Source organism: Onychomys torridus, chromosome 18 (assembly GCF_903995425.1).
Source record: "Onychomys torridus chromosome 18, mOncTor1.1, whole genome shotgun sequence".
NCBI classification, from domain to species: Eukaryota; Metazoa; Chordata; class Mammalia; order Rodentia; family Cricetidae; genus Onychomys; species Onychomys torridus.
This window is the reverse complement of record NC_050460.1, coordinates 13,713,102-13,773,665: the sequence shown is the minus strand read 5'-3', so window position 1 is coordinate 13,773,665 and position 60,564 is coordinate 13,713,102. Positions and strand designations below refer to the sequence as shown.

The window sequence follows — 60,564 nt, the reverse complement described above, 5'->3', positions numbered from 1 at the left end:
CCTTTTACATTGTGGAAAAGTAATCTGATGGCTTCCTAGCCTTCATAGTTACCGAAATTGTACCGATAAGAAATTAAAACTTACCCCTACCTCATTGTCTTCTCGAAGAAGGGATGGGGTCAATACAGCAGCCAGGAACAACAACAGAAATAATGTCATGTCTAGAAAACAAAGAAGAGAAAAAAGATCTGCTTTTAAATGTTCAGTATATAGAGTTCTGAGTAATGCTGAAGGTATGGGGGGAAGTAATGAGACCCATGTCCTAGATTTACTACCAATGTAGCAAGGAGGACATACTATTTATATCATCAAAATAATAATAAATGCAACTCAAGAAGCCTGCTGCCAACTGAGGACACTAAGTGATAAATCAAAGTGCCTTAGTGAAGCTCCTGGAATGATGCACCTACAAGTGCTCTGGGCGATTAGTGTCTCCTTTCCTGTCACACTCTAATCCATGGAGGTCCTCTCTTCAGATTCTAGAAATTTAGGAATTCTTCCTTTGTTCTTTCAAGAGTAGCAAAAGAACCCAACTATTAACATGGCAGGGGACTACTATGACATGATTAAACCTTGTTGGCTATTTTAAGCTCTGTCTACTCTTTTGTACAATATTTATTATTCATTCATTAAAAGTTTTTCTTTTCTTTTTGAGACAAGATATCACGATGTATCCAGTCTAGCTTCAAACTTACACCTTTGCCTCAGAATCTCAAGAGCTGAGACATATTTGTACATTACCACACAGAACTCTTGTCATAGTTTTACATCAATATCTATAACTTGGCTCACGTGTCCAGTATATTAACACATTTACTTTCAAAGTCTGGTCCATAATACCAAGACTGAACCTTGAAAATCTTAGACCTTCATCATCATATTTCACATATAATGCTAACTATATGACAAATTAATATCATGTCCAACAATAGGGAAACCATTTAAATAATTTGGAACACATACTCTTATTAAGGGTATTAAGTAAAACTCACACATGCATCAGCACACACACACTGAATGTATGCAGATATATATCTGCATGTGGAGACCTGAGGCAGACACTAAGTGTCTTCCATTGCTCCCTACCTTATAAGTTGAGCCAGGATGTGTCAGGAAGCTCCAAACTCACCATTTCAGTTAGTCTGGCTACACATCTTGCTCCTGGTATTCTCTGTCTCTACCTTCTGCCTGCACTGAAGTTATTAGCATGCAGCCACACCCACCTGGCTTTCACATAGGTTCTGGTGATTTTAAACTATGGCACTCATGCCTGCATAGAAAGTGCATTTTCTACTGAGACACACTGCCAACATCTACAGCTTGCTTTTAATGATTTCTCCTAACCAGTAAGAACTTTTCATTACTCTACAATTAATAAAGACCTGTATAGATGGATGCAATGCATAAATATATAATTTTCACAAAACTTTCCAAAGCACCCTTTGCTTTAATTTAGGCACACAAAATAACATGGACAATGTTTGGTGTCAGTTGTTATGTGACTCTCTTTGGGCTTTGTTAAAAACTCATAAAAACCTAGCAGTGAAATATTATGATTCAAAATCCTACTTTACACATGAATAATATCAGTGTTGGAGATTTAATACCGACACATCATAAGAATTTGGGGAGCACAACTGAAATCTATGTATTGGCTCAGTGGTGTCAAAGCCTTCAGTTCTGAGAGCCAGAGGCTGTGGTGATTTAGAAGATTATGTAGACAAGGAAATATGTCAATCAAACTTCAGCAGAGGTGCCTGGGGTGAGTGCATTACTGGAAGAATCACATGATAACTAATCACATTCTCCTGAGTATCTACTGTAATATTTTCTAAATTCCAGTGTCATATTCAATCATCACTCAGGTTGCTTTGGCATGTTTCTCTGAGCTGTGAAGAAGTCAGCACACAACATAAATTCTACAGAACAGCTAGAAATCATTATGGACACAATCTGGACAAATATCTTGTGCGAACAATAGTGTTGTCAATTCCTGAAAAGCATTCTTTTTTCATTTTCCAAGAATAGATACACCTGCTTCCTTGAATATGCTAAGCAGTGACACTGAAATTCTGACCTGTACCTGATCTACAATACTTGAGATTTCTGACACTCACTTATGCAACTTTCCCTTACCTTTGCAAAATGAGCTGTTTCACTCAAGGATTAAGGTTTACCACATAGTAGTCTATTATCAAATAGCTCCTGGTTTGATATTTATCATAACTTTGACTACTTTTGATCCAACATCAGAAGTTTAGCCAGATTGGAAGGCACTGTAGGTTCAGATGTCAACTAGTCAAGTACATCATTTAAACACATGAACAAAAGCATCAATAAATGTCCTTTGGAATTATTCTTCTCCAAAGTCATATAATTCCCTTTTAATTGATATCAAGTAGTATCATTATATCCTAAGATTCTCCAGAATCATTTCCTGTCTGCCCCAAATGCAAATATCTATTAGGGATACTGCTTTGTCATTTAGGATATATGCACAATTTATACATGTAAAGAACCTACAAGTTATGTGAGTATATTTACCTATGATCAGAAAAATGAAATGTTTTGTTTTCTGCTTAAGTCTGTATTATGGGCCAGTTATATATTTTGATGATAACCAATAACATATTTATGTCAAGTTCAGAGCTATAACATTGAGTTGGACAATTTAAATCATTAGCAAGGCTACCATCTCATCCATGATCTAATAATATTTGCATTAGTGCACAGAAATATCCCTGCAGTCACAAACTGTAGTTCTAGTAAAGATACCTATAATATAACTACTTTAAAAAGTCGTAGACATTGTTTCTGATTTTAGAATAAAGAAATCCATCCCCACATCTCTGTAAAAAAAGCATTCCTAGGATAACAAACAAGCTACTTAAATCAGGTATACTTAGCTTTGGAGAATAAATAAAAACAATTGTACTCAATATAATTACAAGTAGGGACTGACAACAGTCCAGATGTGCAATCGCCAACTATAACATGCACTGGCCTCAGGAGATTCACTTTAAATAGCAGAGTGCTACTTACTGCTGGAGTCCGAGCAGAATGAGGGGTCTGATCGCTGGAAGAAGAAAGGAGGTGACAGCAAGAGTCAGAACTGTCTGTATGAACTCTCCCTATTTCCTGCTTTGACACAATCTGGTTGTGCAAGCACATCTTGGTCAACAAGGTATGACACGGGATCTGTCATGGCAGATTTTATAGCTGGTCATCTAACTGAAATTTTTACATCATATGATGACTCCGCATATGGCTATCAGAAACAAATTGTTAGAGAACTTTACTAGGTCTTGAGTGCTCATCTAGTGTATAAAGTATCTATATATTTGTCAGTAGATGCTCCTAACCAGCTCATTTCCATCTTATCAGAGCTGTGTTTCTCTCTTCACAGGGGCTGCAGACGTGACTCAGTGGTTAAGAGTAACTTATGCTCTTACAGACAACAATGAGTTCACTGCACCCATGTCACTTGTCTCACTACTGCTTGTAACTCCAGCTCCAGGGACTTGACACCTTCTAGTCTCCTGAACACTTTATTCATGTGCATATACCTCCACACAGAAGCAAATATATACATATATGCATAATTTTAAAAAATTATTCCTTTGAGAATAAGTGTTAGATTATACTTTTCATGATCTCTAGAGAATTTAAGATGTCTACACAGAAATCTAAAACATCTCTGATTATTGTTGGACCATAGTGATTTAGAAAATAATTGAGTTCTTTACCTTTGTAATTTCAATGTGACAATGCTTTGCAGAGTATATTGGCAAAAAATACCAGAGCCCTCCTGTATTTTAAGGTCCCTAGTATTATCTTTTATTTTCTGGTCGAATGAAGTTGAACACAATATTGAGCAGCATATAAATTGTTATCATTTGGGTGTGAGAATCCACACAAGCTTTTGTGATTTCTAAGCTTGTTTAGAACATAAAAATGAAGAAGAATAGACTAACAACAACAAGTTTCCTAGGCAATGATGTTAAGAAAACTTTTTTGATAAATAGGTAAGAATATAATGTGCAATCACAAGTAGTACATACATAGCACTGAGGCATTTCTGGAGGATCGTGTCGTATACATTGTTATATGTCATGCATAATTCAGGAATCTCTTCTCGTTTTTTTGTTTTCTTCAAATTCACTGGTTTATGTGAAAAAGACATACCAGAGAAGAGAATGTACCCAACAAATGTTTTAATTGTATTAATATTATGCTTACCTATTAGACACTGTTTAAGACAATCTTTAAAGCTCAGGGTGGACTTGACCATAAGAAATTAAAGGCTCACAGATTGCTTAACTGTCTTTCATCACCTCTTCATGTGTAGTTTTTAAATATACAAGTGAGAGCTGAGTGGTGATGGCACACACCTATAATCAAGCACTCAGGAGGGAGAGGCAGGTGGATCTCTATGAGTATGAGGCTAGCCATTTCTACAGAGCAAATTACAGGACAGCCAAAGCTGCACACAGAGACACACTATATCAAAAATAAATAAATAAATAAATAAAAGTAGATATGAAAGTGAAATATGAGCTCTAAGTAAGTAAATAACATTCCAGAATCACATTACCTTCAGATATGCTGTCTCTGCCTCCAGCTTTCTATGAAAGAATGTGTCAAGAGTGTCTCCATCCTCACCCTGATGGCTAATTAATGGTGTGCAAAATTGTCATAAGCCTGAGATTTCAGTTCTCATAAACATTGGTAAAATTTTTATGATGATGTCCACTTTAAAGTATATGTGGGGAAATACTGTTTAGTTTACTTCAGATAAGATGATGAATATATATCATCCATTGCCATGTAGCATGTATTTTCAAGGTTTTTGTTTTTTGGTTTTGAATGCTTCTTTTCCTTTTACCTGAATAAAACTACTCTATAAATCTGTGATTTATGTGAGAATAAGTTGCTGTTATTAACTAATAGTGAGTAACTTGTTCTGTAAGAAATTTCCATGAGAAGTGGATAAAAATGGCTTGGTAGGCAAACATCTTCTTGCTTATGATTCCTGCTTTATTAATTTTCCTAAATTTATTACTTTATGATCATTAAATATGCTATGATATATAAAGATGCTGTGGTTCATGAAATAATACACATGAATTCAAGCATCAAAGTGACATAAGTTTTTCAATTTGGTTGTTGCTTGTCAATTTTGTTTCCTCATTTCTCACTATTTTTGTGACCTTTTTTATTGACATGTATTATTGAAAATGTTAATTTTTCATCACCCATATTTCCTAACTGTAGACCCCAGAGAATCTATAGCTTACTGCTTATTTTTGGTTGGAAAGTTAAATAGATAAACTTACTCTTGTCTATACTATATGTATTTGCAATAGTGTCATAATAAAACTTGTAATTGAGTACATGTGATTGTTGAAAGATCATAACTCAGCAAAACCTATAATGAAGGAAATGAATCTATACAAGGAATGTCAAAAATCTAGAGAACAATATGCATTTAGGTGGTCTAGTTTACTCCAATAAAAATGGTTAATGTTCTAGACAACTCCTTAAAAATGTTTTCTAGATTCACATGTCTGTCTATGGTATAACATATGATAACTCAATTCATGTGTACAATGTGAGATGATAAAATTAAGGTAGTTAGCAATTTTGTCTTTATCATTATGACTTCATGTTTTCAATTTCTGGCTTGTATTTCCTAGTTATTTTAATATCTATAGCAAGTCTTCATGGTGAGCCCTTTGTATGCCATAAGACATCAGAGCTTATTATTTATGTCTGTGTTTTAGGACATGCTCTCTAAACTTCTTCTACATTACACCACTCCCTTTGATAGTTGTTCCAAATTCAAATTGCTTTTTCCCTTAATCAAAATATTATACATTTAATAAATATATGTAAACAGAAATTCTGTGGCATTACAATAAGTATCTGGTATATTGAGACATAATTACAACAAAAGACAATCTTGTTACTAAATAAAATAGATAATTAAATGACAGGAATTATTTCACAATTTTGTTACTCAGCAGCTAAGACATGTCCAGCAGGGCAATCTAGCATGTATAATCTGATAATAATAGCATTTTCTTAAAATATATTCAGTGGATTTTCTTTGTCAGTTTCACCACATTTCTCATTTTGCTCATTAAGAATCACTGAGTTACAGTTAGTCAGAGCAATTTCATGTACTGGGTTAAAAATGTAATCTAAATGATGAAGAAATCAATTTCGTAGTTACAGTTTTTTAATCCATCAAATTATGCTCATTAACCAGACTGAGAAATAAGTCCTTTCTCTTGGTGAACAATAGCTGATTCAACATACAAGAAAGGCTTAAGTGCCTATACCACTAGATCACCTTCTATCATTTTCCCTTAGTTTGCAAATATGTAGAGACAACCACAGTACAAATGATATTTCTTTTTCTGTATTTTTATTGCATAGATGATTGCTTTTAATTATTTAGAGAAAATAAAATCCGTGGTTTGTGCATTTTGTAACTTGTTTGTTAATTTTGATCTTAATTTTTATGGCCTTAAGTTCTTTTGGGACCAATTTTTAAACTGCCAGGAAGGATGTAAAGGTCACTGAAGAAAACAAATGCTACTTTCTGGATAGATAAGCTCCAATCAGCTGACTTTTTAATAAAACCATACAAGCATAGCTCATATGTTCATTTAGAAATACATACCTGAAGGACTAAATCATGCCATATGGATATTTTTCTCACTTATGATGAGAAAAGACATTCTTAAAACTATAATATGTCACAATAAATATCAGTGTGTAGATATATCTTCCTCAGGATGATGAGACTTCCTGAGAAGGTGGCACTTGTTGACCCAAGGAAATTACTTGATCACAGCCAGCAGTCAACACTGTTGGCCAACATATACAGAAGTTGAGGACACAGTTTTCTCAGAATTCTTCTTTCCACTGTGCTGCAAGTCCCCTTGGGATACACAAATTGAATCGACCATACCATGACATTTGCAGTGTTACAAAATAACATATCACAAAGGTAATAAATATTGAATGGTTAAGACATTTATCTTATACATGACTCACTCCTTTTCATATCCAAAGTTGAGCACAAACATGTTTTTACAAATGCATATTGAATTATTGAATATCTAAGTCAAGAGGAAATGAGAAAAAATAAGAGGGAGAAGCAGGCCAGTTTAAAATAACAAAAAGGGAGGAGGGACAAATAACAGTAAGAATGTTTGAAAAAACTTAAAGAATCATGTCGTTTTGTTTTTTTCTAAAATTACATGTAATACATATAAGCATATGTATATATACATGCATATGCATATATACTCATATACACACACAAACATGCATACATATCTGTATATATATATATATATATACATATATGTATATATAACTTAATTATGCCAGTGAGGCTAACAATACTCCCTCTAAGAGCTTTAGACTATTTGACAAAAACTCTACTACCTGGCATTACAAAGTTCTGTTGAATTTTTGGTTAGGGGAGTCCAAGTGACTCTTAAAGCAATATATACTTTTTGCTGTTGCCCTTTGTTGCAGCCCAGAAGTTAAAGGTAAGTCCCTGTTTCTTAAGATACCACATTCTTTAGATACAGGGGTATGTCTCACTGGCTCTCACCTGAAAGCTTCCTTCCAGAATTTGCTATGTAAGATGCCAGTGGAGAATAGCAATCATATTCCTAATCAGCTGTTATGCCTATAAACCACAATAATGACAAGCATGTAAGATACCCTCAAAGGTTCAATAGCAGCACTATTAGTGTTGGCTGTAACCAACATCATCTAATTGTACTTAAAGACACCTCAATAAGGGTTAATTATGCTTGGTACTAGAAACCTAGCCAACTCCCCATGACTAGTTAGGTCATGGGTCTTAGAGGAGAATTTACCATCACTTTACTAGACCAGTGTAATTCCTACTTTGAAAAAGCACCACTGTTCAAATTGTTCAGAACTGCTGTGTTATGAGTAAGGCTTATCCATGCCCTGCTGGGGACCAGCTCCAGCAGAGATCAGACTGGAGAAGGGTGGATGCAGCGGGCAATATAAAGAAGATGCACCAGACAACAGCATGTATTATTTTAGAGCCTCTGTGAATATTTGGTTCTGTGTTCGGGAGGCAGTGTATAGAAGAGAATATATGTATATCTCTATCCCAGAGTCACAGAGATTATTTTTATATCCTATTACAATGATTACATCATTCTATATTTGCATTTCAAAAATATCTAATACATGACAATTTTCTCAAAATGAACCAAAACATTATTTAAAAGACAATCATAAAATTCAATGATCATAGTTCCTGGAGAGGTAGACAAAGTTTGACTAGGCAAATTAGGAGAGGCCTTGAATGTTTCCTCATGGTCACTGTTGCCAGACAACTAGACTCTGAAAGACTAATTCTTAACTTAAATAAGCAAACCAAAAACTCTCATCAAATTATAGTATAATCTTTTTTAAACCTTTATATACATCATAATTTATACATCTATGTAATTTCTATAACATTCCTGTCTTTCTTATTTTTATAATCTTCTGATGATTAACTAATAATGTGAAATCATATACTTCTTCTTGATTTGTAGTTTTCAAATTTTCATTTTATAACTATAAAAGCACTAATAAATTCACTACTAAATAAGCAGAAAATGTTCCCAAACTCATTGTGGGTTGTTTTTACTTTCCCAGTCTTGGTCTTTACCTCCATCTCCACAGTTCAGTTAAAACATACTGTTCAGACATTCCATCAATATTAATACTTTCATATGCATAGGTTTTATATTGCTTTTTTCAATAATCTTTATACATCTTATTTCCTTTCCCAGACTACCTCAGACCACCAATATTTTGAGGACAAAAAGGAACAAGTCAGTGAATCCTAAAACCACTACACAAATGCTTTTAATTTTAAGTAATAAAACTATAGGAGGAAGTGGGGCTGTTTCCACTCAACCAGAAACTGGACTTTGTCACACAGTTTCTAGACAAACAACAATCATATGGTCTCTTTAGCTACGTGATGAGAACTGGAACTTTGTCACACAGTCTCCTTAGCCACACAACAGTCATACATTCTATTTAACTAAATGGTGAGTGGAGCCACCATCTTCCCCTTTTTTTTATTTTTCAGTTGATCCATTTGAAATTTCACTGACAGTGTTCTGATGCCTCATGGTGGTCATTGTAAGATGACTGGAAAACGAAAAATAATAAGGAAGATGATAAAAATTATCAGTCCCAAATTAATAAAAAAAAATGGCCAGACAGTAGTGGAATCTATATATTCCCTAATAGCCTTAACAAAAGATGTTGAGACTTCTTCCACTTTGGAAGAATCAATATGACCTTTACACATAGCAGAAATTTTTTTCAGGTAGATTACAAAAATCCAAAGAAAAGTTTGAATAATCCCAAACTCCCTTAAGGTGAGCTTGAATCCTGTCTCAAGAATGTTCTGAAGGATTGTATCATAATGGAGTAACACAAATCCAGTGGAATTGTAAGCAACATTCTATTGATAATCTAAACTTAATATTTTGAATTTGATATCCTATATGAAGCACTGCTTCTTCCAAAGCATTAAGTCTTTCCTGAATACCTCTATCCATGTGTTCCTGAATCATAAGGGCAACAGAAACATTTTTTGATAATTGATTCACATGTTGAGCTGCATGAATTTGTTTAACCAAAGCAGCAGTAGAGAAAACAAAACTAGCTGCAATAGCAATTAATGCAGTAACTCCTAAAACTAAACTTCCCACACGACGTTTACCTCTGCAGAAAGAAAGCACAGCATTAGTCATAACCTGTTACCAGGATTAGCATACCAAGCTCCAGTATTATTAACATGAAGTAAAACATAATGTGGTTGGCCTAATATAACCAAAGCTTCATCTGTTACATTAGAATACAACTGGGACCTGTCTCACCTGAATGTATCATGCTCTGCTGACTCTCCATGGGAGACCATGACTTGGAGGAGCAGGGATTGGGGGAAGGTAGGGGGGAAAGTCTGGGGAGTGGGGAGAGGGAGGATGGGGGATCTGTTGTTGGTATTTAAAGTTAAAATTTCTTAATAGACATAATAATAGTAAAGGAGGAATACAATTAGTAAGAACACAGTGCTTACAAATTATTTTAAATGAACCACTGTTATTCTCAAAAGCATAAAGAACCAATGATTTCACTATGTAAAATTGCATAAGGAGCTACAACACAGGCATCTTTTGATCATTTGTATCAAACATTACAGGATAACACCTAAGCAAAGGTTCCCCTGCTCTGTCACCTTCTCTAACTGCTGCAGCAAAACCTATAGACTCATTTTTTATTTTTGGCCTCTTTATAGATTTCTTTTGAAAAGGAGATACTGAGGTGGCCAATCCTCCTTAAAACTATTAATTTCCTCTTCCTCTCCATCACTTTCTATTTGAAAAGATTCCCCATTCTTCTTATCTCTTTTCTCCTCATAACTAACCTCCTTTCTTAATGGACAGTTAAGTAAAACAGGAGCAATTGATTTATTTTGAGGAACAGTTTCTGTAGATTTTTTACATTTAGGTAATCCCAACTTCCATAGACACCACAGCCTGCTTTTAATGACCAACAAGATAAAGCATTTAGAGACATGCCTTGTGGTCCATTGGATTCATACCAAAATCTAATATCTTCTCCTACTTTATCCCAGTTATCAATATCCAGGGAGCCTTGATCAGGAAACCAAGGACTAAGCTCATGCACAAACTGTAAAAACTCACAAACTCGATTGTCATCCACATTCATTCCTTTCTTTTTTAAAGTATGTTTTAAAAAAATCAACAAAAAACCTCCTTTCCTTATACTCCATCTGTCCCATCGTATTAATTTTGCTTTTTTCTTATATACTCTCCCTGGCCCTATTTGATGACCAGGGGATCTTTATTAATTCTTTCTTATTACCCACTCTCACCCAGCCCACCTCTTTGACAGGGGGTCTGCAGCACCCTTGTCGGATTCTCATTACACCAGAAACACCTTATTAATACTTATCCTACTTCAGGTCTGATGTTCAGGCACCACTTATGCTGGGGACCAGCAACAGCAGAGGTCAGGACTTGAGAAGGTTGGATGGAGCAGGCGATATAAAGAACTTGTGCTGGACAGCAGTTTGAAACTTTTCTGAGCCTCTAGGAATATTTTATTTGATAATATGCTTGAGAGGCAGTGTATAGAAGAGAATATATGTCTCTCTCTTCCCAGAGCCACAGAGTTTATTTTTATAACCTGCAACAATGATTACATCATCTATATTTGCACTTCAAAAATATCGAATACGTGACTATTTTCTCAAGATGAACCAAAATGTCCTTAAAAAGTCATAATCATAAAATTCAGTGATCACAGTTCCTGGAGCAAGTAGACAAAGATTAACTAGGCGGGGGAGGAGAGGCCTTTAATGTTTCCTCATGGTAACCATTGCCGGACAATTAGGCTCTAAAAGGCTAATTCTTAACATATAATAAGCAAAACAAGGTATATCTTTCCTTGTTCTCCCTCTCTGTTCTTGATCCAGCTGGAATCTCCTGCTCCCCTAAGCTCTCTTTCCCTGACCCTTGTCCTTCATTACCCCCACTCATGTCCAGTTTGCTCATGTAGATCTCAACCATTTCTCTGTCCTTGGGCAATCCCTGTGTCTTTCTGAGGGTCCTCTTTACTAGGTAGCCTCCCTGGAGTTGTGAGTATCAGTCTAATCATCTTTTGTTTTGCTTCTAGTATCCATCTATGAGTGAGTACATACCATGTTTGTCGGGGTTACCACACTCAGGATGATTTTTTTCTAGATCCATCCATTTGCCTGCAAACCTCATGATGTCATTGTTTTTCTCTGCTGAGTAGTACTCCATTATGTATATGTACCACATTTTATTTTCCATTCTTCAGTTGAAGGACATCTAGGTGGTTTCTAGGTCCTGACTATTACAAACAATGCTGATATGAACATAGCTGAGCATGTACCCTTGTGGTATGATTGAGCATTCCTTGGGTATATGCCCAAGAGTGCTACAGCTGGGTCTTGGGGTAGATTGATTCCCAATTTTCTAAGAAAGTGCCATATTGATTTCCAAAGTGGCTGTACAAGTTTGAATTCCCATCAACAGTGTAGGGGTGTTTCCCTTGCTCTACATCCTCTCCAGCATAAGCTGTCTTCAGTGTTTTTGATCTTAGCCATTTTGACAGGTGTAAGGTGGTATCTCAGAGTCATTTTGATTTGTATTTCCCTGATGATTAGGGATGTTGAGCAATTCCTTAAATGTCTTTCACCCATTTGAACTTCCTCTGTTGAGAATTATCTGTTTATCTCTATAGCCCATTTCTTAATTGGAATGTTGGGCATTTTAATGTCTAGTATCTTGAGTTTTTTATAAATTCTGGATATCAGCCCTCTGTCAGATGTGGGGTTGGTGAAGATCTTTTCCCATTCTGTAGTCTGTCACTTTGTCTTGTTGACCATGTGCTTTTCTCTACAAAAGCCTTTCAGTTTCAAGAGGTCCCACTTATTAACTGTTTCTCTCAGTGTCTGTGCTACTGGTGTTATATTTAGGAAGTGACCTCTGGTGCCAATGTGTTCAAGACTACTTCCTAGTTTCTCTTCTATCAGGTTCAGAATAACTGGATTTATGTTGAGGTCTTTGATACACTTGCACTTAAATTTTGTGCAAAGTAACAGATAAGGGTCTATTTGCAGCCTTCTACATGTTGACATTCAGTTATGCCAGCACCATTTGTTGAAGATGCTTTCTTTATTCCATTGTAGAGTTTTGGAAAGAGATACCATGATAAATGAAGACCCATGGGAATAGGGAGAAGCAAAGTGCTAGAGAGGTCCCCTGAAGTCCACAAAGATACCTCTACAATAGACTACTGGCAATGGTCGAGAGAAAGCCTGAACTGACCTACTCTGGTGATGGAATGGCCGTATGCCCTAACTGTCATGATAGAACTCTAATCCAGTGACTGATGGAAGTAGATGCAGAGGTCCATGGCCAGTCCCCAAGTGGAGCTCCAGGAGTCCAGTTGGCAAGAGAGAGGAGGGATTATATGAACAAGAAATATTGAGACCATGATTGGAAAAAGCACAGGGACAAATAGACAAACTAGTGGAAACAAATGAACTATGAACCAATAGCTGAGGAGCCCCCATGGAACTGGATCAGGCACTCTGGATAAGTGAGACAGTTGATTAGCTTCAACTATTTAGAAGGCCCCCAGTCAGTGGGACCAGGACCTGTTCTTAGTGCATGAGCTGGCTTTTTGGAACCTAGGGACTATTCTGGGACACTTTGTTCAGCCTAGGTGAAGGGAGGAAGGGACTGGACCTGCCGGGATTGAATCTACCAGGCTGAGCTGGATTCCTGGGGGAGTCCTTGCCTTGGAGGAGATGGGAATGGGGGATGGATTGGAGGAAGGGCAGGGGCACTGTGGGAGGAGGGAGGACAGGGGAATCTGTGGCTGATATGTAAAATTAATTATAAAATTTAAAAGAAAGAAAAATAAGCAAAACAAAAATTCTTATCAGATTATACTATTATCTATTTTAAACCTTTTATATATCCAATTTATACATTTATATAATCTGCAACATTCTTATCTTTCTCACTTTCATAATCTTGTAATGATTAACTCATAATGTGAAATCATATCCTTTTTCTTGATTCATAGTTTTCAAATTTGCATTTTATATCTGTAAAAGCCTTAATATATTCACTACAAAATAAGCAGAAAATGTTCCCAAACTCATTTGTGGTTTGTTTTTTTTTTTTGTACTTTCCAAAATTTGATCTTCTTTTACATCTTCATGGTTTGGTTTGAACATTCTGTTCAGCAATTTCATAAATATTAATACTTTCAGGTGCGTAGGTATTATATTACTTTTTCAATAAATTTATTCATCTTATTTTCTTCCCAGACCATCAATATTTTGAGTCAGATGGTAACAAGTCAGTGAATCCTAAAACCATTATACAAATGATTTTATTTTTTAAGTATAAAACAAAAGAAGGAAGTGTAGCTGTATCCATTCAAGTGTTAATCTTAAAATACATTTCATTGATATGGATTTGGTTTATGGATACAAATTCAAGGTCAATTTTTTATATTGTATGTATATTTCTACTCTTGTTTAAGATATTATGTTTATGCAATTCATTTAAAGTTGTAATTTACAATTAAGAAATATGGATTAATAATTAGTCATCATAATCAAACTTATAATCTTGTTAGTTAATTTTTCTAAATATACAAAGATATATTTTAATTAGGTAGGCAATCTTCAAACTCTTCAAAGACCTCCAGAATATGGCATTTAAAATGTTTTAAGAAGTTAGACTTTTCTGAACAGTGAGACATGTCTGTTCCTGGCAGCACCAATTACTTCAGAAAGGATGATGGTCATTGAAGAAATTCTTTATAGAGTTTGCTTACAATGTGGAAAAGGCTAGACATTTGGGCAAGGAACTGCTCTTTCCTGGACTGCTTGATAAACTGGACATGCAGGCCCCATATGAAGATGATCAATGAATTTTGCCAAAACAAGGTGAGATGGTCTTTCAGGTTCCTGCTTCACAGAAATAAGTGTCAGACATTCTGCAGGACACAGAGAAAAGCAACTGATCAACTTTGCCATTAGGCAGAACAGTCCTTCAAATTTTCTGCTACACTGTAAAGTCTGCCAGACACTCTAAGACTATTGGCTGATGATGGATGCCCCAATGTTACAAAAGAACATTGGGTGAGTGTCTAGGCAGACAGCTGCCTGTCCTTTCTTGCATTTTCGGAAGTTCCTTATAATGTATTTCCTGTTTACTTAGGTAATATTATATTATTCTCAGGTGTTTGATGGAGTTGAAGACAAGGTAGTTACAATTATAGATTTCCTTAATTATGATAAAAGGTCAATTAGATATAAAACTTTAGACTCACAAAAATAAGATAGTTAGAATATTTTTTTAATTTTGCCAAATCCAAATAGACTTTAGATATTGTAACTGAAATTCCTGCTTGATAAATTTTTTTCATTTTATACACCAACCCCAGCTCCCCCTCCCTCCCCTTCTCCCTCCTCCTCACCTCCCTCCCACTCTATCCCCATCCACTCCTCAGAGTGGGTAAGGCCTCCCATGGTAGTCAACAAAGTCTGGCACACCAAGTTAAAGGAGAGCCTAGCCCCTCCCCATTGTATCAAGGCTGAGCAAGGTATCCCACCACAAGGAATGGGCTCTAATAAGCCAGTTCATGTACCTGGGATAAGTCCTGGCCCTGGTGCCAGGGACCCCACAAACAGATCAAGCCTCACATCTATCACCCACATTCAGTGGGTCTATTTTGGTCCCATGCAGGTTCCCGGGCTGCCAGTTCAGAGTCAGTGAGCTCCAACTAGTACTGGTCTCTGTGGGTTTCCCCATCATGATCTTGACCCCCCTCTTTTTCTTTTTCTTCTTTATTTTTTTGAATGCCGAATGCCATTTATTAAAGGAGGGAGGTCTTAAATACAGGCTTATAGTACAAGAGGAGAACTTCTGGTGGGCAGAAGATTGCTTCTGATTTTTTTTTTTTTTTGAGCTGAAGATCGAACTCCGAGCCTTGCGCTTGCTAGGCCAGTGCTCTACCACTGAGCAAAATCACCAACCCCACTTCTGATGTTTTACAATCTTGCATCTAAGCTGTTAACGCCGATATGCTGTATACACAGACAAGGAGCTTCCCTTAAGCATTCAGGGGGGTGTAATTAGCATAGGGATGATATCATGGTCAAGGTCAGCAAGCAATGCAACAGTTACCAGGAACCAGGTCCCTATAGGTCCCCTCCTATTACTAAAAAATGAGTTTCTGACTTAGGTTGGGTGGGATGTCAACAGGTCACCTTTCCCGTCATGGAGATACCTGTCCAGGCCACACAGGTGTTCTGTCTTAGGTTGGTGAGAGCCCCCCAGGCATTACCCATCTCTGAATACTCATTATCATACAGGCTCAATTGTGTGAGAGCTGCAGAGTTAACTGTTGCCAAAGATCTCTAAGTGGCACTGGGGTTGCAATCTGTGTGTTTGACACAGAAAAGACCAACAGAAGTCTTAACCCACCCATAGCTGGTAGGCTAAAGGCAACTGAGCCATTCCCTTGCTTAACCAGCCTTACTGCAAATTGGAGTCCTTTTAAGATGGTATCCTGAGAGCGAATTCTGTTATATGTAATTTTACTATATTAAAATGAAAATCTTCATTTTTGAGAAAGAAAAGGGGAAGTTCTGTGGGATGGTCTTTCTGTAAGCCATGAATATGTTGCTACCATTTATTTAAAAAAAAGCTGCTATGGCCTATGGCAAGGCAGAATAGAGCCATGGAGGGAATCCAAGCAGAGAGACAAGGAAGACAAGGCAGAGTCTGTAGATACACTGAGCACTGCCACAGAACATGTTGTAATGGAACACAGGTAACACCACAAAGCCATATGGAAAAACAGCTTAATAGAAATTGGTTGGATTAAGTGGTAAGAGCAAGTTAATGATAAGCCTGAGCCATAGACCAAACAGTTTGTAATTAATATAAGTTTCTGCATATTTATTTGGGACCACACAGCTTGGGACACATAAAAACTTCAATTTACAATGAAAGAAATGCAAATCAAAATGACTCTGAGATACCATCTTTCGCCTAAGTTGTAGAGTATGTAGAGTAAGGAGGTTACGCATCCACTGCTGGTAGAATTGTAATCTTCTTCAGCCACTCTAGAAATCAGTATGGTGGTTACTTAGAAAGTTGGCAATCAACCTGCCTTAAGTACCAGCAATACAACTCTTAATCATATACACTTAAGATGCTCAACTATACTACAAAGACACTTTCACAACTATGTTCATAACAGCATTATTCATAATAGCTAGAACTGGAAACAACCTAGATACCCCTCAAACAACCAAAGAATGAATAAAAAAATTGGTACATGTACACAATAAACTATTACTCAGCAGTAAAAAAACAATGACATCATAACATTTGTAGGCAAATGTATGGAACTAGAAAAAAATCATGAGTGAGGTAACCAGACCCAGAAAGGCAAACACGTTATGCTTTCAGTCAAAAGTGGACATTAGACACAAAGCCAAGTATAACCTGGCTATAATCCACAAACCCAGAGAAGCTAGGTAAAAAGGAGAACCCTAACAGGGACATACATGGATTGCTCCAGGATGGGAAATATTAAGATTTCTTGGGTAAATAGGGATGAGGATACAGGGAGTGGTTTGGAACATGAGAGATCAAGATGGCTGAGTTGAGGAGGGATAGAAAGGGGAGATAAATCTAAGAGATATCTTGACAAAGGGAGCCATTATGGGATTATGGAGAAACCTGGTGCTATTGAAATGCCCAGGAACCCACAAGGATGACTCCAGCTAAGAATCTTAACAAATAGTGGAGAGGATACCTCATCTAGTTTATCATATTGGTGACTACTCTAAGTGTCAACATAAAACCTCCATCTGGTAACTGATGGAAGCAAATTCAGATACCTATAGCCAAGCACTGGACAGAGCTCCTGGAATTCAGTCGAAGAGAACAATGAGGGATTATAGGAGCAAGGGGGTTCAGGATCATGGTGGAGAAAACCACACAGACATCTGACCTGAGGTAGTGGGAGCTCATGGACTCTGGACTGACAGCTGGTAATCCTAGATGTTACTGAACTAGGCCCTCTGAATGTGAGTGACAGTTGTGTGGCTTGATATGATGGTGGGGCCCCTGGCAGAGGGACCAGGTCTTATCCCAGGTACATGAAGTGGCTTTTTAGAGCCCATTTTCTATGGTAGAATACCTTCCTCAGCCTTGATGCAGTGGGGAGGGACCTGGTTCTGTTTCAACTTAGTATGGCAGCCTGTGTTGAATCACCAAAGGAAGCCTTACCTTACCCCATATGAGGAGTGAATGAAGGGAGGTGGAGGGAAGTGGGAGAAGGAGAGGGAGGAGGAACTGTGGTTGGTATGTAAAATGAAGAAAAACTCTTTTAAATAAATTTTAAAACATAAAGTTGACAGTGACCCTGATACCAAAACCACACAAAGAATCAACAATGAAAGAAAATTACAACCAATTTCCTTTGTGAACATAGATGCAAAAATACTCTATAAAATACTGCAAATCAATTCCAAGAATACATCAAAAAGATCAGTCACCATGTGCCATGAAATATGGAGTTGGCATGACCTTGCTACTTTGAAAGCATTTCCATTTTAGACTCAGGAGCTCCTAAGGGCATTGTGAGTTTTTCAGTTCCTGAGAAATCAGAGCACTCCTTCAGGCAGTGAAAGATTCAGGCCATTTTGTGTTTTTCTGTCTATCTCATAGAAATCATAGAAGCATAAAAAGCTGATAACAATTTGTCTTAGACATTTTCTCCAACTCCATTTCTGAGAGAGGAAAGATATCCAAAATATATAAAGAACTAAATAAACTTGCTTTCAAAGAGCCAAATAACCCAATTCAAAAATGGGGAACAGATCTAAACATATTTTCTCGATAGAGGAAAACAAAATGGCTGAGGAATACTTAAAGAAAAGTTCAGTGGCTTTAGTCATCAGAGAAATGCAATCAAAACTACTTTGAGATTCCATCCTATACATGAAATACATGCTGGTGAGGATATGGAGTAAGCAGATTCCTCCCCCATTTCTGTAAGTAGTGTAAAGTGGTACAACCACTATGAAAATCAATATGGTGTTTCCTTGGGAAAATGAGGCTCAATCTACCTCAAGATCCAGCTATACCATTCCTGGTCAGATGCCCAAAAGAGGCTCCATCCCTCCACAGAGACATTTAGTCAACTTTGTTCATAGTAGCTTTATTCATAATAGCCAGACATTAGAAACAACCCGAATGCCCCTCAATGGAAGAATGGATAAACATTACATTTACACAATGGAGTATTGGCTCAAAAAAAAATCATGAAATTCAGTGTCAAATGGATAGAAATAGAAAGAATCATCCTGAGTGAGCTAACCCAGAACCAGAAATCAAACATAGATTACATGTACTTATAAGTGACTTATACGTGAATATTAGCTGTTAGGTCAATTATAACCATACTACAATCCACAGACCCAGAGAGGCTATGTGTGGTGATATTTTATTTGTGCACCCCAATAAAGCTTATCTGGGGATCAGAGAAAAAAAGCCATTCACTATCTTGAACACAGAATTTAGGCAGTGGTAGTACAAACCTTCAATCCTAGCATTTGGGAGGCAGAGATCCGTGTGGATCTCTGTGAGTTCAAGGCCACACTGGGAACATAGCCAGATATGGTGGCATATGCCTTTAGTCCCAGTGCTAGTTAACCATAGAGGTCTAGAGGTCTGGACAGACAGACAGGAAGTGATAGAGCTGGACAGAAAGAGGAAGTGATGAAGCTGGGCAGAGAAAGGAAGCCCCTCCAAATTCTTTTTTTTTTTTTAAGTATGTAATTTGCTTCAAATTGTTATCTGGCTCAATGGCAATGGAGAGTCATTATTAGCAAAGAACTAGTACATTTTACATTTTTTTATACCATTTCCTCCTTTCTTTCAACATTTCCAAAGAGTTTCTAATGCTGTCTTTTAAATCACAACCTCCCTTTCTTTTGCCGTTTGAGACTAAAATTTGGGTCAAAATGTACTAACAGAGGTCTGTAATTTTTTTCCTTTCTCTTACTTTATAGACACCAATAACTACCCCAGATGTAGAAAACTTTCCATATTACATGGGAATCTTCATACACTCATTACCTATACTTGCCAGAACAATGGCATTTGTGGTGGGTCAGCAAAGTGTGAATTGTAATTAAGGTCTCTGCTCCCTATGGCACTTACTTTAGGCAAAATGTGGCCTCATTCTTGTATCATGAGCAGACAGGTTTACTTCAGGCTTCTGCAGTTGCTAAGTAGTTTCTTGCTACAACTTCTTTAGCTTCCCTAGCTTCTGCTTTTGCCATGATAACGTCAGCCTTTTATTATCATAAGTATGGGGGAACAAAAAGAAAAGGGGAAATCACCCAATACAAAATGTTCTCATGACTTCAAAGGTTATTCTTAGAAAATCACCAATATATTCTTCATCATCTTTTACTAAACACAGGAACTATCCCAGACTTAACACCAAAGCAAGCATAATCTATTTTTATTATTAATGATTATATAATCTTTTGAGCACTTGACCCAGAAGTTAGCAACATGCAATTTCACACAAAAAAGGTAAAAATAAGAAGAGTGGTCAATGTACCAGTCATTTCCTTCTCACACAGCCTGCTCTGACCTCAAGAATCCTGCAACCCTCTATGTTCCTCCTCAGCCCTCTGCAAACACCAAGCCCCATGACTGGTGGGCCACAATGACCTCAGACAAGAAACCTGTTCCTGCAAGTCAGCAACTTCTGTCCTTCTAATTCCCAACAATTCCAAGGAAGACCTAATCCAATTTTCAGAGCTTCCATGAAAGGAAGATCACCTTTCCTGACAGCCCTTATTAACCTAGGAACCCAATAAAACTTGTAGCAATCACTCCATCAATTGCTGCATTGTCTCCACACTCCTTCATGAGGAATAAAAATATCTGGATTAACGTTGTCATTTCCCTTTCTTGGTGGAGGCCACTATTTTCCTCCTATTCTAGACTCCCACACATTTAGATTGCCATCCCATCTATATATTATTCCATCCACAGTGTTTAGCCAATACCCCTTAAGGTCTCAAGTTTTACACAATGCCCTTGGAGTGTTCTCAGAAACTGAAATATGCATCATGGTAAATTTGAGTCCAGTGTGTTTATACACTTCATACCATGTGCTATAGTTGACCACACATTTGGTATAGTTTATCCAAGCCTGAAAAGCTTACCCAGGCTGCAGGTACTTTCCCATGAACTGCATAACTGCCTTAAACCCAGCCTGGGTGACCATCTCTGTATAATTTCCTATGAAATTTACTACACTCCTTTCCTGTATCACAGAAATCACCATTGATCTATAAACACAGAACAGAAAGATCAGATAGAAGAAAGAGACTAGTATTACAAGAAGTATTTATATGGAGGAGAACATAACATATGCACGCTATAAAGCTTGACCTTGAGACACATACACATTTCTGCCTCGGCTCTCTAGATGCATGCTAAGCAGAAGATCTGGAGGGGAGCACATGGAGGGATGATGGTCCACAATCTCAGGTCCCCTTTTCTCCAGTCTCTGCTGGCAGCATGTCAGGCATCTTATATGCCACCCCTGGCAGTAGAATCCAGCAATTTCCCAGCATCTGCTTGTTGGATCTATGATCTACTATTTTGTCAGTGTTCCTGGAGATTTCCCTTTCTTCTTCTTTAAAACAGGGCATGGGGAAAGAGACTTGTGACTCTTTCTATTCTTTTTGTCTAGCACTTTAGGTGATAGTAGTTGACTCCATTAAAGTTTATTACACAATATTTCTGCATTTTATACAGTCTTTCATATTGTTTTCAATGTTATCTTGTCTTCTGGGCTTCTCACATTTTGATGATATGGAATTTTATGTTTTCTTTTGTTACTATATTTGTGAGCATTCAGTTGAATATTGCTTGCTTCAACGGTGTCTTGTAAATACCAACAAATATTTATTGAAATTATTATCCTTGACATTATTAAAGAATCTTGATACTTGACACATGTAATTCTCATAAAAATGTATGGTCGTAATATGAAATGTCTGTGAGAAACATGGCATAATAAAACATCAATGCAACTGAGGAGTTGAAACATGGGGAAAATTTGAGAAAGAAATACAACGTATTTGATAGACAAAATAAACTAGGGAAACTGTTCTTAGTTTCATTTAAAGTTCATCTAAAATATCATTTTCATTCTAGAGTTCTCTTAGATTTACAAGGATTTGGCCAACACAATATGTCACAATCCCACATGCTTCTCTTTCTCTGTCAGCTTGATTGGTTAGATAATCTCATTTTAGCATGACATGTCTTCAAGAATCAGGATCCAACATCAGAGCTTAAAGGATTTTATATTTCATTTGTATTTCATCAATATCAATTTTTCCACATGTCAACTTTTACATCTTCTAGAATCAGGTACTTAGAATCCTATCTTAGTCTCTTGTTGCCTGCACATGTTTCTCAGAATTCTGTATGTCTCTGGAGTTTTAGTGTTGTGTGGAGTATCCACACATTTTAGTAGCACTTTGAAGAAAGTCCCACAATTTGAGGATGACAGATGTTTTTATTTATAATTAGACCCACAGTATCTCAGTTTCCAAGCACCTGGAATTACATAGCTCAGGACAACAGTGTGGGCTTGAGAGGGGATCAGCAGGAACAGGAGATAAGAAATGGGAAACAAAAAAACAGAGATGTAGGCTCTAACTGGTGCTGGGGGAGGTCAATACAGAAGGAGACAGAATGACACAAAGGTTTACTGACACAGCATCAAGGCAGGAAAAATTTAACTAGAATTATGTACCATCCTTATAAATGTATTTATATGCATATATTATATACTATGTCTCTCTCTGTGTGTGTCTGTGTGTCTGTGTGCGTGCGTGTGTGTGTGTGTGTGTGTGTGTGTGTGTGTGTCTGTCTGTCTGTCTGTCTGTCTGTCTGTCTTAAATGAAGTTATGCTTCTAGGTCTAACAATACTGCCACAAATAAATATAGACTTAAAAAGTTCTAATACAAGCAATAAAAAGTCTTTTTAATTATTCATTCTTCACGTTAGTCCAGATAACTCCCAAATATAGATGGTTGGAGTGTTCTTTGTTTGTCTCTCAGGGACTGAATATGTGATAGTATTGTTGAAGATATTAGGACACACATGACTCAGATAATTTGAGTTGATGTAAACGTGAAAGCCTCCTTCCTGCAGTGTAGCTTCCACAGTACCAGGCAATACTGTACAAGCTTCTGAGGGAGGTTAAGTAATCAATCAGTAGTCCTACCCTGCTGTAACACCATCTTTGGACCACAAACAATTCTCAGCATGGTAAAATATCCATAAAGGTCCGAAAAGTTTGTAGTGACCAACAGTTGTCTAACTTGACTTAAGGTCTCTCAACAGAAGGGATATCATGCATGGGACTAGAAAGCCAGACAACTTTTTAGGGCTGGTGTGGTTGTGGACCTTAGAAAGAATCTTCTACCTCTACATCCCTGGACTAGCATCATTCCTTACTGCATTCTCAATTGTACCCTTATACCCATAGGTAAGTTTCTACAGAAAATGGAGATCATCACATATCACCACAGCAGGATAAACTACAGGGATCAAGATACTGTGGGGATCCTACCCCCACAGATGTACTTCACAGATTCTGTGTATACAAGTCAGGGGACATCATAGCATAAAGGGGTAGAAAAATTTTAATAGCAAGAACGTTAGGAAATCTGTTGTAATCTAATTATGGGCTGGACATTATAATTCCTTTTAGGTCACAGGGCAACTGTATTTTTTATAATGAAATATCATCCATTCATCTTTTTTTTTAACTCCTGTGACATCCTGGGATAATTGCTTATGCCTTACTATAACCTCTGAACCTAATGTGAAGTCCATACAGAATGGATTTTTAAGAAAGATTACTCAGAAGTTTGAGTGAGGAGCTACCTGAACAATAAAGAAAGGTTTGAAACTTTCCTAGCACATAGTTAATTCAATTCATAGATGGTTTAAATATTTAGAAGGAATTTTTTTTTCTGTTTGGTTTGTTACAAAGAACAGGGTGCCTGGACAAACAAGGAAGAGGACAATGACTGCTGTTCACACACAGTTCCTTAGTTCTGGACATGCTTTCCTTCTGTATGCTTGGAAACACCACAGTACCACACCAATCCAATTGTATTTTAGTCAGAAAAATTAAAATAAAGGAATATAGAAAATATATATACTTAGTGGTCTACAATGTGCCATGTTCTGTGAGTATTAAAGGCACTTTGATGTTTGAGGTAAAGGAAGGTGTTTGGATTGAAATTTAAGTTGCAGAAGACCTAAAATGCATAGTTTTTTCTATTTACATTTTGAAATTTTAGTTTGCTTTCAAAGAAAACATAGTAGAATTACCTGAGAGTCACAGTTCTCATGATTTAAATTGCTTGGAAAGTCTAATAAGAGATACATTTTTATTTGCTACTACTCTGTAATCTTATTGATTCAACCTTTCCTTGTGTTTCCATTGCTTTCCCCCCAATTAAAGTATTATGGATATATTATTGTTCTTTGCTAAAAACATTTAGTGTCATGAATAATATTTTTTTCATTTTTCATTTTTATTTATTCTTTGTGGATTTCCCATTATGTATTCCAATCCCTCATACCTCCACATAGCCTTCTGCCCACAAATCAAATCCAAATTTAAAAATATCCAAAACCCAAAGAAACAAAACAAAAATAAAAATAGAAGCAGAATCTTGTAATGTAAGCTGTACTATGGTCCTTTAAGACACACAATTTACAATTTAGTCTGTTTAGTTGTTTACTTACAACTGTTCACTGCCATGAATCCTCGGTCTGGCTGGAGGCCTCTGGCTTCTGCTACACCACCAAAAATGGCTCTCACTGGGGCTCCTCAGGTATATACTTGTGGCCTTGGAGATGTGAATGAAAGGGACTTGGATCTGAGGGCCTAAGAGCAGGAGAACTATCCCTGCCTCTTCCTGCAGGCTGCATTCGGTGAACTAGCCCAGGCAGTGCTGGATAGAGTTTGTCTAGGTAGTGATGATGGGGGAGAGCTAACAGAGCTGACCAAACCAGCTATCACCCAGGCCGAGAACCAGGGCTATGAGTTGGCCTACCCACAAAACAATGAACTGTTGGAACATGTGAAGGGACAAACCTACAGATCAAAACAGTGGGATCTCCATCTTGAATAATCTTATTTGGAACAATGTAACCACAGTGGAGCCTACATGCTTCAAGTATGGACAATACATAAACTGAAGACTTTGATAAATTCTGTTGCAGTTCATCTATATGGCCTAGTGAATTCCTAGCTTTCATACAGCTCAGTTGTTACAGTGTCTAATAAAAGGGATATGGAAAAAAATCAGTCTCAATTTGGGGAGGGTTGTTTATTTTTCATGTGCACTGCCACTCTATTTCCTATCCTTTCTGAAAGGACTATTCTTTCATCTGAGCTAGACAGCTGTAGTTGGAGTTTTCCTGCTTGGCCCAGTCAGGACAAATCTCTCTTACCCGCCAGTCCCACAGTCACTCAGACCCAACCAAGAAAGCACATAGAAACTTACATTGTTTAGAAACTGTACGGCCGTGGCAGGCTTCTTGTTATCTGCTTCTTCTATCTTAAATTAACCCATTTCTGTTAGTCTATACTTTGCCACATGGCTTGTGGCTTACCAGTGTCTTTACATGTTGCTTTTCCTGGTGGCGGCTGGCAGTGTCTCTCTCCAGCCTTCTACTTCCCAGAATTCTCTTCTCTCTTGTCCTGCCTATACTTCCTGCCTGGCCACTGGCCAATCAGAACTTTATTTACACAGAGCGATATCCACAGCAGACAGCAATTAAGATTCCAAGTTTGTGAGTTCACAAACAAAAAGTTTCAAAGTTTTCTTCTCCATTGTCAATTCTCCTGTGGCCAGAAAGTTCAAGAACAAGCACAGAGTGACTCTTATAAAAATACCTAGAATCTATGAACAAATGTACTACATTCAAATTGAGCAGGTGTATCAGTCAAAAGTTTACAATGTAGAGTCTTTGTTCACAGAGTAATATGCATGACATATGCATGTTCTTCCATACTTGATAAACATCCAGATGAAAAGAAGTAAATCCATTTGCTGCTTATAGATTTGATTGGGTTAAAACATGTGAACATGGTTTAGCTTCTATCCCACCTAGCTCTCTGTGCTTCAGATTAAAAGATTTGGCAGTCATGTGAAGGTCTGCATGTTATACACATAGGGTCAATTCCCAATCATGAAATGAAAGTGGCTTCACTGGAACTAGAAGGATAGGTTATCGTAAACATGCATTCCTGCCACTGGCCTCACTGATGAATCTCTTTGTGTCATTTCAGTTGTTGTGTTCACTGCACTCTGCTGGAAGACTGTGGAAGGCAACCACAGGAACCAAGAGAGCAATAGAGCCTGAGGCTGGCTTTTATCATGCCAAGCTGAATCCATTACTTCTACCATTTATTCTATCTTCTTAAAATTTCACAAGAGCCTTTATCCTTCATACATACTGACCATGTAGAAGTTAATAGTTACTTGGACATTAAACCTTGGGTCTAACCTTGCATCTCGCATTCATACTCCACAGTTGCAGTAGAGCTGCATATAGGAAAAGACAAGACAATAGTTAAGCAGATGAGAACACACTTTCTTAGGATCTCCAGAAATGACCCAGCCACCAAATGTCTCTGTCAGAGGTGATATAGCATAGAGAGAGCATTGATTTGTGTCTTCAATGAACCTATGAACAACCAAATGATTATCCTGCTAAAAGCAGACATCAATAAAAACAGGAGAAAAGATAAATTACAACTATCTGGAAATATACATTTATTTGAAAATTGTAAGTTAGAGCTATACTATTTGGCATGAAGAAACAGTTGGCATCAAGTCTTATGGGATGGAGTGGCCCTGGTACAGCAGAGTAGAGCACACATGTTGGAAAACAGAATAAGTCCATAGGAGAAAATACAGGATACACCATAGATACAACATAAATATAGCTATAAATGTATACTACTGGGAAGGATATAAATTAATAAAAACATGTCATGTATTCTCAGTGGTATTTCATTCAGCTATAAAGATAAATGAAATTATGCTATTTATAAAAAGTGGATATAACTGGAGATCATTTATGTTAAATTAAATGACTAAAACTCAAAGAAATCCCACATGCTTTCTCTTTTGTAGACTCTAAATTTTTACACATTCATAAAATCAGGTAGATATTGGAGAATGAAAATAGAACTTAAGAGACATTCTGGATAAATGAACTGGATTATAACACAGGGAAAAGGACAAGGATATGGAGAATCAATATGCCCAATGCAAGTTGATATAATTGCATGAAAATGTCTCTATTTTTTCTTTTTTATTATTATTATATTTGTGTTTTAATTTTACACATCAGCCATGGGTTCCCCTGTCCTCCCCCCTCCCGCCCCCACCCCCTCTGCCCCCCATCCCCTCTCCTCCATTCCCATCTCCTCCAGGGAAAAGACTCCCCTGGGGATTCATTTAAACCTGATGGATTCAGTACAGGCAGGTCCAGTCCCCTCTTTTCAGGGTGAGCAAAGTGTCCCTGTGTAAGCCCAAGGTTCCAAACAGCCAGCTCATGCACTAAGGATAGGTCCCAGTTCCACAGCCTGGATGCCTCCCAAACAGTTCAAGCTATTCAATTGTCTCACTTATCCATGGATAAGTGATAAAAAATAACTTAGTGCGCCATGTCTACACCCAATCATGGGCATCACGTCCTATGAATTAAGTGCTCCAATCATTCTCAGTCCTGCCTAACAAACTATGCATACAATTAAATTTTTGGCAAATTATAGTAGCAGCTGGATTTTATCCAGGAGTAGCCAAGGCTTAAATTAGGCCAATTGCTGTGTCTATGTAGGTTAAAGAATATGTACATAATTTACAGTTTATCAAATATTACTATGATGAATTCTCATGTTGCATGTGTTGAGCAGATAGATTGATATATGTATGTGTATAAGACAACTGAACTGATGGGGCCAGAAAGGGTAATATAGCTGACATTTGAGTTTTGGCCACCACCAAGTCAGCATAGTTTAGATATGTCCATCATGCTTTTGTGATTTCATGTCTAGTCTTCCTATGTACCCAAAGCTGCAGATGCATTGTTATGACAGATCCAATTTATTCCTCTAAGCCAAAGCTTATGTCTAGAGCTTTAGAGAACCAGGTCTCCCCATGAATAGGAACACCATGTTGTTAGTTGTAACCCTGGTTTATATCAGCTTGCTTTTCAGAATTCCCACTCTTCTTTGACAAATGGAACAGGGACATTGCACTTTTTCCCTTTGTGTTTCAATGGCTGAAGTTCTGATATGGAACTACCCATGATATGGCTATATATTTTCATCTTACCTGTGGTCAGACTGTAAGCCTCCACAGCAACTTAGCTCCTGTTTCTCATCCATGGAGTTATGTGGTTCTCCAGGTCTTCGGAATTTGGAAATAAAGTTCTGTTTTCCCTTTCTCTTCTTACAGAGACTTTCCTTTTTTTCCTTTGTTTATGGTCCAATATTTAGAAAGGGGGCATCTCTTTATTTCCAACCCCTTTAGTCTAGCAGTATAACTACAATCTTAAAAATTATAAGAGCCAGAAGACAAGGACATCTGCTGATAGACTATGTCTTGTATGTGTGACAGGGAAGTTTTATTCATGAAATCTCAACATGGCTACCTAAACAAGACCAGAACAATGACAACACCAATTGCCTTGTGAGTATATAGGGGAGAAATCTTGTAAGGGCCCATCCATAGATGAAGAACAACAGATAATTAAGGCTGTGGAGAGGGAAACACAATCAGTCTTTCCCAAGGATATGCTTCTAAGTGTTTAACCAATGCCAAATGGTCAGCTCTACAAAGTTATAGGATCACATATGAACTTAGTGGCTTGTATTTATGTATGTCTATATCTATATGCACACCATAATCATAATAAATTAGAAAAAGGAAAAAAAGCAAAAATTCATGAAAGTAGTTAGAGTTTGAAGGTAAAGGAATACAAATAATGGAAGGGTACAGGTTATGATAATTGGGGCTTGAAGGTGATCAAGGAATATTATATATACATGTGAGATGTCACAATGAAACACACTATACTGTTCAATTAATAATTGCTAATAAGCCAGTCTTTAATTCCAGCATTTGGGAAGCAGAATCAGGTGGATTCTCTGTGAATTTAAGGCTGGCCTGCTCTACACAGTGAGTTCCAGAACAGATAGGTCTTTGTAGAGAGATCTTGTCTGAAAAAGCCAATAAATACATATAACAAAAATGGTAAATAATGGATGCTAATGAAATAATAGAATAAAGAAGTAGAAACCAAATATTTCATTAATATTAGCATCCATTTTCTTCATATGTAATATACTAATTTGAAATTGATTTGTATGTTGTACTACTTTATTATTGTACCTTCAAACTAGGTAAGTTCTACTAGTTCTTTTAATTTATGTATACATTGATATATAACAATACTCTAAAATCTTTTGATGAATGAAATAAAATCTCAGTAATAAATAGTTCAAATTCAACTAGACAAGAAAATAAAGTAAGAATATAAATAAACAAAAATAATTAGCATATGGTGTTATGATACCTGGTAAAGTTTTATTATCATTTAAATTCAACTCGATGATATAACCAGACCCTTGGAAACCCCATCCATCACTGCTCCAAATGCCTAAGAGCAGGGAAGAATCCTTTCCCCCATTAAAACCTCCAAGTTGATCCAGCAATCTACAAGACTCATGCCCTACTCCAAACCTAACCAGCTCCCTGCAACTCCAGTGGTTTCCTGAGACACAGAATCTGCCAGGTCTCATTGGACCAATAAAGGCTTCCTCAAACACAGAATCTGCCAGCTCTTATTGGACCAACAGAGATATCCCGAGACACAGAATCAGACAGCTTGGATTGGACCCAGAGCAACTCCCTGAGACACAGAATCCACCAGCTCCAATTAGACCAAGAGCTAAGATTGGACCCAGTATGGCCCCTGAGACACAGACACAGCAAGCACAGATTGAACAAAGAGCAGCTCATTTAGACACAGGCTCCTCTTGTACCTATTGTAGATGCCAGTGCAAACAAAAAATACAACATAAAGAGCAACATGGCATCACCAGAACCTAGCAGTTCTACAACAGCAAGACCTAAATATCACAAAGTAGAAGAAACAGAATAAAGCAACCTTTAAAATAACCTTATGAAGATGATAGAAGACTTTAAAGAGGAAATGAAAAATCCCCTTAAAGAAATTGAGGAAAAGGCAAACAAAAATTTGGAAGAAATCAGTGAATCCCTTAAAGAAAGCAAAGAAAACCACGAAAATGCAGTTAAATATGTAAAGAAAACAGTTCAAGACATGAATACCGAAATAGAAATAATGAAGTAGACAAAAACTGAAGTAATGCTGAAATAGAAAAACTGAGGAAACAAACAGGAACTACAGACACAAGCATAACCAACGGAATACAAGAGAAGGAAGAGAGAATCTCTGGTGTAGAGGATACAAAGGAAGAAATAGATTTGTCAGTCAAAGAAAACACCAAAGCCAAAAATGTCATAACACAAAATGTCCAGGAAATCTAGGAACCCAAGAAAAGGCCAAACCTAATAATAATAGGGATATAAGAAGAAGCAGGAGCAGGGGAAGGGACAGGGGCAGGAACAGGATCAGGAGCAAGAGCAGAAGCAGAAAGAGGAAGGAAGGAGGAGGAGGAGGAGGAGGAGGAGGAGGAGGAGGAGGAGGAGGAGGAGGAGAAGAAGGAGGAGAAGAAGAAGAAGAAGAAGAAGAAGAAGAAGAAGAAGAAGAAGAAGAAGAAGAAGGTGGTGGTAATGAATAAAAAAATGTTAATAGAAAAAAAGAAATTAAGAAAGCACCCAACCTATAAACAAACAAACAAATAAATAAATAAATAAATAAATTTAACTAGGTAATTGAATTAAGTTGAACTAATTTAAGAAGCAAAAGCTATTCATACAACTTGAAAAAATAAACAGGACCCAGGAGGTGGTGGCACATGCCTTTAAACCCAGAACTCAGAAGGCAGAGGCAGATGGATCTCTGAGTTTGAGGCCAGCTCTGGTTTATAGCAAGATCCGGGATTATGCTCCAAAACTACACAAAGAAACCCTGTCTTGAAAAAACAAACAAACAAACAAACATGCAAACAAAAAACCACCAAAACACAGTAAGGAAGAAGGTGTCATCCATGTTCAGCTTGTGTTCAGGCAATCATGATGAGATTTTATGGGAGTTGCATCTGACAATTCTGGGAGACACAATCTCTCAGTGAACTCCCTGATCCACTGTTTCTGACTATCATTCTGCCCTTTCTCCCACAGTGTTCTCTTAGAAATTCTGGAGAGCTTTGTAGATGTATCCATTGGGTCTGGGCTCCTAACTGCAATCTGATATTAAGTAACAGGGAGCCAATTTCAGATGTCTCTGGCAATACCTGAAGCTCTTCCAAAGCTTTCTCCTTGGCCCTTTACTACAGGAGAGAAACTATCAAAATATTCTGGAAGTAAAATCTTCGCTCCTGTGGTCTAGAACTCTGGTACTCTTGTTGACATTGGGTAGTTCTGTGGTTTTCTGATATTCTCCAGATTTATTTCCATGTATGCACTATAAAACATTCATGTGAGCCGGGCTCTGGTGGTGCACACCTTTAATCCCAGCACTCAGGAGGCAGGGGCAGGCGGATCTCTGTGAGTTCAAGGCCAGCCTGGTCTACAAAGCGAGTTCCAAGAAAGGCACAAAGCTACACTGAGAAACCATGTCTAGAAAAACAAAACAAAACAAAACAAAAAAACCCAAAAAACAAAAAATGTTCATGTGGAATTTCTGTCTATGTAACAAATACAGAATAAGTTAAATTAAATATTCATTTAAATGAAAATGCTGTTTGAGTAATATACTTGCTTAGCTATCAGCTTCTTGGGTTTAAAAATATGCTAAAGTTACTACTTACTTTCAGTAGATTTTTCAATTAACTTTTCAAAATTATACTTAAATGTGTTACATTGATGAGTTATAAACATACTGAAATTCTAAGACGTTTAGCTTATTGAGTATCTTCTCTTGGTTCTAAAAACTAGACTTTTACTTTCTGCTGGATGAAGATAGTAAAGGACAAAGAAGGTCAGAGCGCTTTATAAAAATTACTTGTTTCCTGATTTATTAAAACCTAGTGAGTCAAATAAATCTCATTCAAAGTAGACTGAACACATTTGTCTTACAAATAATCTCAAATTTTATTCTTGGTTTTGTTGCTAAGAATTTGACATTATTTGTGATTTTTCCATACAAATAAGAATAAATTTTTGTTCATTTTCTTTTTAGAGTTAGATTTATTATTGTATAATGGAAAAACGTAATGGAACTTTGCCAATCAACATACATACATTAAATGACAGTTAACTTAAATCTTTGGATATGACTCCAGAGGTTTTTGCAAGTGGAAATAGACATCCTAGGGGATTTTACATAAAAACAGATGATATGTTGTTGCCACACCAACCACTATTCCAAGCATGGATGATGTAGGATCTCTTAGCAAGCAGAATAAAATCACATAGACTACATAGTGTTCTACAGTATAGATATTTAGAGTCTAGAAATTGATTTGTGTATCAGTGTGCATCAGGTGGCTACTTGACATTGACTAAAATGAAACATTACCAGAAAAGAAACAAAATGTACACTTCTCATAGAGTTAAGGTGTCTACAATGAGAATGAAGTAGAATGTGTCTTAGTTTCTAGAGTGAGGAATTATGGGCCAGGAAGGGTTAAGAGTTACCACAATGTACATCAGTTCAGAAGAGACGCAGGGTAATGTAAGATTTAGAAACAAAGGTGTCTAGAAAACACCACTTGGGAAGATTAAAGTAAACTTGTCACTTCAAATTGACATTTTATGACCAAAATAGAATATCTTATATTTAATTAAATTAATAATAAAGGTGGTAATGTCTGAGAAAGAATTATTCAATTTTAATAATACAATTACTGATCATGAAGTTCAGATGACAAAATTGTTAGTGTTGATTGCAATACAGTTTATTTTCCATATTCACCCTTATTGGAACTATAGAACTACCTTCAGTAAGTTCAACTGTTTCACATAAAACTAGAGTGAATTTTCATAAGCCCAAGCATTGTGGATTGACCATCCAGAAGATGAAAGAAGCACAAGGAATATGAAAGTACTGATATGTTGCATTAATCCTAAATGGTCTTAGAATAAAAACCTGGAGCCAGATATTGGGGTAAGTGCTGAAAGATCAGAGAAACAAAAGAACAAGCCATAGTCAGTTCTCAACTTACCAACTCAACCAACCCTCTGACTGAATGCCTCCAAGTCCTCAGCTGAAAGGGCCTCTAGTTTCTGTCTCCTCATGCCGAATATGCCTTTCTCTGCTCAGCCATTTCATTTTCTATCTCAGTCTTCCTAGTGCTGGGATTAATAGAGTGTGTGCTTCCCAAATACTGGGGTTAAAGTGTGTGCCACCACTGCCTGGCTCTCTTTCTGTCTAGACTGCATTGATCTCATGTAGCCCAGTGTGGCTTTGAACTCACAGAGATCCAGATGGATCCCTGCTTGCTGACTGCTGACTGCTAGGATTAAAAGTGTGTGCCACCACCACCTGGCCTGTCTGTTTAATCTAGTGGCTGGCTCTGTTCTCTGCTCTCCAGGCAAATATTATTTATTAATGAGTAAAATGAAATTTCACCACACTGACACCTGAGAAATTTCTTGAAACATCAGATCTACCTCTCCCCTCCTCCATTTCCCTTTTGTTACAGATGGTAGCAGTATCTCCACCCCCTATAATGATGATACAGCCCTTGGAGATGGCCTTTACAACTGCATCTGTGAGGGCTTCAGTTCCCTTAGCAAAGGCATCCCATTCAAACACCCATAGGTCCATTCCAAATAATAAACTCTGCCTGGGTCACAATTTGAGCATTGTTTTTAATACTCTCAGGACCACAGTCCAAACCCATTCAGCCAGATGATATGCTAGATTCTAGAGTGACTTGTCCAACTTTGACAAGCTCATCAATCTTGTCAGCAGTTACAAAGTCAACAGGAAAGGTTATCTTTACACCATTCTTTTCTGCTTTGGCCATGTTATCTTTGACAATTTTAGATCTCTTCTTCATACAAGGAAGCACTGATCTCCATGTTCTTGAGTTCCTTCAGAAAGGTAAGCAATTCCACCTCCAATAATCATGATGTTGATTTTGTCTAATATGTTTTTCATGGGTTGGATCATATCTTTCATTTGGACTCAACCAAGGAAAGCCAGAAAGGATTTCTCTGGGTGTTCTAAGACCTTGGCAAAGCAATCTAGTTCTTTCTTCATGAGAAACCCAGATGCCTTCTGGGGCAAATTTACTCCTACCATGGACCTGTAGGCCCTGTGTGCCATGCCAAAAGTGTCATTGACATAGATATCACCAAGTTTCGACAGTGATGCTCTCAAGGCTTCTACTGTAGCTGGCTCAGTGATAGTCTTTTTTCCAGAAGGATCCTGACCCTTGCCTTCTTCCTCTATGTGGAAGCATGGGTTCTCCAAAAGAATGACAGACCCAATATCTGGGCTGGCACAAGTTTTCTCTACTTCAAAGACCACACATCCTTTAGGAACAAAACATTCTTGCCCAGCATGGGTCTGAGCTCAGAAGCAACAGCCACTATGAAATATTTGTCTGGCAGAGGGAAACCATCTGACAGCCAAGGCAACTCATGAGAACTACAGATTTGGATCCCTTTTCCAGACAATGTTTGATGCTTAGGATGGCAGCCTTGATTCTCTGGTTGTTGGTGATTTGGTTGTTCTTCATGGGAATGGTAAAGTGATGACTCTTTCCCCCTTAATGTCTACATTCTCCAGAGTCAACTTACTAGAAAGAGACATTTTGATGGTATGTAGAACAACCGCTTTACTACTACTAGAAGGCTGGCTCAGTGGAGATTTTTAACTCTTGAGTCTTGGCACAATCTCGCAGAGTTCTAAGTCTCCTGCCCAACTGTCAGTGATAGACTTTGAAAGGAAATCCAGCTCTGTGATTGGTCTTGATGCTGTCTATTTTGAGTTTGAAAGTTAGGGTAGGTACAGACTCAAACTGTCATCCTAGAATACTAAACAGTGAAACTGAGAGCTGAACAGTAGGATGGGAAACTAAAAAGCTTTCAAATTAAAGAGTTCCAGAGGACTAGATTTTTTTGCCTCCTCATTCTTTTTTCTGCATCCTCTTTCAAATCTATTTTATTCTTAATAAAATAAAAAGCATAGCCAACCATGAGATTACCAAAAAATTACATAACTCTTCCCCGCATCCAATTTCCATTTATATTACTGAATAAAATCATCAGCAATGCAAATGATAAAAATTTGAAAGCAATTTTCTTTAATTCAAGAACTGTCTTTCCTTTTTGTTGTGATTATGAATGAGAGTGTTCCCTTTTCCATTGATCTCTTTCTCAGTATGTTTGCTATGGTTGTATGGAAAAGATACTAATATTTATGAGGTAACTTTGTAGTCTATTTTTTAAATATTGATAGTTTCTAGTTCTTTTCTGCTGGAATTTATGGCATCAAATGTATAATATAATATCATCAAAAGTAATAATTTGAGCTCTTTTTCTATCTGTATCCTTTTAATTTCTTTCATTTGTCTTTTTGTTCTAGCTACCTCTTCAAGCACTATCTTGCAAAAGTGTGAGGATAGTAGACAAGTGGACAAATAAAAAGTATCCTTATTCCTGAAGTAACCAAATAACAGAGTTTTTCTCCACTTAGGGTACTGTTGGTTGTTGGTTTGTCATATAAAATCTTTATTATGTTGAGGTGTGTTCCCTCCAATCCAAGTATGTCTAGGACTTTTATCATGAAGCCATGTTGTGTATGCAGGTGGAATTTTCTGCTGCTCCAGTCAGTTCCCACATAACCACAGAGAGATATTATTAATTAAAAATGCTCAAAAGATAGCTTAGACTCATTTTTTAGCTAGCTCTTACAACTTAAATTAACCTATTTTGATTAATCTATGTGCTGCCTTAGGTTTGTTTAGCTCATGTACATACTTCCCATCCTGCCTGCTGTATGTCTCATGGTATCTCCTCATGACTCCTCAGACTCTGCACTTCTCCCCTGCATTCTCTCTTCCCCAAAAATACTGTCTAGCCATTGGCCAGTCAGTTTTTTTTATTAACAATGAGAGCAACAAATTTCACAGTCTGCAGAAGGATTATTTCATGACACTTCACCATTTGATCAAGTTGTAGACAAATAGGGGATTTAAGTCTTCATCAGAGTGAACTAAACATACATTCAGTATGAAGTTTCCTATGTCTTAATTATAAGGTCATTCATAAAAAAGAGTCTGTTCTAAAGGAATTTTATTTGTTTGTTTGTTTATTTATTTATTTATTTATTTATTTATTTATTGAGAGCAAGCAAGTGGGCAGCACATAGGAGGGACTTGGTTGGGGATGAGGGAAGGAAGAATAGTTATAGCTCAATGGGATATACCATATTTCCAAGGAGATCATAGAAACCTTTTCCCAAATTGAGGATAGACATTGCCAAACAGACAGAAAAAAATACATAGAACTCCAAATAGATGAGACTAAAAAGAGTCATTCACAAAATATTGTATTTAAAACACCAAATAAATAGAACAAAGTGAGGATTCTGAGAGCTACAAAATAAATCTACAGGTCAATATAAAAGAAAGCTCATGAGTTTAACAGTTGATTTCTCAGTGGAAACAGTAAAAACCAGAAAAGCCAGGAGCAATGTTTTTTACATTCTAAAAGACCATGAATGCCAACCTAGACTATTGTTCCTGTGAAACTATCTGAATAGCTAAAGGAGAATAAAATATTCTCCTTCTTGTATGCCTAGAAGTTCAAGCTTTGATGTTTCCATGCACACCACACTTTTGCATGTTGCTTTCCTATATGTGCCTATTTAATGTTTTAAATTCTTTACTTTAATGGCCCAATTTTTTGGACTTTTCTTTAAGTCTTGATATTCTATCATCTACTCCATCTATCTATTTGACTTTCCCCGAGCTTTGTTGACTTTTTCAATTCTGCCTTTCTTTCAACTGGATTTCCCTTTAATATGTCTTTCTCTTCCTAAATATAGTTTCCAAATTCTGAATTGTCTTCATCATTTATATATAATGTACACACACACACACACACACACACACACACACACACACACACACAACATCACTCAGGCACTATTATCTTCATGTTATTTGAGATATTTGTTCATGTTTTTGCCATCGAATAATGCTTTTGTACAGTGGTTTAATAAAATGCTGATTGGCCAGTAGCCAGGCAAGAAGTACAGGCAGGATAAGCAGACAAGGAGAATTCTGGGAAGAGGAAGGCTGAGTGAGGAGACACCAGCTCACCATCCAGGGAGAAGCATGTAATGGCACAAAGGTAAAGCTATGGAAAATGTGGCAACTTATAGATTAACAAAAATAAGCTGAGTTTAAGTGTAAGTGCTAGTCAGTGGTAGGCCGGAGCTAATGGCTGAGCAGTTTAATTAATAGAAGACTCTGTGTGTTTACTTCTGGACATGAGTGGGAAATACTTGTCCCAACTGCCCTTTGGGCAGGAACAGGAAAAACCTTCAGGCTACAATGTCTACCTTAAATCTTCAAATTCCTGATAAAATTTTATGATGTTTTAGAGATTTTGTATCCAGAGAGGTTCATTCTCGTAAAATATTTCTATAAAGTTGTGGATTTGGTGGGATGGGATCACATTGTTGGGGCTATACATATTGTGTTTTAGCAATTTGACCAAGAAATATGGATTTCTTTCATTGGTTATATGTCTGATGTTAGATTCTAGGTTGCATCAGAGTTATCCCATGCAAAGGATGTCTTAAGGTTGGGATTATTCGGGCGTTCTAGGGTCCATTGAATTCACAAGTCTGTGGGGCATAGGAGATATATGATCTGAGCTAAACCTGAAGTTTGGATATGCCAGGGTAGGATCAGGAATATTTATCAAACTTGGCTCTACTGTTGCTTATTAATTGAAGTGTATACTGATTAGTGCAAATTCTTGTGAAATCTAAGAACCTTATGCAAATAAAAATTAAGTAAATGGTATCATAAATATTGTAATACCATACTGGAATAAACAAACTCCAAATCAGAAATCCAAACAAATTCTAGGAGAGGATTAATATGCAAATAGTAAGATTTATTTAAAATTTTTCAAACAATCAAGGTCAATGCAGTCACCTGGACATGCAAATTTTGTTCATTACCATTAATTTTTAATGTGCTTGAAAAACCCAGCAACTAAAATGCAAATTGAAATTTAGAATTTGAACCAGTAATTCCAGTGCATCTGAAGAAGAGCAAATGGTGGGAAAAAAATCAAAGAAAGATAATGTGGACTTGTTTTCAGATACAGTTGTCTAGATTGATCTAGGAAAGATGACTGACAGTTACAATGGAAGTATATGCTGTTCATTTACTCTATTGTGCTCTGGGAACTTGATTCTTATTTTCAGGATGGAGTTTCAATGACCTTAGTCATACAGACAAACAGTATAACCTTGGTCTTGACTCAACTCCATAAATGTGTCACAGATTTCAGAGGTCAAGGTTTAAAGGTATTGATTATGTTACTTTAAAATCTTTGGATGTAAAATAATTCTACTAAATGGAATGATACAGTAGAAAGGAATGTTTACTATTTGGAATCATTTCAATGTATCTGTACCTCTAATTTTCTAGTGGAATGTGACAAGCCTAAGTAGAGGAGGTGCTCATTCTTCACATGGCCCTGTTCATTTGTACTGGAAATTTACTGAATTTTGCCTTCACAGTTGCATGTAGCTCTGCACTCATCTTTAACCTTTGGATAGTCACAGGTTAGTAAATGCTTCAATTCTGCACAGAAAGAACTAGTATCTTCATATTCACAACTATTTGCTGAAAAAAAAAAGAACAAAGATATTCATTATTTTGTTATTATTTTTTTTCTATTAACAGAAACAAAATAAGCCATATGAATTGGGAGAAGGGGATTGAGCAAATGAATGAATGTCTTTTAAATTAGAGCTTTTTGAGATGTCTTTGAGATGAATTAATGTATTTCTTCACTTACAAAAGGCTTGAGAAAATTAACTTCAGTTGTTCATTGAGGAACAAAACTATCTAGAGACTAGAAAGATGGCTCAGTGATTAATAGTCCTTGCTCTCCTTGCAGAGAAACTGGTTTTCATTTTCAGAATCCATATCATGGCTTAAGACCCACTGTAACTTCAGTTCCATAGGACCCAATACTCTCTCCTGTCCTCCATGGTTGCTGGGTTCTAATGTATATGCATAAATACATATGTGAACTCCAACATTTATAAAAATAAAATAAAGATAAATATTAACTTATACAAATACACAATAAAGAATTCTATAATTAACTGGAGAAGGCTCAAAAATCCCAGTGAATTGCCACCAGAATTTTCTATATTAACTTTGATGTTATTTTTAATTTTTATAAATTTTTATTGCTTTTACAGTCCCTTTATGAAGCCTGGGCTAACCTGGAATTTGATCAATATTCCAACCTGGGTTTGAACTCCTGTTTCCCCTTCCTCTGACCCCAGAATGTTAGGATTACATTTATTCTTTGTATTTTTATTTATAGTAATACTAAAAATGAGATACTATGACATTCATTTCACTTCCTTCCTGTGATGAAATCTCTCACACCTTTATTATCAAAGGAGAGAACCAATTCACACAAGTTATCCTCTAACCTCAATACATAATCACACACAGAAGCCATGGCACACATGCATGTGCCTGTACACATACAGAGTGACACAAATACTCATTCACAAATAAATAAAAATGTAACACAAAATTCAAACAATGCTGTGTGGAAGCTTAAGAATTTATTGTATTAAGATCCTTGGTGGGCAAAGAATTATTGTATATTTCTTCCTTCTCTGGGCTGACCTGTGTACTATTATCTTAACCATTTAGATTTGTATTGCTTTCTTTTCTTAAAATAATGACCTTAAGATCCTACTGTTATTGAGGATAAATAATTTTCTTGAAATTTATGGAATCATAGCCACAGAAATATTTCTGTAGACTTAAATAACAATAATACCAATATAGTTACAAGTATGCACTGATTATAGATGTTTCCTTAGACAACATGAAGTATCATGCTTTTCAATATCAAAAGTACATATATCCTAAACAAAGGAAAATTTTGTAATTCCCAAAATTATGTTAAATACATTTTTGTCTCTTGAAAATAAGGCCATGCTATTAAATCTTAAAACAGATTTGATATTGTTATATTAGTATTTTAATAAAACTTACTACAGAGTCCATCTTCACAGTGATCAGGACAAAGGGCACACGGTTGCCCTATTGTATAAGGTATGTCTTGCTTTCTTAAATAATTATGACTGAAATTGAAATAGAAAACATCAAATACTTTTAATTTTTTCACTGTACACTGAAATGCTTGCATATATCACCTCTCTATATATTTCCATATATATATATATGGATTCCTATTAAAATCTTTAGCTATGCCATACAAAAACCTAATATTTCCTAAGACTACTCAGATTAGATATGAATGAAATAATAGAAAAATTAGTCCATTAACTCTTTCCCTCAACTGTCATCTCATAACCTAAGCAACTGAAATAGAGTAAATAAGAATCTAAAGGTTTAGAAATGTTTTAATGTTAAAACTCTCTCTTCTTTCTCTGATAAACCTGGAAAATACGTAAGACTGGAATGCTTAAAAATAAAGGATATTTAAAAGAATAAAAATAAAAGATATTTCCTATAGAGAAAGTTAGATACAAGAAAATGCTGATTCCTATAGTATGGATGAGGTACCAATGATGTACTGAGTTTGAGGTATTTAGTGTAGAATTGTGAAAGTCCTAATGCTTAGGAATGTTTGGGTTTTTCTGAAGGTAGCATGTGGGTTTGAAACATCTATGCTTATCAAAATGAGAATATTAATGAGAAAAAAATCTTTATACAAACTATCTGAAGTGTTCAGTACTCTGAAAGTGCCAAGCCTATGCCTCAGTTGGAGCATCACTTCCCTGATCATCACAGGAAATTAGAAAAGTCAGATTCTCCATTGCATAGAGGTGTGTGTGCAATGCCCAAGGGCTTGCAGCAGAACCTCTCTTCTATACGCAGAACACAGCTCTAGGTGTATTAGCAATGATAGGAATGAAAAAGTCTGCAGTCCCAGTTTCAGGCCTGTTGGGTAGGCAGACCTCCTGCAGACAGGTCAGACTACCATCATCCCCCATCAGACCCTGTAACCCAAGCCCCACATCCCCCAAATCCCACCCACCCTACCAGACTGCAATTGTTCCCTGAGACAGAGACTGCTAACCCCTGATTGGACTAAGAGATGAGTCTTTGTCTAAGTGGGGCCCAGGGGCACAACTACGTGCCCCTATACCACCCCATTGAAGTCCCAATTTCAGGCCAGTTGGCAGGCAGACCTCCTTCAGACAAGTCAGACTACCACCATTCCCCACCATTCTTTGTAACGAACAAGCCCCAATCCTCCCAACCCACCCACTGCCAAGATTACAACTACTCCCTGAGACAGAGCCCACAAGAGCCAATTGGACTAAGAGCTTCTCCCTGAGACAAAAAGTCCATAAGCATCAACTAAGATTAAGAGCTCCCACTGGACCAAGAGTATTAATCAGACCAAGAAAGCCTGCTTCAGACACAGACTCCACTTGCACCAAGTGGAGAAAGAGATGGGTAGATGCCAGTGCAAAAATATAGTCAACAAGGAAAAAAAAAACCTACCATGGCCCATCAGAACCTATATCTCCAACACAGGAGAAACAGAAGAAATCGACCTTAAAAATGACCTTAAGAAGATGATAGAGATCTTTAAAGAGGAAATGAATAATCCCCTTAAAGAATTAGAGGAAAAGTCAAACAAACAAACAAATAAAAAATGGGAAGCAATCAGTAAATCCCTTGAAAATCAAGAGAAAGCAATGAAACAAATGGGGGAAACAGTTCAAGATTTGAAATCTGAAATCGAGACAATAAAGACACAAACTGAGGTAATGCTGGATGAAGAAAATCTGAGTAAATGAACAGGAACTACAGATGCAATCATAACCAACATAATGCAAGAGATGGAATAGTGAATCTCTGATGTTAAAGATATTGTAGAAGAAATGGATTCATCAGTTGAAGAAAACACTAAAGACAACAAAGTCATGACCCAAAATGTCCAGGAAATTTGGGAAACAATGAAAAGACCAAACCTAAGAATAATAGGGATAGAAGAAAAAGAAGAATACCAACTCAAAGGCACAGAAAATATATTCAACAAAAGCATAGAAGAAAACTTTCCAACCTAAAGAAGGAAATGCCTATAAGATACAAGAAGATCACAGAACACCAAATAGACTGAATCAAAAAAAAAAAAAACAACACCTCACCTCGCCACATAATAATCAAACCACTAAATATAGAGAGTAAAGAAAAAATATTAAGAGCTACAAAGAAAAAAGGGCAAGTTACATATAAAGGCAGACCCATAAGAATAACACCTGACTTCTCAATGGAGACTCTAAAACCAGAAGGTCCTGGACAGATGTTATGCAGACACTAAGAGACCATGGATGCTAACCCAGACTATTATACCCAGCATAACTCTGAGTCAACATAGATGGAGTAAACCAAATATCCCATGATAAAACCAGACTTAAACAATACCTCTCCACAAGCCCAGCCCTACATAAAGAACTTGAAGGAAAAATCCAACCTAAGGAATTTAGATACACCCATGAAAACACAGGCAATAGATAGTCCCACACCAACAAATATCAAAGAAGGGAAATATACAACACTACCACCAAAAATAACAGGAATTAACAATAACTGGTCATGAATATCCATTAATATCAATGGTCTCAATTCACCTATAAAAAGACACAGGCTAACAGAATGGATACAAAAATAAGATCAATCCATTTGATGCATACAAAAAACATACCTCAACTTCAAAATCAGACAGTACCTCAGAATAAAAGTCTGGGAAAAGACTTTCCAACCAAATGGATTTAAGAAGCAAGCTGGTGTAGTCATCCTAATATCTAATAATATAGACCTCAAACTAAAATCAATCAAAAGAGATCGGGAAAGACATTACATATTTATCACAGGGAAAATTCAACAAGATGAAGTTTCAATTCTGAATATTTATGCCCCCAATACAAGGGCACCTAGATTCATAAACCATTACTAATTACTAAAGCTTAAATCATACATCAAACCTCATACACTACTAGTGGGAGACTTCAAAACCCCACGCTCACTAATGGACAGGTCTGCCAGACAGAAACTTAACAGAGAAATAAGGGAACTAACAGACATTAGGACACAAATGGACTTAATATCTACAGAAAATTCCACCTTAACACAAAAGAATATGCTTTCTTTTGAACACAACATGGAACCTTCTCCAAAATCGACCACATGCTTGGTCACAAAACAAAGCTCAACATATACAAAAAAATTGAAATACCCTCCTGTATCTTATTGGACCACAATGGCTTAAAGTTAAATTTCAACAACAACAAATTTACAGAAAGCCTACAGTCTCATGGAAACTGAATAAAGCCCGATTGAATCACCAATTGGTCAAGGAATAAAGAAAGAAAGAAATTAAATATTTCCTAGAATTCAATGAAAAAGAATGTACAACATACTGAAACCAATGGGACACTATAAAAGCAGTGCTAAGAAGAAAATTCATATCTCTAAATGTCCAAATAAAGAAGTTGGAGAAATCTCACACTAGCAACTTAACAGCACAACTAAAAGCTCTAGAACAAGACGAAGCAAAATCACCCAGGAGAAACAGAAACCAGAAAATAATCAAATTGGGGGCTGAAATCAATAATAGAAACAAAGAGAACAATAAAAAAAAGTCAATGAAACAAAGAGTTGGTTCTTTGAGAAAATCAACAAGATAGACAAGCCCTCATCCAAATTAACCAAAAAGCAGAGAGAGCATCCAAATTAACAAAAACAGAAATGAAAAGGGAGAGATAACAACAGACAATGAGGAAATCCAGAGAATCACCAGGTCCTACTTCAAAAATCTGTACTACACAAAATTGGAAAATCTGAAAGAATTGGGTGATTTTCTGGATAGGTACCACATACATAAGTTAAATCAAGACCAGATAAACCATTTAAATGGTCCAATAACCACTAAGGAAATAGAAACGGTCATTAAAATTCTCCCAACCAAGAAAAGCCCAGCACCAGATGATTTCAGTACAGAATTCTACCAGATTTTCAAAAAAGAGCTAATACCAATACTCTTCAAATTGTTCGACACAAGAGAAACAGAAGGAACATTACAAATTTCCTTTTATGAGACTACAGCCATCCTGATACCCAAACCACACAAAGATGCAACAAAGAAAGAAAATTACAGACCAATCTCCCTCATGAACATTGATGCAAAAATACTCAATAAAATACTGGCTAACCAAATCCAGGAACTCATCAAAAAAATTATCCACCATGACCAAGTAGGCTTCATACCAGGGATGCAAGGATGGTTCAACATACAAAAATCAGTCAATAAAATACACATTATAAACAAACTGAAAGAAAAAAAAAACACATGATCATCTCATTGGATGCTGAAAAGGCTTTGACAAAATCCAACACCTCTTCATGATAAAGGTTCTAGATAGATCAGGAATACAAGGAACATACCTAAACATAATAAAGGCAATTTACAGCAAGCCACAACCAATATCAAGTTAAATGGAGAGAAACTTAAAGCGATTCCACTAAAATCAGGAATAAGACAAAGCTGTCTACTCTCCCCATACTTATTCAACATAGTGCTTGAAGTTCTAGCTATGGCAATAAGACTACAAAAGGGTATCAAAGCAATAAAAATTGGAAAGGAAGAAGTCAAACTTTCATTATTTGCAGACAATATGATATTATACATTAGTGACACCAAAAATTCTCCCAGGAAACTCCTACAGCTGATAAACCCCTTCAGTAATGTGGCAGGATATAAGATTAACTCAAAAAATCATAGCTTGAACTGTTTGGGAGGCACCCAGGCTGTTGGACCGGGACGTGTCCTTAGTGCATGAGCTGGCTGTTTGGAACCTTGGGCTTACACAGGGATACTTTGCTCAGCCTGAAAAGAGGGGACTGGACCTGCCTATACTGAATCAACCAGGTTTAAATGAATCCCAGGGGAGTCTTGGCCCTGGAGGAGATGGGAATTGAAGGAAGGGGCTGGGGAGAAGGTGGGGGCCGGGGCAGGAGCGGGGAGGACAGGAGAACCCATGGCTGATGTGTAAAATTAAAACACAAATATAATAAATAACAAAAAAAAAGATTAACTGAAAAAATCAGTAGCCCTCCTATATACAAATGATAAATGGGCAGAGAAAGAAATCAGAGAAACATTACTATTTACAATAGCCACAAATAATATAAAATACCTTGAGGTAACTGTAAATAAGCAAGTGAAAGACCTGTATGCTAGGAACTTTCAGTCTCTGAAGAAAGAAATCGAAGAAGATATCAGAAAATGGAAAGATCTCCTATGCTCATGGTTAGGTAGAATTAACATAGTAAAAAATGGCAATCTTACTAAAAGAAATTGACAGTTTCAATGCAATCCCCATAAAAATCCCATCACAATTCTTCACAGACTTGGAAAGAACAATACTTAACTTTATATTGAAAAACAAAAACAAAAACAAACAAACAAAAAACCTAGGATAGCTAAAAGAATCCTGTATAATAAAGCAACCTCTGGAGGCATCATGATCCCTGACCTCAAACTCTACTATAGAGCTATGGTAATAAAAACAGCTTGGTACTGGCATAAAAACTGACATGCAGACCAATGGAATCAAATTGAAGACCCTGAAATTAATCCACACACCTATGAATATATGATTTTCGACAAAGAATCCAAAACTGTACAATGGAAAGAAGAAAGCATCTTCAACAAATGGTGCTGGCATAAATGGATGTCAACATACAGAAGGCAAATAGATCCATATATGTCACCATGCACAAAACTCAAGTCCAAGTGGACCAAAGACCTCAACATAAATCCAGTTACTCTGAACCTGATAGAAGGGAAAGTAGGAAGTAGTCTTGAATGCACTGGCACAGGAGATCACTTCCTGAATATAACACCAGTAGCACAGACATTGAGAGCAACAATTAATAAATGGGACCTCCTGAAACTGAGAAACTTTTGTAGAGCAAAGGGCATGGTCAATAAAACAAAATGACAATCTACAGAATAGGAAAAGATCATCACCAACCCCACATCTGACAGAGGGCTGATATCCAAAATATATAAAGAACTCAAAAAGCTAGGCTTCAAAACAATCCAATTTAAAAATGAGGTACAGAGCTTAACAGAGAATTCTCAACTGAAGAATATCAAATGGCTGAAAGACATTTAAAGAATTGCTCAATATCTTTAGTCATCAGGAAAATGCAAATCAAAACAATTCTGAGATGCCATTTTACATCTGTCAGAATGGCTAAGATCAAAAACACTGAAGACAACTTATGTTGGAGAGGATGTGGAGCAAGGGGAACACTCCTCCACTATTGGTGGGAATGCAAATTTGTACAGCCACTCTGGAAATCAGTATGGCGGTTTCTCAGAAAATTGGGAATAAGTTTTCCTCAAGACCCAGCTGTAGCACTCTTGGGCATATACCCAAGGAATTCTCAGTCTTTCCACAAGGACACATGCTCAACTATGTTCATATCAGCACTATTCATAACATCAAGAACGAGGAAACAACCTAGATGCCCCTCAACTGAAAATAGATAAAGAAAATATGGCACATGTACACAATGAAATACCACTCAGCAGTAAAAAAACAAACAAACAAAAACAAACAAAAAAACCAATGATATCAAGAAATTTGCAATCTAATGGATGGAACTAGAAAAAAATTCATCCTGAATGAGGTAACCCAGACTCAGAAGGACATGATGATAATGAGCTGAACCTCTGAAACTGTAAGTGAGCCACCCCTTATAAGATTTTAAAAAAGAATAAAACAGTCATAAAGCATTATAAAAGTTCTGTCACTTGCTCCACTTCATCTGACACTTCCAGGTACCAGGCTCCAGATGCCTTCTTGACCAGGCAGCTGGATGGAATCCAGTAGCTTTCTTCTTTGCATTACTTAATGCTAACAGAAACATGCTTGAACATTCTTTGAGGATCCTACTATTCAACCCATAAAGAGATAAGAAATGAATCATTTAAAAGACTTGATTTGAAGACCCTCAGCATCTTGTATAAGTTTCTTGTATCAAAAGAATAATAGAGCTGAAGAGATGTCTCAGCACTTAAGAGGACATATTACTCTTTTAGAAGACTTGGGTTTGGTTCCCAGCATCCACTTCAGGTGGTTTGCAACTGTCTATAACACCAGTTCCAGGGGCTTTGATGACTTTGTTCTCCACAGGTGTTTAGAGTTGACAACCTGGGACTTGATAACTTATCAGGAGTCTCCTCCCAGAAGAGAACTGATCCCTTCTCAACACCCATAGATTACCCATAGCTCCTTTTCAGGGCAATACAGCCTTTTGTTATCACCCTTGGTTGCCTACCTGAACTCAGAGATAAGAGCCTATTGTTAAAAACATCACAAACTTCAGACACAGGAGTTAGAGGAAATGAGCTGGAATTGAGCTGAAAATCTCCTTCATACAGATTAGCTCTCATAGTATTAGAAGATGCTATGTAAACTGCCAAGGGAGAAAACAACCATTAGGTTTATCTTTCTGCAAAATCATAGCAATGACTAGCCTGCTTGGCATTTTTCCAAGCTTAATTTTTGTTGCTTTATTTATGCATGTGAACACCCACACATCCACAAAGGCCAGAAAAGGTCCTTAGTCCTAAAGTTAAAAATAGTTATGACCTACTTGACATGGTTGTTGGGTATCAAACTTGGATCCTCTGAAAGAAGAGCAAAAATTCTACACCACTGAGTCATCTTACAGGCCTATGTTGCTACCTTATACCTGTAAGAGTTTACTAAGTTTTAAATTTCTAAGGCTCTTTGAGAGGTCCTTAATATATTTCAAATAGTTAAGATCTCTAAAATCTTACCACTTTTCCTTAGAATTTACTAAAAATTTCTGAAAAACTCATTCACTATATCTTCATTTTAAAGCCAGAAATTCACTTCCCTTCCAGGCTGTGTTTGAGCTCTTAAAAAATTTTCCACAGAAAAAATGAATATGCATTCATAAATTGAATGTTACCTTTGTTTATCTTTAAAAATATTTTAATTATGTTTGTCCATGTTAGGCTTTGTGAGTGTACAATAAAAAGGCTGAGTTCATGAATTTGTGAGGAAGTGTAAGTGTGGGGTAGGAAGATTTTGAGTAGAGGAAAGTGTGGAAATGATGGAAATACAGTAATCCTATATGAAATTTGCAAAAACTAAAACAATTTTTTTTGGTATTTTAAGACAATGTTCTCTGTGTTGCCCTGCCTGGCCTCAAACTCAAAATGATTGCCTACCTCTGCCTCCCAAATCCTAGGATTAAAGGTGTGAAACACTACTGGGCCTCAACAATTCATTTAAAATAAAACAGGTACAACAAACTATCAGGGGTATGATCAACTAATTAGAAGACCCACAATCACTAACCTGTGTCACTCATTCATGTTCACTCCTGGTCTACTATTAAAAGTTTGCTTCTTAGTCTATGAACATAGCATGAACTGACAACATGGATCTCACAGTCCTTATGCTTGGGTCCTCATGAGGTCACTATTAGTCCAGAAAACAGCAATGGAGGAAGGAAGAGAAACCATTTTTAAAGATAAGGAAAATGCTTCATAGGGTGATTCGGAACTGATGAGATGGACATTTCAAAGATTTAATTAAATAAGTTTCAACTCTAGGAAATATTTATAAGTTTTTATTTCCCTTTCCATGTAAAATATATCTTTAATTTGTTTTTATACTATGATAATTTTAAAAAGTTAAACTGCATTTGAAATATTGAAAATGAACTTTGAAGTGATACTTACGAAGGACAATAGTGACAAACATACATGAATTTAAATGATTGGCCAGGACACTCAGCAACTCCACATGCAACTTGGAAAGATGAATTCCAAACAACCTATAAACCCAGAGATGAAGACAAGGCACAGGTCAGAGAGGAATATAATGGAGAAAAACAAATACAAAATTAAAAATACCACTGGTATACTTTGTTTCTATGTACCTTATAAATATATTTAAGTGATTGAATCAAACTACAGATGTTAGAACATCCCTAAGGGGCTGCTGTTGGTCAGCTAGTCTGGCAAAATTTTTGGGAAACAGTGAGTGGTTTTTTTTTTTTTTTTTTTTTTTTTAATAGTGCCTGACAGTGGCATCAGCCCTATCTCAGAGAAGCTTTCTTTTTCGTTGTTGTCTTTGACAGGTTCCAAGATGATGAGGATGCAGAAAGCTTGATGGAGGCCAAGGAATTTCATGTCAAAATGAAAGGCATCAAAGAATCTATGGACACCAGGAGGAAGCTGGTGTGATGTATATCTTCACTAACATTGCTTCCAACCCCACTCACATGTGACCATAAACAGCTAGAGGGGAACCTGGATATCAGATCAATTCCTGGTAGGACATCAAACTGACCAAGATGTTGCTAGTGACTACTCTGAAGTGATTTTGCAAAATCAAGTGTCCTATGTCCATAGAGCCCTGGCCTTGGAAGATGAACCAGAACTTCCTCCCAGTATCACAGAAAAGACTGTTTATTTTGATACTCTAAGCTGTGATCATGAGTAACTTCTTTTCTGTGTGGGCAGGGATCATGAATGGCTTGCAAGCCTTGCTGGTTCATCCTGATGGAAGTCTGACAATCAGCATATTTCCTAGAACTTGTACTTGGTAGGTTCTTTTGTGTGGAGCTCTGGCCTTGGATATCCTGGTTCCCTAATGAAACTGTGTTTCAGCTCAAGTCCCTAAGACTGAAGAGTCTGATCAGGCCAGGGATTTGGAGTTGCCCCATGCCTGTACCACAACTGGATCTTTTCTCTACCCAGCCAAGTAGGATCCCCACATCACCTTCTCCCTAGGTTTAGAAGGCCATCTTTGACAGTGGACAGGATGGAGCCACAATTGTATGATTCTTGCTAAAAGTGTCATTGTATTTGATATGAAAGGACCCAAGGCCCAGGCCTTTAAATCGAGCAAGAAGCTAACGGTCAGTGTTTCTTGTAATAAAAGTCTAGGAGATACCTTTTCCCTTTTCACTCAGGAGTCATACAGAAATTATGTAAAGCCCTGTTAGAGTCTGTGAAGGTGCCTTAGAATATAGGCCATTACCCATTTTGTGGACTTGAGTCAAGAAATTATGGTTAGCAAATAAAATTATGTTCTTTACAAAGATTAGATAAGCCATTGAATGATGGCAGCTCAAATAGCCAATGAGTGTCAAGACCAATGTACAACTAACCACTCAAGATCTTCCCCAAGGTGTAAAGTTGGTATGCATTCTCTCTATACTCCCTGAAATTGGGAGAATGTGATACAATGACAGCAAGTTCAAAGCCATTCTGAGCTACATAGTGAGATATTGTCTCAAAAAGAAAATAAAAAACTCTCTGCACTGAAATTCTTTATTGAAATCAGTCAAGTAATTAAAATTATTTCCTTGCCTAGCACTTACAGAGAGAATACTTTTATTTACCTGAGTATAACCAGCTGGAAATGGGTTTGAACCAAACCTTAAATCTATGGATTCATCATACCAGCTTTGAATTGCACAAGACCATGATACTGGGTACTCTGAAACGAAGATATTCTCACCACATTTTATGTCTAAGGAAAAAGACAGACCACTCAAAAAGACAGCAATAATGAAAAAAGAGGAATAAACACACATACACCACACACACACACACACACACACACACACACACACACACGCACGCACACACGCAGAATACCTGCTTTTTAAAGACATTGCTCACAGTTCCTTTTGAATATTGCATAAGAAACATGATTCATACATGATGAACCCTTAGCTGAACAGTAGCCATAGGTATTCAATATGTGTGAGCTAAACACCACGAGCACTAAGTAGATAGAGAAGTCTTTTCTTCAGTTCTCCTCAAACTCATTCTTCCACACATTAAATCCTTCACACATGTGTGTACATGTGTATGTGTTGTGTGCATGCCTGTGCCTCATGTGTACCAAATATGGATTTGTAGTCTTAAAGAAGACCAAGATTAACTCTTTTTATTTCTCTCCTAAGTAGCTATAGATTTTTTATAACAATTTTACATATTAGGATTTTATTCTGAGTGAGCCTTTTTTACTCTCATTCTTTAAAAATACAAGTACAAAGCAAACAAAACAGAAGGGATTATATAATTTAAAGTTTATAGGTCATGTGTGGGGATATTTTATTTGTGTTCTAATAAATACAGCTATCCTGAAGATAATAGGAACAAGCTAGGCACTGTGTTAAACATAGAGGCCAGGCAGTGGAAGCACATGCCTTTAATCCTAGCATTCGGGAGGCAGAGATTCATCCAGATCTCTGTGAATTCAAGACCACACTGGGAACAGAGCCAGGTGTGGTGGCACATGCCTTTAATGCCGTCATTAGTTAACCATAGAAGTCTGGAGTTCTATACAGACAGACAGGAAGTGATAGAGCTGTGTGGGAAGAGGAAGTGATATAGCTGAGGGGAGAGAAGGAAGATGGCAGGGCTCAGAAAGGTGTACAGGTATTAGTGTACAGGAAGTAGCTCGCTCTTTGGCTGAGGATTTCTGAGAGGTAAGACATGGCTGGCTTGCTCTCTGATCTTTCAGCTTGTACCCCAATACCTGGCTCCAGGGTTTTATTAATAAGACCATTTAGCAATTCATGTTACAGTCATGTCTTATCTAGAAAATTAAAACTTCATGGGCCACATTTTCTTCAGAGAATGGGAAAAAAGTATCTTTTAGCCCCCAAAAATAACTTAGTATTTTTATCAAGCTCTGAAAATAAAAAATTACTTTAAACTTTACTGAATATTGTAGCCTTTTAAATTAACTTTTATTCATTATGTTATTAAAATATAAATGTCAAATAATTAAAACCTTTAAAAGAGATTATTAATTTAGTAGGTTTAAATTGGGCCAAAGGTGATCATTTTTAATGTTTTAAGAAATATTTTATCTCATGGTCCATTTATTAATTTTGTTATCATTTTTATACTTCCTTATGTAAATATTGTTACATAGTTTATTTCTAATTTAACATAATATATCTTTTATGGCATTCATAAGTTTATCTCACGCAAAATGATGGAAGAGGTCCCCAGAAATCCACAATGATATTTCCTCTGTAGACTGCTGGCAATGTTTGAGAGAAAGCCTGATGTGACCTAGTCTGGTGATCAGATGACTAAACACCCTAAAAGTCATCTTGGAACTCTCATCCAATAACTGATGGAAGTGGATGCAGAGATCCTCAGCCAGGCCCCAGGTGGAGCTCCAGGTGTCCAACTGTCGAGAAAGAGGAAGGACTGCAAGAGCGTGAATTGTTGAATCCAAGTTTGGAAAAAGCACAGGGACAAATAGCCAAACGAATGGAAGCACATGAATTATGAACCAACGGCTTTGGAGCACCCAGCTAGATCAGGCCCTCTGGATAAGTGAGACAATTGAATAGCTTAATCTGTTTGGGAGGCACCCAGGCTGTGGGTCCAGGACCTGTCCTTAGTGCATGAGCTGGCTGTTTGGAACCTTGGGTTTACACAGGGACACATGCTCAGCCGGGAAGGAGGGGACAGGACCTACCTGTACTGAATCCACCAGATTTAAATGAATCCCCAGGGATGTTTTGGTCCTGGAGGACATGGGAATGGAGGAGAGGGGCTAGGGAGAAGGTGGGGGTGAGGACGGGAGGGGGAAGGACAGGGGAACCCATGGCTGACGTATAAAATTAAAACACATAATAATAAAAAATTTAAAGAAAAATGAGCTGGGTACATACACAATGGTGGCATACACACAAAATCCCAGTACTTATGAAGTTGAGGTTGGAGATCAGAAATTTGAAAATATTGTGGGCTATACAGTGAGACTTTTCTCCTCCCTACCAAAAATAGTAACGGAAATAATAAATGTAAATGCCAAGATATTTGATGTTTCTTGAGAAAAATGAAGAATTAGTTGATCAAATTAAATATGTATTTTGTAATTAAAAATATAGCTAGGAAACACAACAAACCACATCATCATGATACTGGGTTAAGGACAGAAATTCTAATTTCAGAGTGCTACATAACTGGCTGAGCATGTATGAGTATACCTTGCTATTTCAGCAGACTTGAATCCAACTCCTAACATCCATGCAGTGTAGCTTAACACCACCTGTGACAACACTGTAACAACCACCTGTAACCTGTAAGCTATAGAGGGTCTAGTGCCTTCTTCTGCCCTCTAGAAGCATTCTTACATACATGCACACATGCATAAATACACAGAGACACACATACACATAAATAAAACCATAATAGGACAAAATAGAAAAGATATTTCAAATTTCCTTTATAAGGCCTTAATTAGTAATGATTTTCATCCAGACATCAGTTTCTAATCTTAAAAGCAGATAAAGAGTCGATCCATAACTTGCTTTGATTATAAACTGTCTTCAAGGCAAAAAGCTGACATCAGGAAAGACAGTTTGTGTAAAACATACACCATCCAATAAGCACAAAGTAGAGCCTTTCAGAGCCATCTCTGCCCCAGAGATATTTAACTTTATAAAAGGCAGCATCAGAATATGTGTTTATTTACAATGTTTTGTTTGCACGATATGGGAAAATGGGCTTTCCTATGTGACTCTCCATTCATTTGTAAGTGACTTTTAGTTTACATACTGGTGGTCCTGGAATCTTCAGGACTGTCTTCGTAAGTGCACTGGTTTGCCCATCTCTGTGCATTCACTCGGGCATCATTGCTCCATTGCTAAAGAGAAAAAAAAAGAAGATAGCCATAGAATAACTCAAACCTCAGAGTCACATGATCTTTGCAGACAGGCTGATATCATTGCGAAATATCTGTAGGTGCCTTCTGATTTTCATCGTAATCAATATATAATATAGTATATATCTAATTTTTTATGTTAGCATATATATTATCAGCATTCATAGTGGCATTTATAAATAAGTTTAATTTTGTATATTTCCCTCCCCCATCTTCCTGATCCTGCCCATCCTCCTATGCATGCCCTCTCATCCACAGTTTCTACTTGAAGTCACACATGTTCTATTTCCTTCCACTTAACATGCCTACTATAGTCCTCCCCTACGCCAACCTTGATCTTCTTAGTAGTTTCATAAATTATGTCAAAAGTTACACCCTCTTATCTATGGCCTTTTCTGTACCAAATAAGTATAATAGTATGTCTTCCCAAGGCCACAAAAAGTACCACAACCTTTAATGGTCTAATGATTTAGTGAAATCACCACAGGATTCATTAAAGACTGAGTAATTGCTGTAGAGTGAGTACCACTAGCCATGTTGAAGTACTAAGACTATTTTTACAGCTGTAAGAATTTGCCTCAGAAATCCTAGCTTCATTTTTTCCTTCATTAAATGAATTTAAGAGAGTAGACTATTTAGATGAAAGGTCACTGGACCTTAAAGGAGAAATATTCTGAACCTAGATTAGGAGAGAGAAGAGTGAGCCAAAATAACATAGAGGTTTTTCACTGAAGACCAAAGATAAAAGATCTGATTGTAGTTCAGCTACTATAATTGATATAGCTCCATAATACCAATGAATCACTGTTATAAAAGATATTTAATGAATTCTACTCTGATCATTGCATAACTAAACACACAGAAGTAGAAAACCAACTCAGATTTCTTTGCATGTGATAGCATATGGACACACAGCCACGCACATGCACATAAACAAAATAATGAATACTTTTTTTTAAAAAAAAAGATGCTCTCCTTAGGCTCCAAACACAGCTCTCCAAATGCACTGTCCTATTGTGAGCCCTCACCATCTTTAGTAAGTCACTACCAGGTGGATAAACCATTCTTCTCAGTTGGTTGTGCTTCTTTACAATCTCTTCTTGGACTGACTCTCTAGTGGTTTTCAAATGCTCGATTTCCATATTCTGAATGGAAATAAAATTAAAGTCATGTTAGTGTGTGTTTAGGTTGCATTAAAAAGTGAATACATTTTTTAAGGTGAAATAAATATATTTTAAAGTACTCAGGAGGCCAATGACAGTCATTAATCCTTGATAATAAATTTATGAAATTCTATGCCTTAGCATTAAAAACATTTTAAATATAAATTTTAAGAACTGAATGAATTTATGGCATGTCAAAGTAAAAAACTCTTCTGAAGCTACTAATGTCAATTTTGATTTAAGTGAGATCTATAATAATAGCCATGCAAAGTAGAGAAGCTTAAGTCATTCACACTCAGTTAGGCTGTAGCAAGGAAGTGCTAAGGATGAAGACATAATTTATTATAGACCTTAAGAGGCAATAGCCATCTGACCAGGAGTTTGAAAGCTTGTGTGATAATGTGTAGGCTCTTAGCCAATACATGTGTGCATTAGAGAGTTTTATATGGAACAGGGTTTTGTGATCACTCCAAAGACAGTTTTATCTAATAGAACATCCAAGTCAATTTGGAGACAATGGGTTCTTGAAAATAGTTGAGCATTATTAATTTTACATTTCACTGGACTACAATAAGCCTGCTAAGTTAACTCAGATGCTGATATTTAATTTTACATTTTTGCAAATGTGTGGGTTAGGTGGATGTAGTGATATTATGTGAATTGGCAGAGACATAAGAGCTACTTGCTGATACAAAATACCCGAAAATGCGCTGTCTTATAGTGTAGTCAAGATGTTACAGCATAACTATTGATGGACTGACCCTCACATACATTTTATCTCAGTGCTCGACTCAGTTGTTTCTCCTTCTTACAGTCTTACTTCCCTCAAGTCTCTGCAGATATTGCACCCATGGATCTAATCACACTGCATTGCCAGTGACTGCAACTTGTCCATCTCTCCTTAATATTTTATGTTTGAAGGCACTATGAAAGCCTTGTGCAGAGATCTCTCACAGCTAGTGATTTCTAAGGCAGAAAGGATGTACATGTTAAAGTCATTGCTTGAAAGTCCTCACATTTTACTTTAATGTAAAGTAACAATATCCCCAGATATTTATTTATTAAGGGAATGGCATCATTTTCTGAAACGTTTTTTAAATTAAGTGTATATGTTTGAGTTCAATATGGGTTTTTTGTAATGAGTGCAGTGCTGGTAGAAGCCTTAAGAGAACATCAGATTCCCTGGATTGTGTGTTACATGTGGATGTAAGCCACCTGAGATGGATGCTGGAAACCAAATGGTCCTCTTCAAGAGCAGTAAATGCTCTTATTCACAAGCCATCTCACCCCCAGATGTTTCATTTTCACCTGAAAACTCTACCTAAGATGTTTTATTTCTAAAGACAAAATATATGGCCTCTGAGAAAGGCATTATCATTTTCTGCTTGTTATCCTACCTTCCATGGTAGCTAAAAATTCCATGAGACAAGAATGTGCTTATATTTTCTTAACAGGAAGTTGTAGAGATTTAAAGAAAAACATACTAGAAACACTGGAATGTGAGAATAAAATGTTAAATGGTTTATTTTGGATAGAAATATGCCCTAATAATTACAACACCACAAAGTAAAACCAAGAATAACAACATTAAATAACACTGAGAGATGAATCAGTTCTCCATGGTAACTCTCAAAGAAACCTTCATTCATAAAACTTGGCTTGAATCTCTCTGCTATTTGGAACTTGAAAAGTTATAAAGAAGTATCAATAGACCAAAGAGAGAAGAGAGGGTAAAGCATGAAGGGAAGGAGACTAGTTCAAAAGTGCCATATAATACAATCATTTTAGGAAAGGAACTGGGGATACACACAACTTGAAAGAACGCATTGATAATAGTCTCCAGATTAATAACATGATTATGGTAACAAAAGACATATAACTTATATTCCAAAACAGGTTTACCAGTTTTTGGCACTTCTTCCTCTTGAGGAATTCTAGTAGTCTTCAATGCAGAGGCCAAAGATGAGAATGAAGTCTACAGCAATCCCCAATGCTTCTAATTTTTAGTAGCTTTCTAACTAAGGAGAGAGTATTTTTCTGGTACTACACATTCCATCATTAAAGAAGGTGAATTAGCCTCATCTAGGATTGTCTAAGCATAAGAACATATTATAAATAATAAATATTTGGCTCATGTATTGTTTGCGTGGTAGGTGTACTTAACCACGCTGGTGTGTGTGTGTGTGTGTGTGTGTGTGTGTGTGTGTGTGTGTGTGTGCGTGCATGTGTGCGCACACACACGTATTGCTAAGGATCAAATTGACTTACTCCACACTCTGGCCTTCCAGAGTTTTGAAGAGTGATCTGATAGCTCCCTAGCCTTTATGGTTACCTAAGTTTTTCTGATAAGATACTAAACCTTACCCATACCTCATAGTATTCTCGAAGAACGGATGGGGGTAACACAGCAGCAAGAAACAACAACAGTGGGAATAATATCATGTCTAGAAAACAAAGGAGAGAAAAAATATCTGCATTTAAATGTTTAGTACAAGAAATTCTGAGTAACACAGAGTTATGAGGGAAGAAAGGAGATCAATTTCCAGGATTTACTAGCAATTTAACAAGGAGGACATACTATTTGTATCATCAAAATGCGAATAAAATCAATTCAAGAAGCCTGCTGGCAAGTGGGTGCTGTAAGGAATAAGCCAAAGTGCCTAAATGAAACTCCCCAAAGCATGCACTTACAAGTGCTCTGGGTGATTAGCATCTTCTCTCCTGTCACACTCTAATCCATGGAGGTCCTCTCTTCAGATTCTAGAAGTTTAGCAGTTCTTCCTTTGTCCTTTCAAGAGTAGCAAAAGCATCCAGCTGTTACCATGACAGGGTTCTACTATGACTTGATTAACTCTTGCTTGATATTTTAACCACTGCCTACTCTGTTACAGGGTGTTTGTTTGTTATTCATTCATTAAAAGGTTTTCTCTTCTTTTTGAGACAAGATTTCACTATGTATCCCAGTCTTGCTTCAAACTTACACCTTTGCCTCAGAATCTCAAGTGCTGAGACGTATCTGTACATCACCACACACAACTCTTGTCATAGTTTCACATCAATCCATAACTTCGCTCATGTGTCCAGTGTTTTAACATATTTTTTCTCAAACTCTGGTCCATAATACCAAGAATGAACCTTAAAAATCTTAGACCTTCATCATATTTTACATATAATGGTAAATATATGATAAATTAATGTCATGTCCAAGAACAGGGAAACCATTTAAATAACTTGGAACACATTCTTTTATTAAAGATATTAAGTAAAACACACACACACACACACACACACACACACACACACACACACTTCATTGTGTCTTGTTATGCATACATACATGCATGTGAAGACTTGAGGAAGACATTAGGTGTTCCCAATTGCTCCCTACCTTATAAGTTGAGACAGGATCTGTCAGGAAGCTCCAAACTCACCATTTCAGTCAGTCTGTCTACACAGCTTGCTCTGGGTATTCTCTGTCTCTACGTTCTGCCTGCACTGAAGTTATGAGCATGCAGCCACACCCACCTGGCTTTCACATGGGTTCTGGTGATTTGAACTCTGGCACTCATGCTTGCAGAGCAAGTGCATTCTCTACTGAGTCATACTGCCAGCATCTACAGCTTGCTTTTAATGATTTCTCCTAACTGGAAAGAAGTTTGTCTTACTCTACAATTAATAAAGTACTTTATAGACGGATGCAATGCATAAATAGGTAATGTTCACGCAACTTTCCAAAGCACCCTTTGTCCCAATTTAGACACAGAAATTAGCATAGCCTATGTTTGGTGTCACTTGTCATGTGACTCTCTGGGTTTTTGTTTAAAACTCATGAAAACCTGGTAGTTAAATACTGTGATTCAAAATACCACTTTAAACACAAATAATATCAGTGTTAGAGATTTAATACTGAAATGTCATAAGAATTTTGGAAGCACAATTGAAATCTAAGCACTGGCTCTGTGACGTCATAGCCTTCAGTTCCAAGAGCCAGAGGCTGTGGTGATTTAGAAGCTTATGTATACATGGAAATATGTCAATCAAACTCCAGTAGAGGTGCCTGGGGTGAGTGCATTACTGGAAGAATCATGTGATAACTAGTCACATTCTCCTGTGTATCTACTGTAATATTTTCTAAATTCCAGTGTCATATTCAATCATAACTCAGGTTGCTTTGTCATGTTTATTTGAGCTACGAAGCAGTCATCACAGAACATAAATATTACAGAACAGCTAGAAGTCATTATGGACACAATCTTGACAAATATCCTGTAAGAACAACAGCTTTGTCAATTCCTGAAAAGCAGTCTCTCTCTTTTTTTTTCTCATTTCTCAGGAGTAAAAATCCTTGCTTCCTTGAGTTTGCTAAGCAGTGGGACTGGAATTCTGAGTTGTACCTGATCTACAATACTTGAAATTTCTGACACGCACTTATGCAGCTTACCCCTGCCTTTGCTAAATGAGCTATCTCACTACAAATATTGAGATTTACCACATAGCAGTCTATTATCAACTAGCTCTTGGAACTGACACATCGTAACTTTGACTGCTTTCAATCCAACATCACAAGTTTAGGTGGATTGGCAGGTTCAGATGTTGACTACATTTAAACACATGAAGAAAGTATGAATAAACATCCTTTGGAATTATAATCTTCTCCAAAGTCATATAATTCCCTTTTAATTGATATTAAGCAGTATCATTATAGCTTAAGATTCTCCAGAATCATGTCCTGTCTTCCCTAAATGCAAATATCTATGAGGGATACTGATTTGTCATTTAGGATATATGCACAATTTATACATGTAAAGAACCTACAAGTTATGTGCCAGTTATATATTCTGATGACCACCAATAACACATTTATTTCAATTTCAGAACCATAATGTTGAGTTGGACCATTTAAAATCATTAGCAAGTCTACCTTCTCATCTATAACCTAATTATATTTGCATTAGTGCACAGAAAAATTCATGCACTCCTAAATAGTAGTTCTAATAAATGTACCTTTAGTATAATTACTTTAGAAAGTCACAGATATTATTTCTGATTTTAGAATAAAGAATCCATTCCCACATCTCTGTAAATAAGCATTTCCAGGTTAAAAATAAGCAACTTAAATCATGTATGCTTCGCTTAGAGATTAAATAAAAAATGTATTCAATAAAATTATCAGCAGGGACTGACAACAGTCCAGATATGCAATCACCAACTATAACATTTTACTACTGAAGAGTTAGAAATGCACTGGCCTCAGGAGATTCATCTTAAAATAAAACAGTGCTACTTACTGCTGGTGTCCGAGCAGAATGAGGTGTCTGATCTGCTGGAAGAAGAAAGGAGGTGACAGCAAGAGTCAGAACTGTCTGTATGAACTCTCCCTATTTCCTGCTTTGGTACAATCTGGTTGTGCAAGCACATCTTGGTCAACAAGGTATGACACGGGATCTGTCATGGCAGATTTTATAGCTGGTCATCTAAC

General features: G+C 36.8%; 2 protein-coding genes and 1 pseudogene across 2 annotated transcripts in view; all 3 read right to left on the bottom strand.

Moving 5' to 3' along the window:
- LOC118569313 (cysteine-rich secretory protein 1-like) overlaps nt 1-159 on the bottom strand; it is a 14,964-nt gene extending 14,805 nt beyond the window's left edge. The window contains exon 1 of the mRNA XM_036167032.1: nt 91-159. Coding sequence (XP_036022925.1) covers nt 91-159 — 69 coding nt within the window. The remainder of the gene's footprint in view (nt 1-90) is intronic.
- Nucleotides 160-33,703: 33,544 nt separating this feature from the next.
- LOC118569971 lies at nt 33,704-34,716 on the bottom strand (annotated as a pseudogene).
- A 14,040-nt stretch (nt 34,717-48,756) lies between these two features.
- On the bottom strand, nt 48,757-57,527 carry LOC118569849 (cysteine-rich secretory protein 1-like). Its single transcript, XM_036168105.1, has 5 exons — nt 57,456-57,527; nt 54,951-55,067; nt 53,817-53,904; nt 50,624-50,754; nt 48,757-48,774 (listed from the first exon to the last, which is right to left on the bottom strand). The coding sequence occupies exons 1-5, from the start codon at nt 57,525-57,527 to the stop codon at nt 48,757-48,759; spliced, it is 426 nt and encodes a 141-aa protein (XP_036023998.1).
- Between the last annotated feature and the right edge of the window lie 3,037 nt (nt 57,528-60,564).

What these genes read in the sequence shown, in the direction of transcription:
- LOC118569849 (XM_036168105.1), bottom strand. Translation starts at nt 57,527, where the DNA reads ATGATATTATTCCCACTGTTGTTGTTTCTTGCTGCTGTGTTACCCCCA. An exon ending in GTAGTGACTTACTAAAGATG is followed by an intron (nt 53,905 to 54,950) that starts GTGAGGGCTCAC and finishes TTTTCTCTTTAG; the next exon opens with CAATGGAGCAATGATGCCCG. An exon ending in TGAAGATTCCAGGACCACCA is followed by an intron (nt 50,755 to 53,816) that starts GTATGTAAACTA and finishes CTTTTTCCTTAG; the next exon opens with ACATAAAATGTGGTGAGAAT.